Raw genomic sequence first — 61945 nt, forward strand, 5'->3', positions numbered from 1 at the left:
GGAAGTGCAGAACCAGTAGGCCCTGGTGCCACAAAAGCAGTTACATTGCCATGAAGTCCTCTGCCTGGGAGTTTGTCTCTAAGGGGCACTGAACAGCAGGTCCCCAGAGACAGGTATGAGCTTCTCTTGTTTGAACCCATTTTAAGATGTAGAGACTAATGACTTGAAGAAGCTCCCGGAACAAGCCAGTGACAATATTATGCTAGAACCCAGATTTCCCGCTCTGTCCTGTACCTTCTGTCCACAATCCCAATTGTCCCTTGGCTAGGAACCCATGGAATTCAGAACGTTCCAAAATGTTTTTTGAGACTTCATGTGGTTTTCTATTTTTTTTTAAAAATGTTTATTTGTTTTCAAGAGCGAGCATGAGCAGGGGAGAGGCAGAGAGAGAAGGGCAGAGGATCCAAAGTGGGCTCCGTGCTGACAGCAGAGAGCCCGACACGGCACTTGAACTGTGAGATCATAACTTGAGCCAAAGGTGGATGCTCAAGCGACTGAACCACCCAGGTGTCCCTTCATGGAGTATTTGAAAGCACAATCAAGGCTAGTGATGTTTTTTCTGTTAAAATTTATTGGAAAAATATATGCCTCATAAAAGCTAAACACATTTCTATGATTGGCCTTGCTGTGACATAATCATTGCCTTTAATAAATGGTACGTTATGCCCAAGCATTGTGCATGCCCGAACTGTTAATGGCATAAATCCCTCACCACATTCTCTCCGAAGCCATGTTTCCCATGGCTTGCCCCCAGGCAGTGACTAGGCAGGCAGGGACTGAAAGGCAGGGCCATCTTGGGAGATGAGGGAGTCCTCTGACGGGCAATTTTGAATTGAAAACTCCCCCTTGGCTCTGCTGAAACTTTCTTAGAATTGTACCACGGTCTAAGACTTTTCCTGCCCAACCTTCATTCCTTCCTCTGTCCTCCATGCCCAGTCTTCTGCCAGGTCTCCCAGCTTCATCTGGTTCCTTGCCCATTTTCCCTCACTAGTGTTTTCCCCAATAAATCTATCCCACATCTAACCGTCTCTTGACATCTGCTTCCAGAGGGGCCTGAACTAACACCTTCCTACAAGCTCCACAAGCTATTCCCCAAGGAGGAAATGCATTGTTTCAGTCCAACAGATATTTCCCCACTTTTGTATTTAATGCATCCACCAACCACACACTGAATCGCATTTAAGATATTTCATAATTCAGGGCGCCTGGGTGGCTTAGTCGGTTGGGCATCTGACTTTGGCTCGGGTCATGAGCTCACCACTTCGTGAGTTCGAGCCCCACGACAGGCTCAGGGCCTGGACCCTGCTTTGGATTCTGTGTCTCCCTCTCTCTTTGCTCCTCCCCTGCTCTCGGACTCTCTCTCTTTCCAAAATAAACATTAAAAGAGAAAGATATTTCATAATTTCACTGTGTCCTGCAACTTTTCTTACGGTGTCAGTGGCTGGGATACTCAATGCTTGTTGTCTACTCTAAATAGGAATCGATTTTTGATCATTTCTTGTAGCAGTTAATTTGTGACGCCTCTGTTGCTTTGTGAGAGGCTGGGATATCTTCTTTAATCTGGAGGTCATGACCTCCTGGCAGTATTCTAATACATTCTTACTTTATGAGTGTTCTGTGGGAAATGAGTTTGTGAAGAGCTAGCCCAAACCCACCTGGAACATTTGTACCCTCTCAGTTCCTGATGCTGCTCAGGGCAATGGGCGTTAGACAGCTTCTTCTGGCCGAGGGCAGAGCAGAGCCTGGCCCTGCCATCATCTGCAGTCTTCCAGGATTGGTGCCTGCCCATCCCGTGCAGAAAAGAGGACCCTCCGTTTTGTCAGCCACCTTGTGTTGACCTCATTGGTTTCCTTTGATGTGTTAAGAATGACCAGATCTAGAGGTGATAACCCTTGGGGGTTTTGATCAAGATGTCGAAAACATTTTTGAGTTAACTCAAAAGATTTTTACTATAAATGGTGTCTTTAAATTTTTCTCCTATGCTTTCCAAAGTGTTTTCACAAGTTGTTCATTTAGATTATTTATTTATTTATTTATTTATTTATTTTTGAGAGAGAGAGAGAGAGAGAGAGAGGGCACAAGTGAACAAGGGGTAGAGAGAGAGAGAGGGAAAGAGAGAGAGAAGCGGGGCTCACATAAAGTGGGGTCTTTTTTTTTTTTTTTTTTTCCCGAAGCAGGGCTCATGCTCACCTGATGTGGGACTTGAACTCTGGAATGTGAGGTCATGATCTGAGCTGAAGTCAGATACTTAACTACTGAGCCACCCAGGCGCCCTAAAATTTATTTTATTATTTCTTTGAGTAGGCTTCATGCCCAGCATGAGCCCAATGCTGGGCTTGAACTCACGACCTTGAGATCAAGACCTGAGTTGAGATCAAGGGTTGGACACTTAACTGACTAAGGCACCTCAGCACCCCTCATTTAGTTCTTAAAAAGACACGGATTCTTAGAGTATAGGCTCTGACGTTAGGCCTGGGTTCAAATCCTTGTTTGGTATGTACCCTTGGGCCAATCATTTAAAACCTCTGAGCCTTATTTGCTTGTCTGTGGAATAGAGATGATACCGCTTCGGCAGGATGAAACGAGGTCATGTATACTTAGTAGTGAGCTGGCCAGGGGCTCCATCAGACTAGCTCACAGACAGAACCAGGGGGTCTGGGAAGGCACTGAAGCATTGAGTCATTAGTGGCACAGTGAGATGGCCTTCTCAGCCACGGATGGGCAGAAGTAAAGCTCCCTGCTCTATGTTCCCGCAAAACTTTTCTCTATCTCTTGAAGCTCTTCATCATTACCCCTTATGGTGTTCTTTTCTACCCAGACCAGGAGATTTAGTGGCCAGAAGGTGCGGAGTCTACTGAGGTTCAGACATTGTGGGCTGGAATGGATCCAGGAAGTCACTGTGTACAAGGCCTGCCCCCAGGATAATGAGATGGCCAAGACACTGAGCCACAGCCACTGGGTCCGATAGGCCAGCAAGCCCTCTTGTCAGAGTTGAAGGAGCTGCTACCATGAGGGACTCTGATGTGTCAGACAGCAAGCAGTGCCGGTGTCAGCTCTCCTACCCTTTGCTGACAGAGCGGGACCCAGGTATGTGGGGGATATCCTTCCCATTACTGAAAGCAGAACATGGCTTTGGTATGGTAAGTATGACTTGGTGGTTCAGTGCTTGGGGAGCCTCAGGAGACAGTGTCCTCGGCTTCCCATGGACATAGATGGTGGCATTCCTCAGGTGGCATGCCTGGGAGCCCACAAGACCATCCCCAAAACTTCCCAGAAATAATCCTCCTAACAGCTCCCATTCATCCAGCTTCTTCTCTGGGCAAGGTGCTGGGTTAGGACTTTCCATGCACGGCCTGCTACAACCCTCATAACACCACCAAGACTTGGATCTGTTACTAGTCCTATTTTGTACTTAAGGAAACTGAAGCTAAGGCATGTAACAGAACTTGCTCAAGGTGCAAGCTAGAGTGGCAAAGGTGGGATTTGAATGTAGTCTGGTTGACTCTGGGGCCTTGGGCTATTCACCAAAATATTGAACCCCCTCAAGGAGAAGTGACCGAGGGCGGCTTCAAGGTTGGGTTGGAATGAAATTTAAGTCATTTCTTTTAACATGGCCTCATTTACTCTCAAGCCTGGTAGAGCCTGGGTGTTTGGGTTACATTTGCATCCCGGCTGCGCTAGGCACCTACCTGGCATCTGTAACCGTTTGTTGTGACACAGCTATGGCAGCAGGAGTCGGGACCATAGGCTTTCCTCCAAGACTCTTGCCTCTGGTGCCCAGAGGAATCTGTCTGGCCTTGCAAGTGCCTCCTGCCCAGAGCTCGGAGGTTCTCCTAGTCCTAAGCATGAACACTGCATCTCAGTGATCCTACCTCCCTAGATCTTTGTACATGAGCAAAGATGGTAAAAATCTTAACAGACCTGGTTTGTGATTCATCTCTGCTACTTATTGGCTGTGTGATCCCAGACAAGTTAATGAGCCTTTCTGAGCTCAGTTTCTTAACTGTAAAATTGGAGGAAGAATAGCCACTCCATAGGGTTGTGGTGATGAATGAATGAGGGAATAGATGTCTAGCCCTTCACTCACTAAAAGAAATCTATCATAACAAGAGAAAAGTTCCAATTCTTCTCCTCTTCATTATTATTATCACCATTATTTTGTATGGCTTCTCAACCTCATGGTTCCTACAGCCCAATGAGGAAGATTCTGGGTTCTCTCCCTGCAGCAGGGAGGCAAGTTAGAGCCAAACCTGAGAGCTGGGACACCTAAGTTCTCTCAGCAAGGCCACCAAGTTTGCCATGGAACCATGGGAAAATCACTTTCCCTCTCCAAAGACCAGTTTCCCCATTGGCAGGTATAATAGTGCCTTGTTCACCTCACTGGGCTGTTGGGAGATTAACAGGCTACAAGGGGCATAAAAGCATTTGTAAGGGGTCAAGCCCTAGAAGGGGTTATTGTGTCCCTTGAAAGAAGAGTAAGGGATACAGGAACCCAGAGGAGCCAAACCGTCTCCTGCCTCCAAGCCTTTGCCTAGAACCCATCCTCCTCCTTGTCTGCCCCTCATTTATTCATTCAACATAAACTGATTGGGATCCATCCCAGGAAAAAAAAAAAAAAAAGATGCTTCAAACCTTGATCCTGGGCCAGAAAGGATCCTGTGAGGACACTCTTGCAAAAATGGCTGACTTAGTGTCTTTGACCTCTTCATTTTCACCCTCCAAATTTTATCCATATGTATCTAAATTAGTGGAACCGTATTCACACCCAGAGTCCTAGCTGCAAGGGAGTCTGGAAAATGTAGTTCTTTTTTTTTTTTTCCACGTTCCACCTGTGTCCACCTGCGCAGTACAGGAAGGCACGCCAGGAGGAAGCAAGGGCTATAGATGCCGCGCCACCATTTCTGCCGGGGCAGAGTCTGTGCGTTGAATTATTCTGCCCAGGGTCTGCTCTTGCCCACATACCCTTACGATGATGGTGTGGGGATGCTGACATGTAGGTTTTAATAGAGGCTTCACTGAGGACTCATTTCTTGGAGCTGCCATCCCAGCAGGAGGCGTTTATGGGAAACTCCAAGAAGGCATCCCGGTGTCAGAAAAACAAGAATACCCTCATTTTTCTCTCTTTTTCTTAACAGTTTAAAAAAAAAAATTTTTTTTAACGTCTATTTATTTTTGAGACAGAGAGAGACAAAGCATGAACGGGGGAGGGTCAGAGAGAGGGAGACACAGCATCTGAAACAGACTCCAGGCTCTGAGCTGTCAGCACAGAGCCCGACGCGGGGCTCGAACTCACGGACCGCAAGATCACGACCTGAGCCGAAGTTGGCCGCTTTACCAACTGAGCCACCCAGGCGCCCCTCCTAACAGTTTTAAGATATAAAACATATATTATGCAATTCATCCATTTAAAGTGTACAATTCAGGGGTACCTGGGTGGCTCAGTCGGTTGAACATCTGACTCTTAGTATCAGCTCAGGTCATGGTCTCGCAGTTTGTGGGATCGAGCCCTGCTTCAGGTTCTGTGATGACAGTGTGGGGCTTGCTTGAGATTCTCCCTCCCTCTCTCTCTGCCCCTCCCCCACTCATGTGAGTGTGCTCTCTCTCTCTCTCTCTAAATAGACTTTAAAAAGTGTATAATTCAGGGGCGCCTGATTGGCTCAGTCGGTTAAGCGGCCGACTTCGGCCCGGGTCATGATCTCGCGGTCCGTGAGTTCGAGCCCCGCGTTGGGCTCTGGGCTGACGGCTCAGAGCCTGGAGCCTGTTTCCAATTCTGTGTCTCCCTCTCTCTGACCCTCCCCCGTTCATGCTTTGTCTCTCTCTGTCTCAAAAATAAATAGACGTTAAAAAAAAAAAGTGTATAATTCAGTGGTTTTTAGAGAGAGTTGTGCAACAACCATGATTTATTTTAGAACATCATCAGTAAAAGTAGACCTTCCTCTCATTTGCTCCCAAAACTGCCTGCTCTAAGCAATCACTAATCTACTTTCAGTCTTTCCATAGACTTGCCTGTTCTGGACATTTTACATAAGTGGAATCATATGTCACCTTTGTGACTGACCTCTTTCTTTCACTTAACATAATGTTTCAGTGTTCATATTGTAGCATGTGTAAATACTTTATTTCTTTTCATGGATGAAGAATCTTCCATTGTATGAGTATACAACATTTTGTTTATCCGTTCATCAATTTTTTTTTTTTTTTGAAAGAGAGAGTGCATGAGCTCTCGAGAGCAGGGAGGGACAGAGGGGGAGAGAGATAGAATCTTAAGTAGGCTCCATGCCCAGTGCAGAGCCCCACATGAGGCTCAATCTCACAGATCGTGAGATCATGATCTGAGCTGAAATCAAGAGTGGGAGGTTTAACCAACTGAACCACCGAGGCACCATATCCGTTCATCAATTGATGGCCATTTGGGTTGTTTTCACTTCTTAGCTTTATAACAAATGCTGTGGGGAGGGGTGGAGATTGAGCCTCACGTTGGGCACTCTCTCTCTCTCAAAAGAAAAAAGCCAAACAAAAAACCAAAAACTAAAAAACTAATGCTGCTATGAACTTTGTGTGCAAGTTTTTGTATGCACATATGTTTTCAATTCTCTTGGGTATATATGTCTAAGTAGAACTGCTGGGTCATATGGGAACTCTCTGTTTAACTTTTTGAATGACACCAAACTATTTTCCACAGTGGCTGCACCGTTTTGCATTCCCACCACCAGCAATGTGTAAGGATTCTGATTTCTCCACTTTGAGCCAACACTTGTCTTTTATTATACATGCATATAATCTCTATACCCAGTGTGAGGCTCGAACTCATGATCCTGAGATCAAGAGTTGAGTGCTCTACGGATGTAGCCAGCTGGGTGTGCCTTATTTTATGTATAATATATAAAAAATATAATATATATATATATAATGTATATATATATACATTATACATTTATACATTATACATTTAAAATTTAATTTAAAATTACATTTAAAATTTAAATGTACATTTAAAATTACAATCATTTTAATGGGAGTGAAACAGTGATTCATTGTGGCTTTGATTTGCTTTGCCCTAATGACATACGATGTTGAACATTTCTCTACGTGCTTACTGGCCATTTATACATCTTCCTTGGAGAAATGTCTGAATGAACACTTTTGCCCATTTTTAGTTGGGCTATTTTTCCTTTCTTATTGAATTGTAAAGGTTGTTTATATATTCTGGATACAAATTCCTTATTAGGTATATGATTTGAAAATATGTTTTCCCGTTCTGTGGGTTGTCTTTTCACACTTTAAACACAATAATTTATTTTTTTTAAGTTTATTTATTTATTTTGAGACACTGTGCGAGTGGGGGACAGGCAGAGAGAGAGGGAGACAGAGAATCTGAAGCAGGCTCCGCGCTAACAGTGCAGAGCCCAACACAGGGTTTGATCTCACAAGCTGTGAGATCATGACCTGAGCCGAAAGCAAGAGTTGGACGCTTAGCTGACTGAGCTACCCAGGCGCCCCTAAAATTAAAAACTTTTGTGCTTCAAAGGATTCCATCAAGAAAGGAAAGTGTGGTTTTACATTTTTTTTAAAGTAAAATAAATGTTGGCAAAGTTGTAGTGAAATTGGAACGCTCATACATTGTTGGTGGGACTGCAAAATGGTGCGGCTGCTGTGGAAAACAGTTTGGTGGTTCCTCAAAGAGTTGAATAAAGAATTACCATATGACGCAGAAATTCTATGCCTAGGCATATACCCAGAAGAACTGAAAACAGGTATTCAAACAAGCACCTGTATACACGTGTTCATAGCAGCACTAGGATGGTTGTAATTTTTTAAAAATGTTTATTTATTGATTTTAAGAGAGAGAGGGAGAACGTGAGTGGGAAAGGGGCAGAGAGAGGGAGAGAGAGAGAGAGAGAGAGAGAGAGAGAGTCCTGAGTAGGGTCTGCACCACCAGTGCAGAGCCTGACACGGGTTCGATCCTACAAACCATGAGATCATGACCAGAGCCAAAATCAACAGCCAGATGCCCAACCGACTGAGCCATCCAGGCACCCCAGATGGTTGTAAGTTTTAAAAATAGATAATAAAGGGCACCTGGCTGGCTCAGTTGGCAGAGCATCTGATTTCTCTATATCGTTGCCAACACTTGTCTTTTATTACACATAGTTTTTTTTGTAATCTCTATGCCCAATGTTGGGCTCAAACTCACAAAAACGAGATCGAGAGTTGGATAAAGACATTAGTCATTCTTGGGGTGCCAAGGACATCCAAGTGCATGCTCTGTAGCGTTGCATAGCAGTTAAGAGTGTATCGGTCCTACTGGATTTGAATCCAGTGTGTCACCTATCCACTTGGAAAGGGAGAGATGAGAGGATGGGTGGAATGACTCAGATGTCGTTTGAAGACATCTCTTAATGTTGTCCTCAGGACCGGGAGGTCATGGGTAGATGCAGGAGAAGATGCAAGAATTTGAGGCCCCTTCTGCAGATGTGAAAGCTGGTGCGTCCTATCTCAGGATCTCCCCGCCCTGGGGTGTGAAGCCAAAACGAACTCATTGCATCTGACAGACTGTCCAGGGAGATGAGATAAGTGGGTGTCAGGCAGAAGGAGGAAGGTGTCAACCACAGAGCAGAGGGAGGTGAGAGCATGGAGCTCCCCACCCTTAACTCTGTCCTCGGAGTGACATCGCACACAGCTGCTTCACTTCTGAACCAGTGATGGTCCCAGATCTCCTCCTGACCTGGATTGCCTACCTGGTGTCCTTCAAACTATCCATGCAACAGAGCTCCAGGACCCATGCGCTGGGCCAGCCAGGAGTTCAGCCGGCTGGCCAAACGTTTGGAGGTGGCCATGGTGATGGACTGGAGAAGTTTTTGAGGTTTTCAAAGAGGAAGTAGGGCTTTTGCCTGTGGGCCCATTGTTTCTCCCTCTTACTGAACAAGTCAGCTCGACACCCCTGGCTGTGCTTTGCTTCCCAAAGTAGAGGGTGCCTATTCTAATCATAGTAAGTCCTGAGAATTGTATCCCGCTTTCTATTTCAGCAGCAACCAGCAAGCCTTCTGATAACTGAACTGTGAATTTCCAAGGTCTAGATCGTATTCCCACAGGCTGTATTCCCAGCAAGTAGTCCAGTGCCTGAGACAGAGTTCTCATAGTCCTGAAGGGAATCCAGACTCTACTGTTACTGTTCCACGTTTGTGGCTCTTTTTACCTCTTCAAAGTGCCCCTCCAAAAATTCTTTCTTGGGCTCCCCCTTCCTCCCTGGGACATTGCAGTCCCAACTTGGGTCTTGTGATCTGAAGCCAGTCACTTTCTTTCTCTGAGTTTCAGTTTTCCTGCCTGTAAAACAGGAATAATAGTACCCATCTCGGAGGGTCACTGTGCTGACTGAGTTAAACAAAACATGTCAAAGTGCTCTGCAGGGTTCCTGGCACATGGTGAGCGCCCAAATGCCGAAAACTCTAATTATTGTGGAGCGTGGACTTGCGTGGGGACAGGACAGTATTGGGTGAGCACGATGGTCTCCGACTAGGGGCGGATGAATAAAGCAATAAAACAGAATGTAGTTAATCTTTCCAAGGGTGCTGCTCAAATTCTGGTCTCTCCAAAGTGAGCCAGGAACATTCATCACAATTTTAACACTATTCGGAAGCTGCCTAACTTGCTTGCCTAACTAGGCAAAGATTGATGCACAATGTTAACATTAATCCACATTTGTCAAGTGCTTGCTTTGGGCCAGGCACTGGCCTAAGAGCTTTAGGTGAATCAACTGGAGGAATTTTCAAAAGAACATTGTGAAGCAAGTACTATTATTATCCTCATTTGACAGATAAGGAAAGAGGCACAGAGAGGTTAAGTGATTTACCGTACGGTCACAGAGCTGGGATTAAGTCCCAGCTAGTGTTCTTTTTTTTTTTAATTTTTTTTTAATGTTTATTTAGTTTTTTGAGACAGAGAGAGACAGAGCATGAACGAGGGAGGATCAGAGAGAGAGGGAGACACAGAATCTGAACAGGCTCCAGGCTCTGAGCTGTCGGCACAGAGCCTGACGCGGGGCTCGAACTCACAGACCGTGAGATCATGACCTGAGCTGAAGTTGGATGCTCAACCGACTGAGCCACCCAGGCGCCCCCCAGCTAGTGTTCTTAATCACTCTGCATACTGCTTCCATACGGAGGTCTTTTCCAGCCTTGTGTGGAAGAGGGAAGAATTGAGGAGTCCACAATACAGGAATGACAGTTTGTCTATCCCTGCTGTGGGACACTATGCAATCAGGAAAAAGCAGGAGGCAGATGTGTTTGTTCTGCATGCAATGATGGTCACAGCAGATTGTTGGATGGAAAGAGCTACAGAAAAGTATATGTATCTTATAAACTAGGTTGTATAAAAACAAAGTTAAAAAGTTCACTTACTCGTTTGTAGGTTCATATGTAAATGTCAGGGGCCAAACACCAAAAAATTCACATTGGTCCCTAGGAAATTGTGAAGGAGGGGAGCTTCCATTTTTTTTTTTTTTTTGTCTTTTTGTTCTCTGCTGTTTGAAATGTTTACCACTAGTATGTTTTATTTTGTAATTAACAGAACGAAGAAGAAAGTAAGCGTCCATGAACCAGGAGCCTGAGGACCCTTGCCCAGCCCTCCAGCTCTTGTCAAAGGCCTCTCTGGTGTCCCCCGCTTATCCCTGAAGGCTCCTAATCCTCTCTCCCATCCACAAGCACTTCCCAAGCCCCCCTGTGGTCACTGAGGACTTGCCTTGGCCTGGGTCTCTCATCTGGGTCCAGGTATCTGCACAGGTTCCCTGGCTAAGAGGCTGTAGTTCTATGCCTGAGCTACCCCACAGGGATGTGAAACATGGTGACATCACAGTTAGGCTAATGACATCACGGTGGAGTTGGAGGCTGACAGGACAGAAGACCTGGCAGGGCCCAGGAGATGAGAACAAGGAAGGGGTTGGCAGGTGGAGGCTGCTTTGGGTGGGAACTCGAGGCCCTATGTCCTCGGCCCACCTCCCAGGACATTCCTAGCCAGGCCTTTCAGGGACCGGACAGTCAGAAATCTCCAAGTCTACTTCCCTTTTTGTTTCTAATCAGGAGGTTTACAGACTTTTCTGAGAGTTGGGAGCAAGGGTGTGATGCCGGGGTGGGTGGAGTTAGCAGGTGGAAGATAGAAGCCAAATGTGCAGGTGACTCCTCCTCGGAGATGAGACTGGGGTTTTCTGTGGGTGCCTAGCCAGGCCCTGGCTCCCCTGTGATTCCAACAAGGCTGCACGGGAAGGCAGGCTTGTGGCCTTGGAGGCTGGGAGGGCTCCAGCTTTTGGGGCATGCAGTTTGGGTGGATCAAGGCCACAAGCGGCACCAGGGAGGAGCTCCTTCACCAATCTGAAGGATAGTGAGAGGGCAGCTGAGAAAGGCGGGAGGCTCTTTGTACAGGTAGCTGACTACTCAGATCCTGAAGGCTCAGTATTCCAGCCTGAACGCTGTTGCTTTATCTTTTGTTCTGGGCATATGTTAGGGAGATTCTCGGGTTAAGCTACAGAAACCATTTCAGGAGGGTTGAAGAAAAGCAATTCCTTTAAAAGATATGGGGAAGCTCACAGAATGTCTGGAAATGCTGTAGAGCCAGACTTGGAGAATGGGCTGGATCAGGAGAAGCTGAGACCCCCTCCCCCAGGACCCAGCTCAGAGAGGGTTCTGCAACGCCCTCTGAACCCCTTTCTTTCCTCTGCTGCCCTGGAAGCCGACGTGGCATGATGTGCAGAGTGGAGTCTGTACTTACCTGCCTCTTTCAGGCCCCTGGTTTCTGATCCAGTCTGGATGGGGGCATCCAGTTGGCCCAGTCCACGTCATGTGCCTGTATCACGTGCTGGGTTCGGGGAGGTCGGAATTAAGTGTGTGGCCATCTTGGCTTTTATAGTGGGAGGTGCATTCTGCCTCCCCCCAGATGCATGTGGGGGGAAAGTTCCACATTCTGAGCATCCAAGAAACCCAACAAATGTCTGCACTGGAAGTAAAAATGAGTAGACAGTGGTTCCTGTCCCTGAGACACTCACAGGCACATAGGGGTCATTATGTGGGCAAATAATTCTGATGGGAAGTGATGGAGGCCATGGTGGAGGTGGTCACCAGCCAGGGGCTGGGCTGGCAGAGAAACACCGGTAATATGCCCCTGCTCGTGGTGGAGTGTCCAAGATGTCCCTGTGTGCTCCAGGCCACCTCGATGGAATGGCTGGGTGGAGTCTGATGACCGGTTGGGCCTGTGTCGCACGGGGCCAGACATTGTGTGATACGGATCCACCGACTGGGCAGAATTTGAGTCTCTAGAAATGTGTGCCCTTTCTTGCTCTCAGAAATAATAAAACTGCTTGGCCTAAAAAACTGCTTCCTAACCAATGGAGCTTCTCCTTTGATATCTAGCCATTCCTTACATGCATTTTGCTATGCCACTGAATCACCTCTTACCCCTGTTGGGGCCTCAGCTCAGTATCGGGATGAGAGAAAGGATTTCTCAGGAGAGGCAGATCAGAGATGGGACGAGAAAGAGGAGGGTGTATTTGCTGCCTCCGGGGCCTCTGCTCCGTGAGATCAGATTCCTTCTCTTCTCTGCTCCACTCCATATCCTTCCGTGTTGCCTGCTGTGGTCTATGTCTATAACTGTCCCTGTCCCTTCACCACCATCCCTGTCCTCCCTGTCATCATCACTGCCCGGTTCCATCTTGGCCAGGCCCCTGTCTCCAGAAGGACCCCAGCTTCAGCCGTTGAGCCTTGCCGTGTCCCTCTTGGCCTCACATAGCCCCACCCCACTCGCCCCAGCTTCACACACTGATATTCCAGAACCCCAGTTTGTAGTGGTCCCAAATCAGCACATTGTCCCGTAGAGTTGCCACAGGTAGGTAAAGGCTGGTGGGTGGGTCCCTCTCATCAGGTCTCTCACAGCCCCCCCCACCCCCCGCCTGCCCCCTTCTTCCTACTTGTGGCAACTTCAAATGAAGCACCTTCCTGTCACACTCACTGGGGCCTCAACCACAGGCAGCAGCTGCCCGCCTGCCCACCTCCCTGCATCCCTCAGAGGGAACTTCTGCAGAACCAGGTGAAGAGGCTCACGCAGGCAGGTGAAAAGCCTCTGCTGGGCAGGGTCGGGAGGAGTGGGGGAAGGGAAAAAGGAGACCGTGCTTTGGCAGGCTGAGACACTCGAGTGAACGTGCTAGGGTCCGCGTCCGAGGAGCACTGGAGGAGGAGGGAAGCGTGGCCACTGAGGAGAAGGGGAATGAGCCTTGAGACACTTGCTGAGCTGAGGTGGTCCCTGTGCTGTGTGGCCTTCGGTGAAAAGAAGGCAGAGAAGCGGACAGCTGAGCAATCGGAGAATCTTCCCGTCAGGCCAGTCAGGGGACCCAGGGGACTCTTGGCCTGCTTTCTCAGACTGTCCCTGGTGAGGGAGCTGAGCCTGGGTAGTCTGGGCAGCAGGACCCTAGGGCTTCCTCTGCTGCCCAGAAAAGCTGTGTCGATGATCTCTGAGTTCACTCAGAAGTACCTTCCATGAGGATCTTCCTCTCTGTCCTCTTCCCCAGGGATGAGCATAAGGCCAGCTCAGCTCCTCACCTCTGATTGTCTCCATTCGATCTTCTTCCTGCACCTACCAAGAAAGCATCATTGGCTTCTAAATGTCAGTACTGAGTCCTTAGACATCAGCCTGTCCAACCCTCGTGTTTTGCAGATAGGGAAACTGAGGCCAGGAGGGGCAGTGACTCAAAGTCACACGGTGGTGTAGTGGAACGGCCAGCTCTAGAAGCCAGGCTCCTGTGTGGAGGTCCTTCACCGCTCACCTGTGACTGACCTGTCTTCCCATCAGGTAGTAGGGGCATGAAGGGGGAGTCTGCTCCAGAATTGGGTTGTTGCCACAAGACTCAGCCTCCGGGGAGTACAGGGAGCTCCCTGTCCTCCAGCCTGGACTTCCAGCTCTGCCAAGGCAACCAGGTAAGGAGGGATCCCAGCCCAATCTTTGAGGGCAGCCTGCTTACAAAGGGAGAGGATATTAGGATGAAGTGGGGGGGAGGGGGAAATCTGAAGGGACAAGGTTCCCACTGGCCCCTGGTCCTGAGCACTCCTACCCCGCCTGGTACATCATGGAGATGTGCCCTGGGGGTGCCAGAGACCCTCTCCCATGCCCCAGGGGCCAGACCTTTCCTGTGGGGCGTGAGAAGGGATAGCATAGCGCCTGCAGGAGGCTTGGCTGTATGACCACGACCTGGGCCTTAGCAGGAGGGAAGCTCAGGGCCATCTTGTGGGGTTTACAGTCTTCGATGAGGATTTTCTCCAAGTTCATCTAGGCTCCATTCAAAACACAGTAGATGGTCTGAGACACAGTGGGGCCAAAGGGGTCAGGAAGGAAGGAAGGGAGAGAGACCAGGGCTAAGTGAGGGGTTGTAGAGGATAGGAGGAGGGCAGTACTGGGGTGGGTACGAAAGTCTTTGGGGAAATCTTCAAATGAGGGATGGGGAAGCCGTTTGAGTGACAGACATGATACAGGGTGGGTCTTAGCTTCTCCTCTTTTGGAAACCAAACTGGAGCTGGGACCATCCTAGGAACACAGGTGTCCCTGTCTCCCACCCCCAAGTCCCTTGCCCCCTGTCTGCCAGGTCTCCTCAGCTCGCAGGCCACTTCCTGACACTGTGGATGCCCGTGGCTCATCTTGTGCCAGCTGGCTGTGCCCCTTGCCGCTGGCGCCAGCCAAGTCTGCCTTGCTGACCTGTCCCCAGGGCCTGGACCTATACCTGTGTGCCCTGCAGCCGGCATCGCTGGGCATGGCCCCACAAGGTCTCAGAAGCGACACCTCGAGCACAAGTAAGCCAGGGCAGAGGGCTGCACCGTGAAGGGGGCAGCGGGTGGGAGAGGACTCTTAGATTTCAGGACAGGAAAGGGAGGGGACCCAGTGTCACTGGTGAGGACGGAGCCTCAGGCACGCTTTACTTCCATATTTTGGCCTGGAGTCCTGGCCTGGGGCGGGGCGGGGCTTTCAGGGCGACACCTGAGCCAGAGGAGGTGCATGGACAGTGGCTTTCTCAGGCATGAGCATGGGACCTGGAGTAGGGGTAGTCCGAGTCCTGGGACTGAGCATGACGCCCTGTGCCTAGAATGTTTGAGCTAAAGGAGTCTTCATTATGAGATAGGAGCACTGACCGGGAGCCAGAGAGCTGAGGATAGAGTCCTGGTTCTGCCCTTCCCGGCTCTGTGACCTTGGGCACATCACCGAGGCCAGTTTCTTCTTCCATGGGAGTAGGATGTCACTATACCTATGTTCTAGATTTGCTGCACCGTAACGCACCATTTCATCACACAACTGTAACCTCCTGGAGGGCAGACTGTGCTGCCCGGTCCCTTATTTCCCCAGCACAGAGCACAGAGTGAAACGACAGGTCAGCGAAGTTGGCTGAGCGAATAAATGAGGATCCAAGCAGACATCTACTTTGTGACCTTTTTTCTTTTCAGTATTTCACCTTATATGTCTCCCACCTCCCTGGCTGTTGTGCCTCAGTCTCCCTTCCTCGCTCTTCTCTGCCTACCTCCTAAATATCCCCATGCTCCATAACTCAGTCCAAAGCCTTCTTCTCTCCCCTCCCCCACCCTTTAGTCTCACCTCTTCTCTTCTCTCCCGCCTCTCCTGTTCACTTTACGGAGGGTAGTAGTGCTTTTTGACAGCTACTTCTTTCCTGCAAGAAAGGAAATGATCCGTACTTGTGCTGTTTACAACCGTACCTACTGAGCCTTTTAAACGTGGCTCGTGTGAATGAAGAACCGAATTCTTATTGTACTTATTTTAAGTAGTTGAAACGTCATCACATGAGTCAAGTGGCTACCGTTTTGGACACAGCAGATCAAGGGTCGTCCTTATGTGGTCTCCTCAGGGTCCCTGGCACCCAGATTTATGTCTTCAGCTTGGACCTCTCTTCTATAAACTCCAAACCAAACAGATAAACAAACAACCAAATAAATTCCAAACCAGTTCATCCAACTACCTACTTGGCTTCTCCACTTGGATGTCTAATAAGGTTCTTTTTTGTTTTTAATGTTTATTCATTTTTGAGAGACAGAGACAGAAGTGGGGGGGGGGGACAGAGAGAGAGGGAGACACAGAATCCCAAGCAGGCTCCAGGCTCTGAGCTGTCAGCACAGAGCCCGACACGGAGCTCAAACGCATGAACTGAGATCATGACCCCAGCCAAAGTCAGAAGCTTAACCGACTGAGCCACCCAAGCGCCCCTCTAGTAGGCTTCCTGATCATCTTCTCTCCCTAAAATGGTTGACCACCACAGACATACTAGGTCCTTTTGTTGGCAAGTCCAAGTGCAGACCAGGAAGGCCCAGAGAGGGGAAATGCCTGCCCAAGTCACCCAACAGGCTTGCAAGGCTATGGCGATTTCCCAGCCTGAGCAGGGCAGGTTAGATGGGGAGCAGAGCTTTCCCCCAGGTAGTGGGGCCCTGACCACTGTCTTCCTTTTCCCGCTCAGCGCTCCAGCCACCAGGGCTGCATGCAGGCTCCACTGATGGCGAGAAACTCACGGCCAAGCACTCTGCAAACAGGGACCAGAGGGGAAGCCAATGGGAAAGAGCTGGAGAGGGGGCCCGCTGCCCATCCTTCTGTCCCCACAGCAGCTCTTGCCCACCCCCCTGGCAGAACAGTAGGAGCCCCAGCCCCTTAGCTTTCTGCTCCTGTCTGTCCTGCCTGCTGCCCACTCCCATCTCCAAAGTGCTCCCATTCTGCCTTCACCCCTTCTGTCCTGCATATCCACTTCTCCTGCCTCCTCCTTACCTGCTTACCTATGGGGCCCTACCTTCTGTCCGATGCCCCCGCCTCTTCATGCAGCCCCCAGATCCCTCCCACCCCATCATGGCTATGCCCAGCTTGCTGATGAGTGTCAATGAGCCTGGGCCCCCCACGGCCCAGAGGGAGACCCTGTATCCTTACCCAGGGGCCTCCCAAGCCTCTGGCCAGATCCAGTCTTTCCAGGCCTGGAATCCAGGCCCTGGAGCTGCCAGGACCTACTCCTCAGGGCAAAAGAGTGCTGGCAGGGCGGCTCCAGCGAGGCGGACCCCACTGGGCTCCCGGACAGGCACCGCAGTGCTGCCTTACCCACTGAGGAAAGAGAATGGCAAGATCCTGTACGAGTGCAATGTATGTGGCAAGAACTTCGGGCAGCTCTCCAACCTCAAGGTATCTGCGTCTTGGGCTCCGCTGCTCCCCTCGGCATCCTTCAATGACCCCGTGCTATCCTGCTTCCAGAATCAAGGGCCTTAAAGCCACAGCAACTCCTGGGCAGCCTCTAGGCTGTGACCTGGGATGCTTCCTTTGGCCTCTCGGTGTCATGTTTGTGGAGAGGAGATGACAAAATGGCCGCCAAAAGTCCTCTCCACTCTAAGAGATAGTCTGTGAGAGCGTCCACTGCACTCAAACATGGGGAAACTGAGGGAAAGTTTTGCCCAAAGTTACTTCGATTTAATGGTGAAGTTAGGCCTTGATATTAGCCTCTCAACATCTAGTGCAAAGCCCTTTCTGGATCCCCAGTTAAGCCTCTTCTTGTTTATTTGTTTGAAGGTCTGGTGGGGGCATAAATTTTAGTGAGCCCAGGCCACCCACCTGACAACCAGCTTTTTTCACGTGGGACCCCATGAAGCAGCACAGTGCCATTGGGACCATGATCCACATCGCCCAGAGGGGACTCCATGGGCACACCTCTGTGTGTCAGCAGAGATGGGGATCTACGCACATGTTGGCGGCACTGAAGTTGAGGAAAAGTTATGGTTGTTGAGGAGGGACGCTTCCGGGTCCCCAGGGCATGGGTGCTTAAACTTTAATGAGCCTCAAACCACCGGGGAGCTAGGAAACATGCAGATTCCTAGGTCCCAGCCCCAGGGATCTTCAGTCAGCTGGCCTGGGGCAGGGCCTGAAAATCTGCATTTTTAAAAAAATTTATTGGGGCGCCTGGGTGGCTCAGTCGGTTAAGCGTCTGACTTCGGCTCAGGTCACAATCTCGCGGTATGTGAGTTCGAGCCCCGCGTCGGGCTCTGTGCTGACAGCTCAGAGCCTGGAGCCTGTTTCGGATTCTGTGCCTCCCTCTCTCTCTGACCCTCCCCCGTTCATGCTCTATCTCTCTCTGTCTCAAAAATAAATAAACGTTAAAACAACAAAAAAAAAACTTTAAATAAAAAATTTATTTTGTGAGAGAGAGAACACAAGGGAGAGAGAGCACGAGTGGGGAAGGGGCAGAGAGAGAGCCAGAGAGAGAATCCCAAGCAGGATCCACACTGTCAGCACAGAGCCTGACACGGGGCTCGATCTCACGAACCGGGAGATCATGACCTGAGCCAAGATCAAGAGTCGGAGGCTTAACCAAATGAGCCACCCGGGCACCTCATTATTTATTTATTTGTTTGTTTGTTTGTTAGTTAATGAGAACGTGCATCTTTAACAGGCTCCCAGATGGTGCTGATGCTGCTGGTCTGTGGACCACACTTTGAGTCGCACCGCCTTACCTAGCCTTCTGACCACTGTCATGTCCCCTCCTGCAGGGCAGCAGAAAGAGTGAGGGTATCCTGGGGAAAGGCAAGAGGGGCCCTGGGGGCAGTGATAGAGAAGCAAGGGGATTGAGAAGGCTCAGGGCTAAATAGGGGTCCCGTGGGGATGTGGGGAGAGATTGGGACAGGATCCCAGACCCTGCCGGAGGGGTCTGGGCAGTTGGCAGCATTTGTCCCACACCTGGCTCAGGTCCATCTGCGCGTGCACAGCGGGGAGCGCCCCTTCCAGTGTGCCCTGTGCCAGAAGCGCTTCACTCAGCTCGCCCACCTGCAGAAGCACCAGTTGGTGCATACCGGGGAGCGGCCCCACGAGTGCCTGGTGAGACCCTACTTCCCCTCCCCTGTACTCCTGGGGGCTGGTGAGTAGTTCCAGGGCCCCGGAGGGATGGCACCTGTAGCCTCTATTCCCCAGTCTCCCGGAGCAGGTGGAGACAGGACTGGAGGCAAGGGTGGAGGTGGGGAGGGAGGTGGAGGGAGGTGAAAATGACCCGAGTCAGCCTGGAAGGGCCAGAACGTGATACGGGAGCTCACTCCCTGGGCCTGGCGTGAGGAATAGAGATGAAGGCCTATGGGAGGAGAAGAACGAAGTTGGGGGTGCTGGGGAGTGAATACCTATTACCTACTTCCCAGGGCTGCTGCAGAAGTAAAAGGCCCAGCGTGTGAAAGTACGCACTGTGGGTAACACCAGCTTGGTGTTAGCTCCCTCTCTCTGACACTCACCACAGCCCTTGGGAAGTCAGAACAGCAGGAATGCTTCCCCCGTTTTACAGAGGCAGTCGTGAAAGAAATATAGAGGTTCTAAGTCTGGGCTACTTGGGTTCAAATTCCAGCTCTACCTCCAGCTGGTTGTGTGATCTTGGGCTAGTGGCTCGCCTCCTCTGAGCCTCGCTCTCTCGCTGAAATATAGGAGCTATACTGGTACTTAGTCATGCTTCTCCAGGGTCCTGGGGAAGACGATGGGAGACCAACTCCTGGCATGCCGCAGCTCCCAGTAAATGTTAATTACGCCCGCTAAAGCTGTAGACCCACGCACGAGGGTCCTATGTGATTATCTCGCTCAGTCCATCATCCCTGTGAGGTTAGGTGTTTACAGTAACATGTTACCAATAAGGAAACCAAGGCTCAGACAGGAGAAGTCACCTATGCGAGGTCACACAGGGAGTAAGAACCAGGATGCTAACCCAGGTCTGCCTGGCTCCAATGGGCCAGACGCTGTGGGTCCCAGGGAGAAATCATCAGGGGAAAGCTTCCGGGCCTGCATTACGGGAGGGGGGTGGTGGGGGTGTCCAAGGTGGGGAGGGGAGCAGAGCTCCTGAGCCAGCCAGGTGGGCAGAGCTGACACCAGCGCCCCTTCCCACCAGATGTGCCACAAGCGCTTCAGCAGCTCCAGCAACCTCAAGACCCATCTGCGGATGCACTCAGGGGCCCGGCCCTTCGGGTGCAGTGTCTGCCCAAGTCGCTTCACCCGGCACGTTCACCTGAAGCTGCACCAGCGGCTGCATGCCCGCCGGCCCTGCGGCCTAGCTCACACCCACCTGCCCCCGGCGTCTCTTGCCTGCTTTGCCCGATGGCACCGGGAAGCACTAGGTCTTGTGGGGGTGTCATCAGAGAGGCAGCTGGGCTGGGATTCGGAAAAGGTCAAGAGGTCCTCGGCATCTGGGGCAAGTAAGGGCAGCCAGCCTGAGCCCTGGTGCCAGGACTGTCGTGGGGAGGGGGCAGGGCAGAGCGATTAAAGGATATTTCTCTACGGCAAGTCGAGGCCTCCTGAGCTTCAACAGTGGTGGGGGAAGCCACTGTGTATTGGTCAGACTTCGCAATCCACCAGGTCAGGGGACACAGCCACAGAGATTCTGTGATGCTCTCCCCTGGGGTGGGGCAGGCAGCCATCTCCTGCTCCCGGTCTGGGACGAGGCCCTCCAATCTCAGCTTGCCAGTGGGTAGTTCGGCCTTCCAGGACTCTGCACGGTGCAGACTATGCTGCCACGCACGGGGCACATTGCTCTTTTTCCTGAACAGATGTTCCAGCACCTGCCCAGATGCACGTCTGCTGCTTCCCACCACCTTCTTGTCTCACAGTTCGTAAGAAGCCACTGTGCCTCCTTAGCTGGTATTCCCTGCCACGGTCAGGGGGCGGGGTGAGCTCCTCCCTCTGCACCTGCTAGGAGCTGAGCCCCCTGTGGGGTGGAGGGACAAGAACACAAGGATGTCGATGTCTACTCATGACCCAGAAGCAAGATATCCCCCTGTGTGCCAGGACCAGCCACCAAAGAGGGCAAAGGGCTAAGGAGGTGCGAGCTCAGGGGAGAGGTAGAGGCTCTACAAGGAGTATAAGGAGGGAAGAACTGGCAAAGAGAGCCTGAGGAGCTAGGACCCTCCTGATGACCTTTCTCTCTGCGGTCCCAGAGGATGCCCTCAGATGTGCAAGGTCTTCTGCCCCCCACTTGGGAGTTAGCAACAGGTGGGGAAAGGGCACTGCCTGAGAAGCAAGATTATTAATCACAATACACAGTAGCTATTATTGGGGTGCCTGGGTGACTCAGTGGCTAAGAATCCACCGACTCTTGATTTGGACTCAGGTCATGATCTCACGATTTGTGAGATCCAGTACAGAGCCTGCTTGGGATTCTCTCCCCCTCTCCCCCTGTGCCCCCCCCCACTCATGTGAGGGTGCTCTCTCTCTCTCTCAAAATAAATAAACTATAAGAAAATACCAATAGCTGTTATTAAACAGTAATATGGGAATGCAAACTGGTGCAGCCACTCTGGAAAACAATATGGAGGTTCCTCAAAAAATTAAAAATAGAACTTCCTTAGGACCCAGCAGTTGCACTACTAGGTATTTATCCAAGGGATACAGGTGTGCTGTTTTGAAGGGGCACGGGCACCCCCATGTTTATAGCAGCATAATCGACAATAGCCAAAGTGTGGAAAGAGCCCAGATGTCCATTGGCTGATGAATGGATGAAGAAGATGTGGTTTATATATACAATGTAGTATTACTCAGCGATGAGAAAGAATGAAATCTTGCCATTTGCAACTACGTGGATGGAACTGGAGGGTATCAGGCTAAGCGAAATTCGTCAGAGAAAGACAAATATCATATGACTTCACTCATATGAGGACTTTAAGACACAAAACAGATGAGCATAAGGGAAGGGAAGCAAAAATAATATAGAAACAGGGAGGGGGACAAAACTTAAGAGACTCTTAAATATGGAGAACAAACAGAGGGCTACTGGAGGGGTTATGGGAGGGGGGATGGGCTAAATGGGTGAGGGGCATTAAGGAATCTACTCCTGAAATCATTGTTGATCTATATGCTAACTAACTTGGATATAAATCAAGAAAATAAATTAAATAAACTAAAAAAACCCCAGTAATAACGGGCCAACTTCCAGCAGGGGGCCTCCATTCGCACCCCTGTGGGTTTGAGAGCGGCTTCCCCACCAGGGACTGGGCAAGATTCACCCTGTGTTGTAGGCTCCCCAGGAGCGCAAGAGAAAACTCTTAAGGGGAGCCCCTCTTGTCAGGGCAATGGCGGGGTGGGCTTTGGCCTTCCCCGCAGTAATCAAGGTCCGAGTTTAAGCCCACCGCGTCACCTCTTTGGCTCTGCGCCAGATGCCAACCACTCGGGCTAGGCCCCACCCACTCCGCAAGACCAAGCCCACACCGGTCTTGATCCCGCCCCTGCGTTCTAGCCCCTCCTTCTCGGGGGCGGGGAGAGACCTCTCGTTTCTCCCTGCCTCTTGACCCCCGCAGGACCTAGGTCCCTCTTTCCCCGCCCACCTCGTGCAAGGCCAGCATGGGGGCTGCCAGCACCCGGTGTACCCCTGGCGCCTCCCCATGCCTGAAGAAGTAGCGCGGACCTGACTGAGAGCATGGCCTGGGCGGGGGTGGGCGAGGCTCTGGCGGAGCGGCCCGGGTTGGGGGCGGCCCCTGCGAAGCGCACCCCGTGCCCTGCACCAAGGGTAGCATCTGGGTCAGTCCCCCGCCCGCCCCGAGTGCGGGCGGGGCCGCTGTTTGCTCCGGGGGGCGGGCCGGAGAAGGCGTTTCCCTGCAAATAAGCGGATCCGGGTGGCCCCCGTGGCTCCGCCGCGGTCTGGTGTCCCGAAGCCCGGGGCTTTGCCCTTGCCATGGCCGAGCGGCACGGGGGTCTGGGGGCACGCCTGGCCCGCCGCTTGGCAGGGCTAGGGCTCGGGAGGAAGCGCAGGGGGAAGAGGACCCCGGAGGAGGCCAGAGCTCGGGATAGGTGAGGGGGATGGAGGAGGGCCGCAGGGGCTCCCCTGGGCCCTAGGGATGTGTGTGTGCGTGTGTGTGTGCGCGCGTGTGTGAGTGAGCGCGTAGTGGATGTTCAAATAAGCATGTATGAGTGTCTCGGAGCATAAAAATATACGTGTCAGTGTACTAAGATTTTGGATACGTGAATGTGAAAACGATCTTTATAAAAGTATCTGTGCTCTTTTAAAACTTTCAAACAACTTTTGCAATTCCGTAAACGCGATAGGCGGCCTGCAGACAGTGATTTCCTCTCCTGAGACAGTTTAAAGGCAAATGCGGTAGCTCCCCCCGCCCCTGTGGACTTTGATTCTCACATCACAGGCCAGTTTACCTCTGGTCTTCGTTCCCTTTGTCATGAGCAGGACAGGTACCTGAATTGCCTCCAACTGCACTGCATTTGCCCTTATGTGCCACAGAAAGGATTTCCCCTGTCGTCCCAGACTGGAACAACAATAAACTTTATTTGCCTTTCATGCCCTACCTGGATTATCTCGTTTAATCCTCACAGCAGCTCTTACGAGGCAGGTATTTCATGTGATTCAGATATAGAAATGGAGGTTCAGAGAGGTGAAGTCACCTGCCCAGTCACACAGCTGGGAAGTGGCCGAGCCTGGTTACAGGCTTAAGCGGCCTGACTCCAGAGCCTGCATCCTGACAGCCCTGGATGTGCTAGAGAGATTTCAGGACTGCAAAGCCAGGGGGCCAGAGCCTCATCCTAACCCTAGGCGCCACTGGGCTTGTCACCTTGAACAAATTGCTTCCTCTCTGAGCCCATTCACTGGTGGCTAATGTCTAAGTGAAAGGGAAAAGGCTCTGGACGGCAAAGCTGAATGGCTGGGAGGGAGGACAGTGAAGAGGATCCCAGCGGCTCAGAGTGGAATCTGAAAAGAGCTAGGAATGTGCTCTCAGGCACGGGGTATTGTGTATCTACGGAGTTATGCAGCAATTTGTTCTGATCTTATCATGACAGAGCTGTCTTTGGCCCCTCTGGGAGGGGTGGGAGCGTGATGGGGGCAGAGTGAGAGGAGGGGTTGTACTGTTCTTCCACACCAAAGAGAGAGGGGAGGGGAGGGCCTAGCCACCCTGAAAGCCTGGAAGCCTGGATGCCTCGGGGCGGGTGGGGGGCGGGGGGAAGTACCCACACCCTGACAATGCCCTGCCCGCCCCCACTTGGAAGACACACCCTCTCCCATTACCCTGTATGGCAGGAACCTGCCCTATAGGCCCAGGTGGCACTGCCCCTCCCTTTCCCCACTTGAGAGGAGGCAGGGTTGGCATGCAGGTGAGTCAGGGGTTGGGAGGACAGGGGAGGGACTGCACATGCTCGTGGGCCAGCGTGATGATACATCCCATGCATGCACTTGGAGTTGGTTCTCACCAGACGTGGGAATAGGACTCCGGCACCAAGGCACAGGCCTCTGATCCCTGCTGATTGCCTGGAGTTGGGCGCAAGGTGCATGGAGGAGGCAGTCAAGGCACTTCCCCATCTTGCCCCCATTAGTGCTGTGATGTCTAACCAGCTTTTGGAGTGGGACGGTCCTAGTGTCTTAACTCCAAGGGTCACTAGCTGTGTGACTCCAGGCAAGTCACTTCACCTTTCTGGACTTCAGTTTCCTTACTGAAAAACTATGGACACAATATCCACCTTCTAGGATTATTGTGAGGCTCGAAGAAGATCATATGAGCACCGTACCTAAGGCTAAGCCCGGCATGGCATGGGGAGGGCCTCCACAAATGGCAAGCTTTCGAATTATTGAGGTGCTGTCCTGCTTCTATATTCTGACCCTGCTACAGACCTAGTCCTCATTTTTGCCTCAAGCTTATCCTTGTCTCTTTCTCTCTCTTTGGGAGTACACAGCTGGGGGAGGGAGCAGAGAGGAGGCTGCTGCATACACCTTGCCCCACTCACGAGGTTTCAGGAGCTCAGCCTGCCTGTGTGCCCTGAGAGAAGTGGGGAAGGACCCGAAGGTCCAGTCTAGGGGTGGGAGAGGAGGAAGCTACTTCACTCCCTTCCCTTTGCTTCCTTCCTAGGCCCTGGGGTGGCCAGAGCTGCCCTGACCTGGCCCAGGGCCTGGGCAGCACCAACAATGTCAACCTCAAGGTAAGAAAGAATCCGAAGGGGTGGGAGAGGAGGAGGGCCAGAAGCTTGGGGAGGAGCTGGGCAGGCCCTGAGAACCCGGAGTTCTCTCATCCTCCCTCTGCCACTGATTCACTGTGTGACCCTGAGTAGATGCCCCCCCTCCCCCACCTCTGAACTTCAGTTTCCCTATCTGCAAAATGGGGACAATAATGCAGCTCAGAGGTGTTGTGAGAAAGAAAGTAAACATGTAAAACATCCAGCATGAGGCACTAGGTGTTCTGGAAGCATAAGCTTAGTAATGCTCAGGCCCTTGGGGGAGGCGCTGAGGGCCAGTGCCTATTCCCAGGACCCCCTCCTCCACCCTCCCTCCTCTAGCTTGACCTTGTCTCATCTTTGGCCCCAGCCTTCCTGGCATGGCTCCCCAGGGGGTAAAGCTGGGCCAGTGGTTTAACCTTCTGGCCACAGTATCCCCATCTTCAGTGGGGACCCGAGCCATGGCTTGAACAGTGACGGGGTGTCCTCCCTTTAGAGAAGCAAATAGCCTTCTCTGGAGGTGGCTCAAGCAGCCATGTGTCTGTGGTCCTGAATGCCATTAGTAATAACTAGCATTTAATTGAGTACTCATTATGTGCTGGTTACCCTGCACGGCTTATCTCCTACAGTCTTCACAGCACTCCCAGGAAGCAGGTACTGTTATTATCACACCCATTTTACACACGGGGACACTGAGAGTGTGCCAGGAAGTACCAGAGCTGGGATCTGAGCCCGGGTTGCCTCGCTGCAGGCCCCTACATTAACCACTGTACCCTCTTGAGGTATTTAGCCCCTGAGGAAAGAGAGACTGAATCTATTTCATAGATGAGTAAATTGAGATATTTGGGATCAAGGGCCGCTGCTAGGAGGAATTTTGACCCCAGACGTGGCTCCTCTGTTGCCAAGGACACAAGCCTGTCCCTGAAAATTGGTGGTTTGGGGAGCAGTGTCCATATGGATCTGGGATCCCTGGCCCCGTCTTCTCATTCCCACGGCCCACCTGGGCCCCAGAGGAAGACAGCAGATGGAGGTTAGGTTTGCCCCACTTTCGGGGGAACCACCTTCCCTGGCTTCCCCACGGCCCAGGTGCACCTCTGCGCCCAGTGTGTTTGGAAATCTCAGGCTGTGAGGGTACTGGGGAGGGGGCTGCGAGCTGTCTGGAAGCCCGAAGCAGGCAGAGGCCACAGGCACTTGTAGCACGCATGCCCATGCAGCCCCTAATCCCCAGAGCAGCTGGTGCCACAGGGCCAGAGGCCTGTGGATGCCTGGGAAGGCAGCAGTTGGCCTGAGAGTTGGGCCCTCACTGAGTGACTTTAGTCAAGTCAGTGTCCTCTCTGGGCCTCACTTTCCTCATATGTAGAATGGGAGGGGGTGAGTTAAATGCCGTGGGCCTTCCCAGAGCTCTGCCCTTTGGTCTAGTTCTCACGGGCCTTACGGCACCTCTGCTCAGCTTCTCCTGTGCCATGGAGGGCAGTCAAGAGTGTTCAGAGGCGCTTGGGGGGGACAGGAGAAAGTGCTGTTGCCGGACCCCTGTCTCTGCTTTCCCCCAGGCCCAATCCCAGAGCTGCTCAGAATGGGACCTTCAGGCAGGGAGCTGTGGTTCCTGGCTTTGGAAGAGACGACACAGCTCAGGGGGAACCACTCAACCCCTGGGGCGCCTACAGAGGCCAGCTGTGGGCAGTGCTTCTGACCTGGCCAACTGTGCCTCCGTGGGACCGGAGAGCCTGGCGCTGGCAGCAGAGACTGCTCGAGACTTGGCCCTCGTGCCCGCTGCTGCTCCTGGGTGTTTGGAACAAGGAACCTCAGGCTGCGCTTGCCTGCAACCCCCCTACACTGCTCCAGACGTTCCTCTGAGGCCTGAGCCACACGGCAGCCTGGAAGACCTGTTGCCCCGCCCAGCATCCTTCCCCACGGCCCAGGGGGCAAAGGGCGAGCCTGTGCCAGCAGGGCCGACGCTGCCACATCCAGCCCAGACCCTGCACCGGAGTCCCTCTGCCAGGAGGACCCGCTACCACATCACTATCACCCTACAGGGCCATGGGCAGGCACCTGGGGAGGAGCACGAGGAGCCTAAACCGGCCCAACCAGCTCTCCACCCCTGCGGCCCTGAGGAATCCAGGGGCTGGCGGGAGCCTCCCCAGGGGCCCCGCCCCATCACGGGGTGCCTGACAGACCTGCCCCAGGAACCCCGGCCAAGAGCCCCACCGCATCAGATCACAGCCCAGCAGCAGGAGCTCCGGGCCCACTGGACACCTAGATCCCCACACAGACGGTGAGTACAGGTCAGTCCCCACACGGGGCGACAACAGGAGGGGAAACCGGCCTGGCTGCCCCGCTCTAGCGTCTCTGATCTCTGGGCTTTTCCAATTCAAGGCTCATTCATTCAGTACCCTGAGCATGAGCTGACTCCACCATCTCCTCCCGACCCCAGCTCTGCCCTCCTCTCCCTCCCCTCACCCACAGGCTGCCTCTAGGAAGGACTGCCGCTCTCCTCCTCTGTCCACCTGCGGAGGGGGATAGCCTGTCATAGAAGGGATGGGGGAGGGTCACCTCCTCAGCAACACCCACCACTCACTCCCTGGTGCTGTTTAGGAGACCTCAGACCCAGCCCGCGAATGGGCACCCAGCCTAAGCGCTGGGTGTCCGGGGGCAAGCTGCTTAACCTCTCTGGGTCTTGAGTTGTTGAGTAGATTTGGTAGCTGGAAGGAGGTAGTGAGGAAGGAGGAGGTGGACACAGGACATGCTTTGAACTCCAGGAGTCGGGCTGTCCAAATAGCAGGGATGCTTGTTACTAACGCCTCGGTCGCAGCATAATTACCCTACCTGGCTCTGGGGTGGCTACCACAGGAACAGCGCAAGGCTCCCAAGCCTTGGTTTTTATTTGTATTGAAATGACTCTCCTAAATCTGCCTGGTAGGCCCAGAGCTAGAAGGGTGGGTCCCCTAAAACTCACTGAGGAGGGGGTGACATCTCTAGGGCCGCCAGGCCTCAAACCGGGCTCTGAAAAGTTCCTAGTGATGATGGTGGTGGCTATTATTTGTGGCTTGTTTTCTAAGCATAATTTGTTTCAGTCCTCAAATAGGCCCATGAAGTAGGACTAAAGTTGCTCACCGCCCCCATTACGATAGGGACACTAAGGCTCAGAGAGGTTACATCACTTGCCCAAAGTCAACTAGAAAGCAAAGGGGTCAGAATTTGAACCCGGATGCCTGTGCTCTAACCACTGCTTTATCCTGCCTCTCCCGGAGGCTTCGCTGGTCCTGTGCAGACAGCAGAGGGTCGAATGAGGTTGCCGTAGAGGGTTTACAGGGACCTCGCGGAGGTGGATTTGGCAGCAGCAGGAATGCCCAGGCCCCTGGGCAGGAGTTGGGGTACCTCGTCCTGTGGCAAGGAAGAGGGAGAGGTGGACCCAGGCTTGCTCAGAGACCTGCTCCGGTGCCCCAGCTGGGAGAGAAGGGCTGCAGAGAGAGGGAAGGTAGGCAGCGGAGGCAGGCCTCGGAGAGGAGAAGGAAGAAGCAGTAGGTTCAGCTGAGGGGACCTGGGCTCTATCTGCCACTTCCTGGCTATTTGGGGACTAGGTAGCTAATGACAGACTCTGACCAGAGGCTGAGGCTCAGGTGCAGAAGCAGGAAGCAGACCTCCAGGGATAGCCTCCTTCTATGTCCCCTTTCTGGGGAAGCATATCCGGGCCAGGATTGGCAGATATTGGGGCAGGGGGGAGGCGCGACACAGTTGGGGCTGTAAGTGGGAATGTGTAAGATACGTGTGCGTCCATGTGTGTGTCTGTGTTCAAGTGCAGGCAAATTTCACGAGGAGGAGGAGGGGGACGGCTGTGAGTGGCCTGTGTGTCTTGTGAACAGGCACGTGTGTCATTGTGTCTGTGTGTTTCCGTGCGTGTGTGACCTGCATGTCCGCTGTGTCTCTGAGTGTCTGTAACTCTGACCGTGTGGGTCCGTGTGAGCGTCCCGGTCTGTCTTTGTGCCTGTGTGACTCGGTGGGTCCGTGCTAGTGACTGTGTGTCAGTGTGTGCCTGTGTGACGCAGCGTGTGTTTGTGGGCCTGTGGGCCTGTGGACTGGTTTGGCCTAGTTTGGGGGTGACTCACAGGTAAGCGGGGAGAATCCAGGACTTGTTGGGTTAGACGAGGCTCTTTCCCACACTCCCCCCACCCCCTCCTCAGCCTCTCCCTTTTCCTGCCCCACACACCTCGCTTGGAGGCCACAGTCACCGTGCCAACAGGTCCATGTTGGTCTGGGCCCCTGAAAAAGAGATGGCTGTGGGAATGAGGACTTCTGCTAGCCTAGAAAGGGCATCCTGGGTCATCGGGGGGTGTCTTCAGAGCAAGGATGAAAGGGGGCAGCTATGGGCAGGCAGATTTCCAGCAGAGTTTGAAGAACACTTTAGCAGTCATGACTGTCCAGGGATGGGACAGGTCAACTGTCAAATGGTGACCTCTGTATCCTAGAAATGTGCAGGCAGAAGGCGATGAGCACATGTTTATGGAATGAGTGACTGGCAGGGGTGTTGCTCACGGGCTGGGCTGGCTTGAGAAAGGCGTGGAATCCTACTTGCTGGCAGGTCATTTACAGTGTCTGATCTGATGACCAGTGGCTTCCTTTGAAGCTCTTCTTCTGTTGCTTTGCCAAAACCAATGGGGCCTTCCAAATGTGGTTCCTGTTTTTAAATGGAGTTCTTTGATCCCTGGACTCCTAGGATACCTCTTTTGGGTACACCAAAGCAGGGCCTAGCACATCACCTAAAACTGTTAGCATTGGATGAATGAATGAATGAATCAATCAATCAATCGATCAATGACTTAAAACCCAGGCTCTGCCACTTACTATCAATGCCCTCGGGGGTAGGGAATCTCACTGAAATCATACTTACTATTTTCTCAGAAATTGAGAGGAGACTCAGTGCGGGGCTCAGCGAAAAGGTGAGCTCCTTGTCAGGAGTCCCAGCAAGCAGACAGGGTTCTGATGGAAGAAAAGGGACCCCTTAGTGAGGACAGGAGGAGGCCAGGGCCTCAGCCAAGGGCTGTGATCTAGGGCCTCAGGCGTTTGGTTGTGTCCTGCTCTCAGGAATTCTGGTCTGAGGAAAGGATTGGGGATTCATGTCAGCCCCCTACCTTTCCCATTCACAAGGCTGTTCCAGGGCCACTTGTAGCTTCCATGGTTCTGGAGTCAAGCAGGCTTCCCTGGGCCTCAACCCCTTTCATCTCTGCTCCTCATAAAACCTGAGTCACTGTGAGGGCCACAGAGCAGGATCAAAGTTCTGGGTTCCACCAGGCTCTCAGGAGGGAAGAAGATAGAAATGGGGGAGGGAAGTTGGGGGCATAGGTGCATTTCTGGCCTTAGCTTCTCTTATAATGGCCCCCAGGGGCTGCCTCATGGATAGGAGGAGTGGCCTTAAAGACAGGCTGGCCCTGAGGCTAAGGATGAAAGGCCTGACCTCTTGGGTCCTTGAGATCTGACAATAAGACTGTCTTGGTCAGTGCAGCTTGGAAGTTGGGGTGGGGGCTGGGTGGTCCCTCCAGGACTACTGTGGTTCCCTTTAAAAGTAAACCTCCAGGGGCGCCTGGGTGGCTCAGTCGGTTGAGCGTTGAGCGTCGAACTTCTTCGGCTCAGGTCATGATCTCGCGGTCCGTGAATTCGAGCCCACGGGCTCTGTGCTGACAGCTCAGGGCCTGGAGCCTGCTTCGGATTCTGTGTCTCCCTCTCTCTCTGCCCCTTTCCCATTCATGCTATCTCTCTGTCTCTCTCTCTGTCTCTCTCTCTCTCTCTCAAAAATGAATAAATGTTTAAAAAATTTAATAAAACAAAAAAAAAGTAAACCTCCAAACCAGGGTCTCCGTTCACCAGATAATTACATTAAGGAGTTTGGTTTGGTGGCTAAGCATATAGAGTTGGGGTTCAGTCTTGCCTCTGCCGCTGTGTGGTTCTGGGCAAGTTTCTTTTCTTTTCTTTTTTCTTTTTGAGAAAGACAGAGAGAGTGCAAGCAGGGGAGGGGCAGAGAGAGAGGGAGAATCTCAAGCGGGTTCTGCGCTGACAGCGCAGAGTCTGGGCGAGTTTCTTAACCTCCCCGAGCCTTTTTTTGTCCTCTTCTGCAAAATGGGAATGTTTGTTTATAAGTTATTCTTTGAGGCATCAAATGCATGAGATTCTTTTGAAGATTCAGTAGGACAATGAACATAAAGCAGCTAGCAAGCCTGGCCCAGAGTAAGCCCTCAACACATGGCTGTTATTATCACTATTACTATTCTTTTAATGTTTATTTATTTTTGAGACAGAGAGAGACAGAGCAGGAGAGGAGATGGGAGGAGATAGCAGAGAGAGAGGGAGACAGAATCCGAAGCAGGCTCCAGGCTCTGAGCTGTCACCACAGAGCCCGACGCGGGGCTCGAACTCACGGACCGCGAAATCATGACCTGAGCCGAAGTCGGCCGCTCAACCGACTGAGCCACCCAGGCGCCCCTCAGACGTGATTTCTAACCGCAGCCTGGCGACTCAGCACCTCCGTCACCCTGGGCCCGCTGCTCCTCTTCTCTGACCCTCAGTTTCTTCATCTGCACAAATAATCCCAGAGGAGAAAATTGAGGGAAAATACATTCAAATCCAAAGTGCTGTGTCCTGCTGGGCTTCGTTCAGGCCCACAGATGCACTCAGATGTGCACTTAGGCTCGGACAGCTGTCACCAACATGCTCTTGCCGGTACACACGTGTGCACGCCTGCTAACATTTGGTCACGGTTCTCCGAGGCGACCGTGGGAAATCTGTGCGCCAGTGGTTTCCTTTTTATTTTTTAATGTTTACTTATTTTTGAGAGAGAAAGAGAGAGTATGAGCTGGGGAGGGGCAGAGAGAGAGAGGAAGACAGAGGATCCAAAGCAGGCTCCGCGCTGTCAGTGCAGAGCCCGATGCAGGGCTCGAACTCACGAGCCACGAGATCGTGACCTGAGCTGAAGTCAGACGCTCAGCTGACTGAGCCAACCAGGTGCCCCAGTGGTTTCATTTTTAAGCGACTTTTCATTCTTTTTCTCTTCTGGAGCCGGACAATAACTATGAAACATATCCTTACCGTTCCAGTTTTGTGGCTGGGGACCCTGAAGCTCAAAGGGGAGAAGCGGCCGGCCCAAGATCACCCAGCTAGTAAGCAATAGGGTCAGGGGAAGCTCAGCTTTGCCTGAGGTCACAGCCCACCTTTCCTTCCCTTCCCTTATAATGGTCAGGAACAGGATCAAAACAGTTGCCTGGTTTTCTAGTTTTTGGCTCCTTGGAGGACTAGACCCAGGGCTCCTTGGGCAGAGTCGCAGCCCCTTCCATAGACCAGTGAGTCTGCCCCATATGCTTTTTTGCTGTCTCCCTTCTCTCTCCTTTAGGCTCAGGCCTCAAGTTCACCCCTTGAAGAACCCCTGGCATTGGGGACCATCTGAAAGTGGGGAGATAGTGGGAGAGCTGGGAGTATCACGCCCATTTTACAGATGAAGAAACAAAGACCCAAAAAGTCAAATGACTTGCCTGGGGTTACTGAGCCCGGGCTTGGCAGGGGTGGTGCCTCTGTCCTGCCGAGAATCACTCTCACCACCCCCTGACTCTGTCTCTCTTCTTCCTGGCACCATCTGCAGGCAGCTGGACTACAGTGAGCCAAGGACGCCTCAGGACAGGTTGCTGGGGCCCAACATGGAGGAGGCAGGTGGGCCCCCAGCTCAGGCTGAGGCTCCAGTGGTGAGTGCCACGCTGATGTGGCGGCGGCCCCCTGCCCAGGAAGAGATGAGACACCGTTTTCACAAGGTGTCCCTGGTGTCGGGGGCCCGGATAGAAGCCCCCCCGGAGGAGACGCTTGAGTACAGCCACGGCCGAGAGGAAGTCAATGGTTTTGCAGCACGGGAAGAAACAACGATAAATTGCCAGGGACCCCGGGATGAGGCTGACTCCAGGAGCTTCCAGAGCCATGGGCCCATCTTTTCCAAGAAGTACATACTAGCCCCCAAGGAGAAAAGGCCAGTGGGAAGGCTGAAGGAGGCCGTCGGCCAGGGCGATGGCAGTCCCCAGGAGCCCAGGACTGAGCCAGCAAGCCGGGGAGCCGTGGCCAGGACTGAGATTTTGGTGCCCCTGCCTGGGCCCCGCGAGCCAAGCCCCCACCCAGGTGCAAGTCTCATCAGTGGGAGCCCCCGGAGCCTCGAGGAACGGCGGGTGACACGCACTGTGCAGACCACCGTGGTGGTGGGAGGGCATGTGGAGCGACGGGTGAACAGCTCTGTGACTGTGGGGCCAGTGCTCTCGGGCGAGGCCCTGCCACGGGGCCGCAATGTTGCTCGCGCCGCACGGGCGGTGGTGGTGAGCCCGCAAGCTGAGGGCTCACCTAGCCGCAGTCAAGCCCGGGAGCTGATTAGTAGCCTTGTGCCTGGCGAGCGTAGCCTACCTGCCAGCCGGCTTCCCAGGCCCACGGCTGTGGTGCCAAGGAGTCCGGGTCTGGGCAGCACAGTGGGGGCAGCCTTGGGGCAGCTGCCTGACACGGGGATGGCAGAGCCAAAGGACAGATCTGCTCTGGCCCCTGCATGCGTCCCAGAGGATGTACACCCACCCCAGAACCTGGACGTCCCTGCAGCTCACCCAGACCCAGACCAGAGCAGAGCCCCAGAGGCCAGAGCCTCTGAGGTCCCAAGGGTGCAGGGAGCCCCCCGCTCCACCCAGCTCCCTCTCCAGACTTCTCAGGACCGGGCACCATTACCTTCCTCTCCCAGACACCAGGCCCATCCCCCCTCCCTGGGCCCAGTCCATCCTCCAGAGCAGCCTGTGGTGCCTGCTCACCCCAGGACCCAGCTCAGTGGCAAGCCCAGGGGACCCCAGGCGCTGCCCTCTGTAAAGAGGGAAGGACTCACAGATCCCTCTGCTGTCACCATCCCGCCCGCGGTGAAGACCGAGGTTGTTGTTACAGTCCCTGGACAGCCTCTTGCTCCACCTTCCACAAGGAGGAAGGCTGTCCCCAGCTCAGGAGGGCTTTCTGCTTCGTCCCCCCCAAGGAATAAGTTTGTTCAGGACTCTGAAGACGTCACTATTTTCTCCTTTACCCAGAAAGAGAGAGCGCAGGGCCCTGGTGTTCTGGCTGACCCACCCCCCGCCCAGAAAGAGGTTGTGCAGGGTCGCAGTGCTCCTGTCACCTCATCCCCCAAGCCAGCCAAGGTTGTCCAGGCCCCAGAAGGCAGCCCTAGCTCCCAAAAAGAGGCTGTCCAGAGTATAGAAGGCGGCCTTGCTCCTCTCATCAAGGATGAGGCTGTTCGAGGCCTGACTGCTTCTACTCTCCTATCCCCCCAGCAGGGTGAGGTTGTTGGCGGCTCTGCAGTGAGCCCCATCTCATCTCCAACCCAAAAGGAGGCTATCCAGGGTCCTGGTGCTTCTGCTGCTCCATTTTCCACCCAGAAAGTGATTGTCCAGGACACTGCTGTTCTCCCTGCCCCCTCCTCCGTGGGCAAGTTGTCCCCCAGCCCGGGAGGCCTTCCTGCCCCAGTACGGATGGGGGCAGAGGCCAGTCTAGAGTCGCAGCTTGTCCCTGACGCCATTGAGGGCAAGACACTCCCAGAGACAGCCAAGGAGGAGGAGGTGGCCCTGGCTGCTGACCTGGAGATTTTTCTGGATACTCTGCGGAGCATGGAGCCCCCGGAGATTCTCCGTACTCACCGGCTGCCACGAGCCCCCCGCTCTTCCTACCTGGCCATGTATGCCACGTTGCCTGCCATCGAGGAGGACCAGCCTGGACCATGTGTGCTGGGACCCGGCCCCCAAGAGGTGCCCACACGAGAAGAGAAAGAGGAGGAGGAGGAAGAAGAGGAGGAAGAACCAGAGAATCCTTACTTAAGCGATGATGAGAAGCTCCAGCGTAGGCAGGAGAGCTCCAGGCCCAGCTCCTCCTGGGCCTCTCGCCCTGCCAGGTCCCCCCAGGCCTCTAGTTCTCCTCTGGAGATGATGAAGAAGCACGTAGCAGATGCCAAGGGCCCCCACCCAGAGCTGGGGCCCGAGTGGCAGGCGGGGAGCAGGCCCATTTCCCGTCTTGGAGGCAGCCTTCTCTTTGGCGGTCGGGTGCCTGGCACCCAGGAGGCCCCCACCTTGGAACCACTGGGCACAAAACTGTCTGCTCTGCCACCCCACATGGCACCAGGGCTCAGGAAGGTGCCAGGACAGCTGCCTCTGCTCTGCAGTGAAAGGCCACTGCCAGAGAAACCTGCATGTGCCCGGCCCCTGGAGGAGTGGGTGAGTGAGGCCTTGGGTGAGCAAGGGAGGGTGCCTGGCCTCGCCTGGGGCAGGGTCTGGATGGTATGAGGACCATGGTGCTGGGAACAGAGACTCGAGAAGCCAGAGGATTGGGTCTGATGTCTAGTTCAGTGTGACCTTACACAAGCCACATCTTTCTGGGCCTCAGTTGCCCTGTTCACACAGCAGAAGGTTTGCACTGTGAAGAGTAAAGGGCTTAGTGGCCCTGATCTCTTGGAAGCTGGGGAAGGGGAGCAAGAGGCACCCATCCCTGGGATGGGGTGACAAGGTCCCTGGAGGTTGGTGACATCCTCTGCAGGCCAGCTCCTTGGGAGTGGAGGCCAACAGGGAATATGTGGGATTCTCGGAATGGCAGGTTGTGGGGAGGCGGTAAGGAGGCAACTCCGTAAGACTTTTTATCACCTCCATGCCAGAGCCCAGCATTGAAGACCCAGGGCAAGCGGAACACCAGGCCTGGAAAGGTAGGGTGGGCACGTGGGGTAGGGGGGGCAGCCGGAAGCAAGGACCTAGGGACAGGGCCTGAGGATTTCCTCTGTGTCTTCTCCAGATGATCCTCTTCTCAGAGCCTGGCTGCCAAGGCAGCAGCAAGGAGGTCTGGCAAGACGTTGCCGACACCTCCGGCTGGGCCAGCATGGCCTCCGTGAGGGTGGTTCGAGGCTGGTGAGTGCAGACTGCCAGGGCGGGGCTGGGGGGCTGCTGGTGGACCTGGGGGATGCCGGGGCAGTGAGATGTGCCCAGGCCAACCTGGCAGAAACCCCTTTCAGCCACCCTGCCTTGTGGGTACGTCCTCTCCCCACCACTGACCCTGGGTCTCTGTGCCCACAGTTGGGTGTTATACGAAGAACCAGAGTTCCGGGGCCGGAAGCTGGTCCTGCCGGAAGGAGATTTGGAACTAGGAGCCCTGTCGCCAGCATGGAGCAAGCAAGGCATTGGCTCCCTGAGGCGGGTTGTCCGGGTGAGTGGCTGGGAGCGGGGGTCAGATGTTGCCCTGCCTTCCCCAGGCCCCAGCTCCTGAGGAAGGGGACAGCCGCAGGTGCATGGAGTTGTCTATAGGTAGTCGCCTCTAGCTTCTTGACCTCCAAGCCACCTGGGGAAGAAAGAGGTTTTGGGGTGTGCAGCCTGGCTTGGGGAGGGGCAGGCAGAGGCCAAGCCCCAGCTTCGGAAAGCAGCCTGGGGAAGTCTGAGCTGGCGTTGGAGAAGGGTTCAGTTAGAGCAACAGAAATGGGGGGAAGGGTCTGTGGGTGCTGGCCCACCACCCAGGGCCCAGGATTTCAGGCCCACATGCAGACTTAGGGTGCCACAGACGTCTGTTCAGTCATTTGCTCACTGATGCTGCTTAGTAGTTTGCTGTGTGCCAGGCACCGTGCCAGGCAGTGGGTTGGAGGAGGAGACCTGCCCTCTGCCCTCTGCCCTGCAGGACTCATGCACATGAGCGTATGAGGGTTGGGTTTGAAGCAGGAAAGCCATATAAGCAGATTAGGGATTTATAAACATCCCTCTGGCTGCCGGGAGGAGAAATCCCGGAGCCGGGAACATGAGGCAGGGCTGTGATTTCCAGGTGAGGGGCCCCTCTGAATTTTGAGGGAGAGGTGTGTGGTTTGAAAAGGCATAGTCAATATTCTAGTTCCATATCCGTAAAGTGGGGAAAAAAACAATACCGTTTTCATAACCCAAATTTACAAACTACCAAAATTAAGCTGGGTAACACCACCTTGACCACCAGGGAGACACAGAAGAGAAAGCAATAGCTCTGAAAGCAAGGCCAATCAGATTTTTTTTTTTTTTTTTTTTTTTTAATGAAAGTACAAATAACCCTAAGACAGAGCTGTTGCAATCCTCCTGGTAAGAGAGGACGAGAGCCGACGAGTCTTAACTAGGGCAGTGGCCCAGCTATGCGAAGGGGGAATAGTTTTGAAAGCCTCTCCAGAAACACCCAAGTGTTTGTGGACAATTTATTGTGAGCTTCTCACAATAAATTCATCTTCATGTAGGAGGTAACGAGGTACGGGAGAAAAAAAACAAGGGCTTTGAAGTCAGGTGGACCTAGTTTCATGTCATTCGTTCAGCATTGATTGGGCGCCTAGTGTGTTCCAGGCACGTGGGAGGTGCTGGTTGCAACAGAGAACAAAAACTACATTGCTCTGTTCTTTGCCCTGCTACGCACAGGCTTTGTGCCCTCGGGCAGGCCGCTCAACTTCACTGAGCCTCACTTTCCTAGCCTGTGAATGGAGTCATAACTCCCGTTGGGAGGGCCAAGTGGGATGGGGTAGGGCACGCCCTTAGCATCGTCCCCTGCCCTCAGTAGATGCTTCCTAAGCGTTTGATGAGGAGTGAGGGAATGAAAACGATCCTAGTGGGGAAGAAACACCCAGAATGCAGATAGGATCCGCTGCTGCCTAGGATAAGATGTGGGTAGAAGCCAGTCTGGACAAGGGCGGGAATTGTATACAGAGGAAGAGTCAAAGTTAGGCCTCAGGAAGTGGCTGTCCATCCAGTTCGTCTCTCAACCGGGCTGGAAATCAGGCTATCCGGGGCATGGCAATTGGCAGGCTCTTGCTGGGAACTTTGGTAACCGGTACCAAAGGCCCAGCGCCAAAGAAAGGGCTTTGGTCTCAGGCTTGTGTGGCCGACCTTGCAGAGAACACCCCAGTCACCCTCCTGGCTTCTGCGAGGATGGCCACAGAGGCTTCCCAGAAGTTCCCTGGGGCCTGGGCTGGACAGATTTGGGGAAGCAGATACTGGTGGGGAGGTAGTCTCTGAGGGGTTCTGTTTTACTCTTCCTTTTCCACCTCTCTCCTTCTGCAGGACTACATTACCCCAGAGATCATCTTGTACTCTGAAGAGAGCCTCAAGGGGGAGCAAGTGAAGCTAACGGATGCCTTGGAGGACCCCCAGGGCCTGGAGAGGCCCCTGCGGGTGGCATCTGCCACTGTCTCTGCAGGACTGTGAGTCTGGGCTATTCTGGAATCCCTTCATTTGGCATTCATTGTGCTGGGGACAGAGAGGTGATAGGACACAGCTCTTGCCCTCGAGAAGTGCTTAGTCTACTGGAGGCAACAGTCGAGTAAGAAGACAGTGGCAGAGTTCTGGGATGGGGGAGCATAGAAAGGCACCAAACCAGAGAAGAGCACCTGAAGTCAGAGAAGCCTTCTTGGAGGAGGAAGCACCTCAGCTGGGGTGAATTGGCCCCAGAAGAATCTCAGCATAGTGAGAGCAGGGCACGAAGGGCTTTTGTATATTTTGTTCACTGCTGTATCCCTGATGCCTGAAGCAGAGGCCGGCACAGGGTTGATGCCCCTAAATATTTGTTAATTGAATGGGGAAGAGTATATCTAGCAGAGGGAACAACACCCGCAAAGGCCCAGAGGTGAGAGATCTAAGCCTCGAAAGTTCGAAAGTTCAGGCTGGCCCAAGAAGGCAGCAAGTGGGGAGATGTGAGGCCCAGGAAGAAGGCAGGGAGACAGATCAAAGGGCCTCTGTGCATCTGGGCTGTATTGTGGGCTAACGGGGAACTACTTGGGGTCCCTAAGTGGGTATGTGTGCAGGAGAGAACTCTCCAGCTGCTGCATGAAATTAGAGAGTGCCAGGCCAGAGGAAGGGGGACTGATGGAGTGGTTACTACAAGAGATTATGGGGGCCTGGGGTGCCTGGGTGGCTCAGTCGGTTAAGCGTCTGACTTCGGCTCAGGCCATGATCTCTTGGTCCATGAGTTTGAGCCCTGCTTCGGGCTCTGTGCTGACAGCTTGGAGCCTGGAGCCTGCTTCAGATTCTGTGTTTCTGTCTGTCTCTGCCCCTCCCCCCCCCCCCCCCCCCCCGTGCTCTGTCTCTGTCTCTGTCTCTCTCTTTCAAAAATAAATAAACATTTAAAAAAATTAAAAAAAAAAGATTATGGGGGCCTGCAATATCCCCAAGCATCCCCTTGCTGGGGGGCTTCTTCTCCTAAAACTTCTTCCCTCTAAGCCTTCCCCCCATCCACCAGTCTGTGTCCCTGGGTATCTGGGATACAGCCGCCTCTCTGCCTCCCCCCCACCAGGTGGCTGCTGTACCCTAAACCCTTCTTTGAAGACACTCCCTACATCCTGGAGCCTGGAGAATACCCCACCTCGGAGGCCTGGGGTACATCAGACCCCAGTGTGGGCTCCTTAAAGCCCATGAGATTGGTAAGGGGCAGGTGGTCCCAAGTTACCTTGTCCTGGAGCCTGGGGGAAGAAGCAGGACCTGGGAGCTGCTTCTGGGAACGGGGGCTGAGGACAGGGGGAATTAACCCAAGGAATGGGGCAGAGGGAAGTCACGGGGTTGGCCGTTTTTAGGGGGGTCTCAGGATCAAGTAATTCCTGAGTCACCAGCCCCATCTGTCTTCCTCTATCTCTGGGCTGGTGTCTCAGCTCTGTCTCCTCTGCAGGGCTGCCCAAATGTGGAGAAGCCAGGGGAGCCCAAGGTAAGAGTCTGGGCTGCAGGGTCAAGGAGGGCCTTTGGGTGGGTTGTGTGTATTTGTATGGCTCTCATAGGCTGAAGTGGAAGACGGGAGAGGAGAGTGCTGGGAAACAGAAGCTGAGAAGCTGGGTCTGGAAGGGTGGAATCCTATGAGCTCACTGGGAAATGGCTTCTGATGTGTAAGGACCAGGTCAGAGGTCAGAGAAGAGGCAGGAGTTACCTAAGGGAATGGAGCTCAGTGAGAGAGTAGGAGGACTTAGCTCTGGGCTGACGCTGGGCAGAGCCATCTGGGCTGGCTGAGTGTATTTGGGTCCAGATGCCTCCCCACAACCCTCCCACCACCCTTTCTGCCAGGTTGTGGTTTATGAGGCCACAGGCTTTCAGGGCCAGAGCTGGGAAGTAAGCAGAGACATCTACAACCTTCAGCAGCCAGAGGACAGCCAGAGCCCCCATCTGGCCTCCGTGGGGTCCCTGCTAGTTCTTGGGGGCTGGTGAGGACTCAGAACCTTTCCTTCTACTTCATCCTCCCTTCTGGCCTCTACCCTCAGAGATGGGGAATGCCCCGGGCTGCCTAGGGGTGGGGGCAGCTGTCTTACCCACCCGAGGTCCTTCCCTGACCCTGTCTGTCTGCCTCTGCCTTTCCCCAGCTGGGTGGGCTACCAGAAAGCAGGCTTCCGGGGCCACCAGTATCTGCTGGAGGAAGGGGAATATCCTGATTGGTCACACTGGGGAGGCTATGACGAGGTGCTGACCTCCCTGAGGGTCATCCGGACGGTAAGCAGGAGCAACTGGGCCATCCCTCTGCCTGTGGGTACAGGCGGACTCCCCCCAGTACAATCTGTTGAGCGAAGAGTTTGTGCTCTTTTTCCCTGTTCTCCAGAGCAGCTGGAAGTGTTCCCTGAGGTCTAGCTTCTCTCCGGCCTGCTGCCTTTCCCCGGGCCACACTCACTGATCGCCTCATTCCAAAGTCCCCTGGTGGGCTGCGTCCGCGGGGCCTGGGCACTCCTTGGGGTTTCCGTGGGTGGGCAGGAGAAACCTGACTATCCCTGGGGCCCAGGACTTCGGGAACCCGGCCGTGGTGCTGTTTGAGGCCATGGACTTCGAAGGGCACGGCGTGGAGGTGAGCGAGGCATTGCCGGACGTGGAGCTGGCGCGACACGGTCCCCACACGCAGGCCATCCACGTGCTCAGCGGCGTGTGAGTGACCCTGGCTCCGGGAGCTAGGCGGGTCTGGAGCGGCTCCAGCGGAGAAGCCGGCTTCGCCCTGCTGACCCGCGCCCCGTCCTTCCTGCAGGTGGGTGGCCTATGAGAAGGTGGGCTTCTCCGGGGAGCAGTACATCCTAGAGAAGGGCGTGTACCGCAACTGCGATGACTGGGGAGCGGGCAACAGCGCCCTCGCCTCGCTGCAGCCAGTCCTGCAGGTGCGTGCCGGCGGTGGGGCGGGGCCGTGGGGGAGGGGCTTAGTGCCTGGGAGGTGCCCCCGCGGTGGGGGCGGGACTGGAAGAAGCCGGCTCGGCGCGCGTGGGGCGGGGCCTCTGGGAAGGGGCGGAGCTAATGCCTGCCTGAGAAGCGGGAGTGTCGTGGAAAGGGTAGGGAAACTGAGGCTAGAGTCTGGCACTCTCCTTGAGTCTCGAAACTTTGGGCCCTCCCTGCAGGTCGGGGAGCACAATCTGCACTTTGTCTCAAAGGTAAGGAGCCTGTGGGGGTCTGTCTCCTTTTCCCCATTCTCTCCCACTGCATCGCCCTCCATTCTCATCTCTTTCTGTCTCTACCTCCAGATTCAGTTTTTCTCCGGCCCCAACTTCCTGGGCGACCACATCTCCTTCGAAGATGACCAGACCTCTCTGCCTGCCTCCTTCCAGCCCCAGTCCTGCCGTGTCCACGGCGGCAGGTGAGGACGTGGGGGGAGGTGGGAAGTGGGGCGCACCTGCCCAGAAGTGCTTAACTCAGCTTGGAGATCTGGGCTGCAGGAAGGTCTTTCAAATGATTTCTTTCCTTGGGCTTCCTTGAGATTAGCTATTTTGTCCCGAAGCATTCAATCTTAACACAAAGTAAAATAAAGTTTTAATGGAAAACCTAAAACTTGATGGTATAATATAAAGAACCCCAATCTAGTTTCATGTATCTCTCTGCCTTGTCTTGTCTTGTCTTGTCTTTTCTCTTCTCTTCTTTTCTTTTCTTTTTCGTGGAGGATTTAAAATCCCCAACCCTTGGGGCGCCTGGGTGGCTCAGTTGGTTAACCATCCAACTCTTGGTTTCAGGTCAGGTCATGATCTCACAGTTTGTGTGTTCGAGCCCCTCATCGGGCTCTGGGCACTGGGCTGTCAGCTCCGAGCCTGCTTGGGATCCTCTCCCTCTCTCTGCCCTTTCCTTGCTTGTGCTCTCTCTCTCTCTCTCAAAACAAATAAATAGACCAAAAAAAAAAAAAAATCCCCAACCAAACATAAAGTTTCACAGGTAAATACTTCAATATATATCTCTAATAAGAAAGAAACCCTCCCAACCCGCATAGCCACAGTTTATTATCACATCTTCTAAAATAAATAACTTGTTAATATTACCTAGTACCCAGTCTATGTTCAAATTTCTCCCATTGTCTCAAAAAATGCCTTTGTGAAATTGGTTTGTTTTTCTCAGAATCCAAACAAGGTCCACACATTGCTTTTGGTCAATTGGTCTTTAATTTATAGTAGTTCCCCTTCCTTCCCTTTGTTTTATACCATTTGTTTGTTTAAAGAAACCCAGTAATTTGCCCTGTAAGTTTCCCATCTTCTGTATTTGGCTCATTGCTTCCTTGTGGTGTCTTTTTTTTTTCCGTTGTGCCCCATATTTCCTGTAAACTGGTAGATCTGAAGGCTTGATGAGATTCAGGGTGTTTTCTTGGCAAGAAATCTATGTAGGTGGTACCCTGTCCTTCTTACTACATTACCTCATGCACAGGTCTGGCTGTCCCACCTTTAATGATATCAAGATGCCTACATTATAAGATCTGCAATTTATCTCTCACCTAATGGTTTTAGCATCCACTGGTGATATTTGCCTAGACTCACTATTTCTTTAGAGGTTACAAAATGATGGTTTTAAGATTTTGGGTATTCCTTCTATAGATGTTATCTGGAATACTTCCATAAAAGAGAACTTTCCTTTTCAACTATTTGCTTACCTGAAATAGTTTATACAAAAAAGGCAGTTTGCTCCTTTTCCAAGGATCAATTATCTTGATCAATTTTCAGGATAATTTCTGAACTGGTGCCTTAGCAACCTCGAGAGCTGAGTAATGAAGTATTGTTTTTTAAGTGTTGTTACGAATGCATGGATTTATATGCAATTGAAATGTCTTAGTGCATTTATGTGCTCTAATCATTCTATCTTTGGCAAATGGGAGCCCCTTCAAATTGCCTGCTTCTGAGATGACTCCAATAGTTTTTTGTGATTTCCTTGTTTTTCTGGTACAATAAGATGCTCTAGGATCACTTTGTACATTTTTCCCCTAAACTTGGAATCAGTTATGTACCAAGGGACTCTGATTCCAATGGTATTTAGATGGAAGCTGGGTGTTTCAAAACTATAATACTAAATTACTACTAACAGCATAAAGCAGTGAATGCTGTTTGAGGCTTCTCCGTGGTTCTTTTTGTCCTCGGGACATTCACTAAAATCCCTTTTGGTATGAACAGTTCAAAATATCATTTTTAAGACATTTGAAATAATACTTTTGTGTGTGTGGTTATGCCACCAACCTGATATACAGTTAGATTCATTTGTTTTATTTAATTTATTTAAATTTTTAAGAATACTTTTCATTTTTATTTATTTATTTTTAGAGAGAGAGCATGCACAAGTGGGGGAGAGGGGCACAGGGAGAGAGAGAGAGAGAGAGAGAGAGAGAGAGTATTTTAAGCAGGCTCCATGCTCAGCGTGGAGCCGACATGGGGCTTGATCCCATGACCCTGGGATCATCACCTGAGCTGAAACCAAGAGTCAGAAGCTCAACCGACTGAGCCACCCGGGCACCCCTAATTGTTTTTGCATTACACAAAGCATTTACAATATCCCTGTCTTAGCTTGGGCTAACAAAATATCATAGACTGGGGGTGGGGGTGTGTTTGAACAACAGGAATTTGTTTTATCACAGTTCTGGAGGCTGGGAAGTTCAAAGTCAAGGTGCAGGTTCATTTGGCTCTCCTGTGAGGGCTTGCTTCCTGGCTGGTAGATAGCTGCCTTCTTCCTGTGTCCTCACCTAGTGGAGACAGCACTTCCTCCTCTTATAGGGACACTGTTCCCATCATGGGGCGCCACCCTCCTGACCTCATGTGAACCTTCCAAAGGCCATCGTTTTTGAGGTTAGGGCTTCAACATGTGAATTTTGGAGAGACATTCAGTCCAGAACAGTTCCAAAGCCAAGTCAGTCAATAAGATCTATCTCTATCCCTGCGATCTTTCCCCCCGTCCTTCCCCATAGGTAATCTTTTTATTTATTTATTAAAAAAAATTTTTTTTTTAACTTTTTTTTATTTATTTTTGAGACAGAGAGAGACAGAGCATGAACGGGGGAGGGTCAGAGAGAGGGAGACACAGAATCCGAAACAGGCTCCAGGCTCTGAGCTGTCAGCACAGAGCCCGACGTGGGGCTCGAACTCACGGACCGCGAGATCATGACCCGAGCCGAAGTCGGCCGCTTAACCGACTGAGCCACCCAGGCGCCCCTGTAATCTTTTTATTTTTATTTTTAGTGTTTAGTTAATTCATCTATTGGTTTTTTTTTATGAAAATATAAGCAAATATACTCTCTTACATAAATTTGCATCTAACTATAGAAACCAAATATATTTGTTGCCCTTCTCCCTCATTTTCTTACACAAAAAGAAGCATACTACAACCTGGTGAGTATACTGAGGACCACTGAATCATACAGAGTGAATTTTATGGTATGCGAATTTTATCTCAATTTTTTTTTTTTAAGGGAAGCATACTATAAACGCTGTTCTGCACCTTTTTTCCCTAACAGTTTGGAGATCACTTTACATCCCCTTAAGAGCTCTTTCTCATTCCTTTTTACTGCTGTATTATTATACTCAACACTCTTAGTTGATTCAACAATCCCCCACTGATGGACACTCAGGCTGCTTCCACTCTTTGTCCTTGCAGACAGTGCCGTATGAAAAGCCTTGTGCGTGTGCCATTTCATGTTTTTGAAGGAGGTTTTGAGATGCCATGAAATGGGATTGCGAGTAATTGTGAATAGAGTTCTGCTCGGTGTTGCCAAATTTCCCTCCATAGGGGCAGTAGGATTTCATCCAGTCAGTTCTTAAGTCTTGACCTCAGTCTCTGCTGCTCAGGGCCTGTTCATCCTTGACCTCCCATAGACGAGGGGGGGCGGGGGGGTGGTCACAATCAAGTCTGCATCCACTCTGCTGCATCTCAGAGGGTCTGGGCAGGCCAAGCACAGGACAGGGCAGGCTCAAATACCTACTTATGCCCTCCTACTCTTCCCCTTCCCTAGCTGGATCCTGTTTGATGAGAAGAACTTTGAAGGTGACCAGCACATTCTCTCCGAGGGCGAGTTTCCCACTCTCACGGCCATGGGCTGCCTAGCCTCCGGAGTCCTGGGCTCTCTCCAGAAGGTACCCCTGGTGAGTACCCTTGTCCAGTTCCGGGCAACCACTGAGGCAGGGGATGCTGCTGGGGGAGTGTGGGCGCCGAGTCTGTCCTCACTGTCGGCTCGGCTGCTGGGGCTTGAATCCAGTCTTCCTCAGAACGACCCCAGCTTCCCCTGACCCCATGGCTTCAAAGTCAGTTACACTTACTAGAGATTTATTGAGCACCCACTGTGACAGGTACTGGGGACACTGACACAAACCAGACACAGCCCTGATGTCAAGGAACCCATGACCACACTGACATAACGATTACAATGCAGAGTGGTGTGTCCAGATGTAGAGGTGGTATGGGGACAGTAGGGACTAGCGCCTCTGGGGTGGGCAGGGGACGGCAGCCAGACTGCTGAGGTGGGGCTTCTGTGCAGGAAGGAGTGGAACAGAGAGCCGTCTCTGCTGCGCGGTGGAGGACAGAAGGGTGGGACAAGGCAGTGGGGTTGCTGCTACAGTAAGCCAGAATAAACGATGATGTCCTGCACCAGGGAGGAGACGGAGGGAAGTGACACAGGCCGTGTTAAGGAGTCAGAGTCTATAGGACCGGGTGGGCCCGCTGTTAGAGCACAGCAGACAGCTGACCACTGAGCCCCTACCAGGCTCTGGGCAGTGTTTCAAAGGCTTCCATGCACTAAGATGTTTAGTCCTCACCAAAGCCCGAAGAGGTTTGTTACTACCATCCGCTCCCTTTTCCACATGTGAAACTGAGGCACAGAGAGGTCATGCGACTTGCCCCAGGTCACACAGCTGGTAACAAGCAGAGCCAGGTTCTCCCAGAGGCAGCCCAGCTGCTGAGTCCGAGCTTTACAACTATGTGCTGGGCTCTCAATGCAGACAGACCGGATTCTGAAGCCCAGCTCGAGGGATTTGAGCAAGTGGTTTAATCTTCTCCAGACTCAGTTTCCCCTCTGTTAAGCAGGGATAATAAGAGCACCTACCTTATAAGGTTGTTGAGAAGTTATAACGAGGTCAGGTAAAACACTTAGCACAGAATCTGGTGTGCGGTAAGCCCCGAATACGTGAGAACTGCTATAATTACCCATATTATTATTATTACTGTTCTTAGAAGTACCATGGACTGGCACTAGGGGGAAGTTTGAGGGGACAGTAGGGGGCCCAGTCTGGTATATGCTGCATCTGAGAATCTGGGGGACTGGGGGTGTCCAGGAGCCCAGGACCCTGTGAGGCAGACCTCAGGAGGGAAGAGGGCCTGAAATACTGATCTGGGAATCGGAGTATCTGGAATTGGGGGCTGAGTCTGGCGCCGAGGCTCTCTCAGCCTCACCCCTTCTCCATACCCCTGGCCCCAGCACTTTTCAGAGCCCTCCATTTTTCTGTATGGACTGGAGTGTTTTGAAGGGAAGGAGATCGAGCTGGACAGGGAGGTCCGCAGCCTGCAAGCCGAGGGCTTCAACAACCACGTGCTGTCCGTGCGGATCAGGGGGGGCGTGTGAGTGTGTTGGGGGGGCATAAGGGCGGGGGCTGCTAGGGAGCGAGGGCTGGGTCTCTGGCCTCTTGCCCCTTCCCACCTCCCCTCCACTCCCCACCCCCCTCCAGGAGGGAGGGAAAGGTTCAGGCTAAGGAGGGTCTTGGACCCCAGCCCAGGTTCTCCAGGACCCTCCTCTGCTCTGCAAACTGCCACTTCCCAGCCTCCCTCTCCTCCCTCGGGACCCTAACACCAGGTAGAGAAGTCTCAGCATGAGAGAAAAGGAGACGGAGAATGTTCTCTCATCTGTGCCTCCTCCTCTGTCTGTGTGTCTGTCTGTCTTCCTCTCTGCATCTCTGGCACCTGCTGGACCCAGCTGGGTGCTGTGTGAGCACAGTGACTTCCGGGGACGCCAGTGGCTGGTGGGCAGCTGTGAGATCACCAACTGGCTGACTTACAGCGGGACGCAGAGGGTGGGTTCCCTCTACCCCATCAAGCAGGTGGGTAGCGTGTCGGGTTGTGGGTTTCCCATATTTCCCAAACTCAGCCTTTGTGCATTTTTGTCACAGTTTTGCCACGTCGTCATTCCTCTTGAACCATTATCTACTTGACACTTTTCTCTAAACCAACTCACTTGTTTTTTATACTTCGTCCTTATCCTAAGGGCTGATAACCATAAAATCATGGGTTTGATGTGTATGTATGATTTTTCTTTAATTGACATGATAATAAACACAGTCCCATTGAATTTTTAGCAATAAGTTCATCCACTTAGGGTGAAAAATCATCTCACGTACCAACCAGCAATAATAAGCAGGCCTCACTCTGGGAGACACTATCCACTCCTGAGTTTCTCCGTCTGTGAGCACGTCTGGACCTGTTTCTCATTTATGTGCATGTGCATTGAGGTGGAGGCATGGCCATGGTGTGTGTGTGTGTGTGTGTGTGTGTGTGTGTGTGTCTGTATTCCTGCATACATCCATCCTTTTAGCAAACATGGGGTGTAGTGTAGGCCGGGGGAGGGGCCTGTACATCAGTTAGGAAGCGTGTTTGCACGGCTGTGTATCCGTGTGTTTGTATCTGCCACAAACTTCTGTGCAACCGTGTGGACCTTGGGTGTTGCTGCCACTGCGTCCCTCTGCACATGGCTGTGGGTGTTTGTGGACGCGGAGCCGTGTGGCCGTGGGTGTGCACCACGGATGTGCCCCCCGGTGCGTGGGTGTGAAAGAAAGGGTGGCTTAGAAGCAGGGCCCAGGAAGGGTTCAGGGCATGGAGGAGGGCTTGGGAGCTTGGGATCCTGGCGGGTCCAGAGTTGAGGGTGTCGGGGGCCCAGGTGGGAGCATCCCTGCCCAGGGGTCCCTCACTCAACCTCCCCTGCTCACCAGCGCCGGGCTTATTTCCGCCTCTGGAATACTGCACTGAGGGGATTCCTGGCCATGCCGGACCATGTGGAGGACATGAAGGCGGGCCGTGTGGTGGTCTCCGAGCCCCAAGAGGGAGGCAGCTTCATCTGGTACTACGAGGACGGGCTGCTCAAGAACCAGGTACGAGTTGAGGGCCGGGGACAGGGACCCCAGAGCCTCAGGCAGTCGAAGGCCCATTTCCAGGGGAAATGCCAGCCTGCCCGTCAGAAGCAGGACCTGCCCTTGGGCCAGAGAGACAGAGAGATACACACAGATAACAGGACCCTGGGCAGGTAGAGGATGCAGGCACCGATTCCCTGGGCAGTTCGGGCTCTTCTCTGGGCCTCGGTTCCCCATCTGTAAAACGAGAGCGTTGAACCAGACCCTTCTAAGGGACCTGCCAGCTCTGATATCCTGGGGAGAACTTGGGTCCTATTAGTAATGACAGATTCATGAGGTGCCTGGGTAGCTCAGTCAGTTAAGCCTCCGACTTCGCCTCAAGTCACGATCTCACGGCTCGTGAGTTCGAGCCCCGCATCGGGCTCTGTGCTGACAGCTCAGAGCCTGGAGCCTGCTTCAGATTCTGTGTCTCCCTCTCTCTCTGCCCCTCCCCCACTTGTGCTCTCTCTCTCTCTCTCTCTCTCTCTCTCTCAAGAATAAATAAACATTAAACAATAATAATAATGATGATAGATTCACTCCACAAACATCTCCCGAGCACCTACATGTGCTAGGCCCTGTTTTAGGGGCCGGGAATACAGCAGTGAGAAGACGGAAATGACTCCTGCCCTCCCGAAGCGTACATCGTAGGGGGGGGAGAGACAGAGACAATTTAAATGAGTCAAATATCTCTGTGCCTTAGGTGATGCGAAGCGCAGGAGAAAAAAGTAACTAGAGACTAGGGAGTACCGGTAGCTGTGACAAAGCCGACTCTCCCCCAGAGGGTAGCATTTGAGGGAGCCATCTGTGTCGATGTGCGAAGGAAGAGTGTTCCAGGCAGAGGGAGCAAAAGTGGAAAGGCTCTCGGGTGGGAAAATGCTTGGCAGCAGGACTAGAAGGTCCCCCCACTGGCTGGAGCGAGGCGAGGGAGGGAAGGTTACGGCGGTGTGCACCTTTGCAGGCCATCGAAGGGGTTTCGTCTTTTACTTACTCTCCATTTCATAGGTGAGGAAACTAGAGCACAGAGAAGTTAAGTAACAAGCCGAAAGTCACACAGTCAATTAGTGTGTGAGAGCTTGTCCGATGTTAAATCCTGTGCTTAGGGAGTCAGCCGTGAAAGTCTTCCTGGACGAGCTACTATTTTTCCAGACCTTTGATGGTCTTTCACACCGAACCCTCACAACAGCCAGCACTCAGGGATTCCCATCCCCAAGGAAAACAAAACTCAGAAGAATTAAGAGATCGGCCCAGGGTCACAGTCCACGAGAGCCAGGATTCAAAGCTGGGTGTGTCAAGGGTGTCGGGCTGGAGGAGACCCAGTGGGAAGGAACAGTGCCTGATCACCTGCTGGGGCCTCAGGTGGCCCCTACCATGAGCCTGCAGGTGATCGGGCCCCCCAGCACGGGCTCCAAGGTGGTACTGTGGGCCGAGAGCCGCCTGCCCCGCCAGACGTGGAGCATCAGCGAATCGGGCCACATCTGCAGCGACATGTTCGAAGGCCGGATCCTGGATGTGAAGGGTAAGGGGGCTCGTGTGCGGGAGCAGGCACCTGAGGCGGCTGCGGGCAGTGGAGTCCTCAGCAATCTCTGACCACCTTCCCCATCTCTTACCCCTTCCCACAGGCGGCCGGGGCTATGACCGGGACCACGCAGTGCTGTGGGAGGTGGCCAAGGACCGGGCGTCCCAGATCTGGACAGTCCATGTGCTCTGACCACCCCCACCTCCCAGCCCTGGAGGCTTTCCCTGGGATGAAATGTTTTTACAGGTTTTTTTGTCGTTGTTGTAACATAAGCTATTTTCTCATATGCTCCCAGGTATCCTCATCTTTGTGCACCTCGATATTTGGGGCTGGGGTGCGGAATTGTTCACCTGCCTTCTTTGCCCTGTACTCGCCCTACTTTTCTCCCAGCTCAGGTTCTAGGGCTCAGGTGTAAGGCCTCCCTCTGCCACCAGAGGGAGCCCTGGGCCCAGACTAACTGTGAGTGTGGTCTTTAAAGCTGTCTGTCCCCCCCTCAGTTGATGGGTTCCGAGAGCCTGCTCTGAGTCCAGTCTGGCGCTGAGCTGTGGGGCACAAACACGAGCCAAGCCCCTTGGTACCTGCCCTCAGAGAACTCACAGTCCAGTGGCAGATTTTGACAGGTAGGGTGATACACTGAGTGATAAGAACGGAAGTAGAAGGATGCACCGGGGAGGAACCTGAACCACTTAGGGGCACAGGGCAGGCCGCTCGGAGGAAGGGATGCTCCTTCCTGAGGTGTGGAGAATGGGAAGGAGTCAGCCAGGCTAGGGGGTGGTACAGGGAGAGTGTTCTAGGGAGGCAGACAGTGTGATGGGGTCACAGTGGGCCAGGCAGGGGAAAAGAGTGGGAGACACAGCATTCGCCTTGCCCACCAGCACTCTTTTTAATTTCCCCCAGCTCCGGTCTCAAGGCCTAGAGACCTGGCCTCTCAGTCAAAGAAGCTAGGACAGGGGGTCTGAGTTCTTAACCCAGCCCAGAGAAGGCAGGACCCCCTCCATCACCCAAGCACTTCCCCGTCCCTTGGCCAAGGTCTTCTAGGAAGAGGCAGAGACGGTCAAGGCCCTTGGGGGCTTCTCTGGGTCTCCCTTCCCTCCTCATAGCTCCCAGTACCACCACCGCAGACCCAGGAGGGTAGAAGTGGTTGGAGCAGTCGTGCGTCCTTCCTGCCTTCCCAGCCTGGGGTCGGCGGGGAGGAAGTGGACGGCCTCCTCTTCATCCTTCTCAGCACCCCTGCTGGACCAACATCCAGTATCCGGTGAGGACAGGAGGGTGACTGTGGGGCTGAGCCCTTGCAGCTGGGGACGTCCAGGGATGGGGTCGGGGCTTCCTCTGGGACCATCGTGCCCAAACACCCAGGGATGGGTGAAGCAGGTGCAATTAAAGAGGTTGGTGAGGGTGGCAGGCTCTGGGCCATGTCCCTGCACAGGGATCCTAAGGGGAGAGGCCAAGGCACTGGGACTTCGAGGCAGGAACGCTGGGGTCAGCGCCCTCTGGTGCTACCTCTCCTCCTTCCCCTGCGTGGGAAGGTCCTTGGCGCTATCGCCAACCTGGCTCTTGGGGCCCAGTGACGTCCAGTGACCACACACGGGACCCCACTCCAAGTACAGGACAACTTTATTGACCTCCAGCTGAGTGGTACTTGCCCCCTGCACATCAGTACCTCCTGGTGTTGGTCATGCCTCCAAGGCACTACCTGTCAATTCCCACAACCTGGTCATCTCTGGCACCAACCCCTCCCAGGGGCTGGGTGGGAGGAGCTTCTCTTGCTAGAGATGGTGGCAGCCGAGCGATGGTCTCAGGGGGCACGGGGCTAGGGCTGAGGCATGTCACCTCAGCTGAGGTAGAAGAACTGGACGAGGATGTTGGCCAGGAAGAGAAGGACACTGCCGCCGCTCAGGCTGCTGAGGGGCGGGGTCGCGCTCTTGGGTTTCTTGGTGGTGGTGGCGGCGGTGGTGGTGTTTCCCAGGACTCCGGTCTGTATCTGCAAAAGAAGAAGTAGGACGAGCTCGGGGCACTTGCAAAGCTCATGTTATCTAGAGACCTAGTTCCCCTACCCTGATACCATAGTTCTCAATTCTGTCTCTCATGACCACGACTTTTGCCGCAAGGCCCTGCAAGGACAGTTGGTTGCTTCCTGCCATGACACAGCCAAGGTGAAAGGGGGTTCCTCCTCCCCTTACCACGGGACCTTCCTTTCACCTCTGCTAAGCCACCAGCTCCTCCAGGGCATGGGGGATGGGAACCTGTGGTCTCGGCCCCTGACCTGACTAGCTGGGCTAGGGTCTGAGACTCTGAGCCTGTTTCCTCCTCTTCTGAATGAGCCCATCATATAGTCTTGAGGTCCTGTGTCACACGGCCGGGCGGGGAGAAGGTACCTGGCAACGGGTGGGTGGGTGCGGAGGTGGGGAATGTGTGACCTCTTGTTGGAGGAAAGCACCAGATGGTTGATCAAACTGTTCTCAGTGCTTGATCAGGCTGCAACTAAAGCTGCTCTTGATGGAGATTAAGCTGTTTTTGGTGGTGATCAAGCTGTTCTTGATGCTTGATCAAGCTGTTCTTGATCAAGAACTTGATGGCTCTGGTCTCCTACCGGGACTAGTGCCCTCAGGGCACATGGGATACTGTGAAAGCTGCCTCCTGGAGTAGCAGCTGAGTCTGAGTCTGCGGCTGTTTCTGGAGCAGGAGATTTCCTTCTTCTTTGCATTCCCAAACACACTGGCTTCTCTCCCTGGGGGGATCCCTGCTATCTCCACGACCAGATCTGGCTCCACCTGAACATGTCTTGGCCCCTTCCCAACAGGGCCACTTCCCCAGCTCCCCGCGGATTGACGCCTTCCTCACTCAGAGATGCTTCAGTCCTTATCCCACAACACCCCCTTGCGTGCCTCAGTGTGCCTGGTGCCCTGTGAATGCTCCCCAGCCTCAGGTCCAGGATTCTGCCCAGAGACAGACCTCAAGCAGTCTGACCCCAGCCAGAAGGGCTGGAATGCTGGGACCAGGCCCCTGAGTCCTCGGTTCCCCTGCTGGAGCCTGTGTTCCCATGCGAGAAGGCTCAGTGCCGGGAAGCCTGTATTTCCTCCCTCCCATGCCAGGCAGGTCTGGAGAATCCTGGGCGGTGGTGCCAGGGGCTCCCAGAGTCTGTTCTTACCTGAATCATAACCAGGAGACTGATGGTGAGTAGGAGGAAGAGGAAGCCCTTCATCTTGGGGGAATCTTGGTGGCTCTCTTGGTAGCAGCTTTTAGAGATGAAGGCAGGGTTGTCTGCAGGCTGCTTGGCTTGGCTGCTTTTGAACCAGGAGGCGGGGGGGGGGGGGGGGGGGGGGGCGGGGGGGGCGGGGTAGAAGCGGGAAGAAGGAGGGCCCAGGGGTGGGGGTGCTGCTTCCTTTTTACAGAATTCAGGATTGAGTACACCAGGCCCTAGATTCTTAAGGTCCCCTGTAGATGGTGGGTTCTGGATGGGGACCGAGGCCAGTCTGGGGACGGAGGTGGGCAAAACAATGCAGCAGCTGCGGAGACAGTAAGCAGGGCTCTGGGCCTGGAGTCATGCAGAGTGGGCACGGAATCTTGGCTTAATCGCCTATCAACCCTGAGACCCTGGGCCAGAAACTGTCCCTCTCTGACTTTTAACACAAGAGCTGCCAGGGATTAAATGCAATATAATTAAGACCGGAGCAGGGGAGGGGAGCGGATTTAAGACCTAGAATTTTGTAATTTGGATACAGAAAATAGCAGATCGGTTGTTTGTACTGTCGACCTTAAAACATTTCTTTGATCAACAAAAATGGGTTTATTCAGGAAGAGCAGAGAATTGCAATTTGGGATAAGCAAGTGACACCAAAAACCAGAAGATAGATAAGCAAAAGAGAGAAACTTTATTTAAAACAGAAGGAGGAGGAAGTTGGGAGGGGTTGTTTTGAACAAAAGTGCCTGCAAGTCCAGAGTCATGATGATTTCTCATTGGCTGAGTTGCTGGGTAGTCAGTTTCTTTTAGGAGTTTGCCGTGTACAGCTTTTCCTGTTGGGGTCTGTAAACTGACAGTTCTTTCTGTCATTGAGGTTGAGTGGTATGGCAGGAGAGCTCCCCCTTCTAGCCTCTTTGACTCCATTTTACTGAGGTTTCCTTTTATTTCCACATTTCCTTCTTCTGATCAAGAACTTTCTTGAAAAGCATCTCTGACCAAGAGTCAGGTTTTCCTAATTCAGTGGCCTTTTGTCCCTCAGTGCCAGGAAGTGCCTTTCCTGGGTGTCATGTCCCAATCCGAGGGCAATTGTACAGGCTGGAAACTCACATTTGAGTGAGAAGGAGGGGAATCAGGAGAATTCTCAGGCACTTCCCAGCTAGAGTCCATAGTTATCAAGGATGTAGTATTGGAGATCATCTCTTTATTGGGTACATTATTTTACAAAGGTTTGACAGGCAACAAGTATAGAAACAAAAGTAACACGACAGGGGTGCCTGGGTGGCTTAGTCAGTTAAGCATCCAACTCTTGATTTCAGCTCAGGTCATGATCTCACGGTTCATGAGTTCGAGCCCCACATTGAGCTCCATGCTGACAGAGCCTGTTTGGGATCCTCTCTCTCTCTCTCTCTCTCCCTCTGCCCCTCCCCCACTCATGCACACACACACACACACACACACACACACACACACTCTCTCTCTCTCACTCTCTCTCTCTCTCTCTCAAAAGAAATAAACTTAAAAAAAAAAAAAAGGTAACACTACAATTCCAAATCGTATGGTGGTTCCAAACCAGGAGGACCCTTGCTCTGAAAGTAGCCAACTGAAAATATTGGCACGTATTCCAACTTAGGGAAGAAAAGTTCTCCCTGTGGAGGCAAAACCCCGAGTCCCGTATGCCTCCTGGAAATGCCTGCTTAACTTGGCCACAAAAGCAGAACAGTGAATACTCTGCAAGAGCCCATTGAAAGAATTAACTGAGTGCATTTGCAAAGATACAGTGCAGGTACGAACATAAAGCTCCAGTTGGTGAACTTTTTGCAAAACAGCACAACTTCAAATGTGTTTTTTGTTTTAATTTTTTTTAACGTTTATTTATTATTGAGAGAGAGAGACAGAGCATGCGCATGGGAGGGGCAGAGAGAGGGGGAGACACAGAATCCGAAGCAGGCTCCAGGCTCTGAGCTGTCAGCACAGAGCCCGATGCGGGGCTTGAACTCACAAACCGTGAGGTCATGACCTGAGCCAAAGCCAGACACTTAACTGAGCCACCCAGGCGTCCCTCAGTGTGTGTGTGTGTGTGTGTGTGTGTGTGTGTGTGTGTGTGTTAAATGTCTGTTTACTTTTGAGAGAGTGAGTGGGGAAGGTGCAGAAAGAGAGGGGGACAGAGGATCCAAAGTGGGCTCCATGCTGACACCAGAGGGCCTGATGCTGGGCTCACGAACTGTGAGATCATGACCTGAGCCAAGTCGGATCCTTAACCGACTGGGCCACCCAAACGCCCCCTACCGAAGTGTGGTTACTTTTAACGGAAGCAATTAGGCCTTTGCAATATTGAGGTATATCTCCTTCTATTAAATGTGGGTCAAAGGAGGCAGGGGCCAAGTGCATTGGATGTCCTGTGACTATCCAGGGGGCGGATCTGAGATTTAGAAGGAACAATGGCAATGTGTCAGGCCAAGGTATTTGGAGGGTTTCTACAATCTTTGCCAGTTGAGGTTTATTAGTGCCATGTTCAACTGGCCCTGAGGGTGGAGGCACAATTGTGTGGGGCTCGAACTCATGAGCTGTGAGATCATGACCTGAGCTGAAGTTGGATGCTTAACCAACTGAGCCACCCAGGTGCCCCTTAATGGTCTTTCTTTTAGGTGACTCATCTAGGGTACAAGTGAGGTGGTTTGCCAACTCAGTTAAATCTGGAGTAGACATAGTTTCCCATTCCATCCTGGTCCTTTTAACTAAAAGAGAAAGATCCTGGCTTAGCCCATTAATAAATTTGAAGGTCTCCCCAAGAGAATCTAACATCTCAAGGAAGACCAGAATTTTCTTTGGAAACAATCTGAAGTTAATTATAACAGTCATGAACAGGTTCATCAGATTTTTGTGGGCAAGCCTGAATTTTGTTCCCATGACAGGTTTAGGAAAAACTATTGCAATTGCTCGGTTGAACTTTTTGGCAAGTGTTCCAGCATTTTGCCATGAGTTAGGGGCTTGGTTTTAAAATCCTGTTCATGGGGGCGCCTGGGTGGCTCAGTCGGTTAAGCATCCGACTTCGGCTCAGGTCATGATCTCGCGGTTCGTGAGTTCAAGCCCCACATCGGGCTCTGTGCTGATGGCTCAGAGCCTGGAGCCTGTTTCGGATTCTGTGTCTCCCTCTCTCTCTGACCCTCCCCCGTTCATGCTCTGTCTCTCTCTGTCTCAAAAATAAATAAAGGTTGGGGCGCCTGGGTGGCTTGGTCGGTTAAGCGTCTGACTTCGGCTCAGGTCATGATCTCACGGACGGTGAGTTCGAGCCCCGCGTTGGGCTCTGTGCTGACAGCCCAGAGCCTGGAGCCTGCTTCGGATTCTGTGTCTCCCTCTCTCTCTGCCCCTCCCCCATTCATGCTGTGTCTCTCTCTGTCTCAAAAATAAATAAACGTTAAAAAAAAAAATTAAAATAAATAAATAAATAAATAAAGGTTAAAAAAAAATTTAAAAAAAAAAATCCTGTTCATGATGTTCCCATCAGGCAAGCTTTATCCAAGGTTTGGACTGGTCCTCACCAGCAAATCTGAGAAACTGGTCTGGTGAATTTGAATAGCTAGTAATTCTTCAACAATCCTGTGAGGGTCTTCAGTCAGTTTCATAGGAAACTCTTTAACTATGGCTCACAATTCAGCCTTCATCCAGGGAACAGAAGACTTTTGGGGGTTATTGAATCCTCAGAAGACTTTCTTTTTATTATTATTTTTTAAATCCTCAGATGACTTGACTTTAAAGGGGTCATGTGTCTGGAAACAAAGAAAATGGGAGAGGGAAAAGAGAGGCCTCATAAGTCCTTTGTCTTTAATTTTTTGCCTCGGTCTAGAAATTGTATTTTGCAGAGAGGCAATTTTAGATTCCTCATAACACTTGGAAGCTTTAAAACATCAAAAGAGGCATCCCATTCAGTTTTGACAATTTTAGATCCACGTTGTTCAATTCAATTTTGAGAAAAGTAAGTTTGAAGATATCGAAAGTTCCCCATAATGAGCATTCATGTTCTAAATTACTTTTGGTTAAGTGATCCATTTAGTTTGAAATGCACATGAAAAGGGACTGAAATTTTTAAGCATAAAACCAGCTGGTGTGCCAGAAAGGAGGGACACATTCTCAAAGCATTTTGATTCCTGGGATCTCATTTGATACAGGCTTTTCTAGAGGGGAAAAAATATATATCCTAAACAGTCTAGTTCCAATGGGAATAGTTTCAAAAAGCAGTCAAACCAAAAGCCAAACAAGTACTCTAAGAAAGGACAAATCCTTAAAACAGATCCTGAATAAAGCCTAGAGAGCTTAAAACACAATAATGAGTGGAGCTTGAAATTCAACAGAGAGTTACCTGCAAGCTCCAGTGTCAGTGAGAAAGCAGTGAGCTCAATGGTCCTGGTAGGTACTAGCACCTGTTTGCTTACCAGCCTCAGAGTTGTTGGGGCGGTGGGGTGGGGAGGGGATAGGGTCATCTCTGGATCCCACTTCTGACACCAAGTAATGTCAACCGTGAAATAAAACTATCAGTTATTCTACTAGCAAAAATGGGTTTATTGGGGATACTAGAGAATTACATTTTAGGACAAGCAACCTACAGCAAATACCATAGGCTAGTCCAACAAGCAAAGGAGAGAAATGTTATTTTATGAAGAAGGAGGAAGTTGGGTAGAGTTGTTTTGAACAAAAGTCCAATAGAGAAAAGCATGAGATCAAGGTGATGACAGTTTCTCATTGGCTGAGTTGCTAGTTGACTTCTTGTAGGAGATGCAATGTACATCTCTTCCTGTTGAGGCCTATAATTCATGGTTCTTTCATATTGACAATTCTTCTGTTGGGGTCCATAATTGACAATTCTTCCTGGAATTGGCCTTGAGTGAGATGGCATGAGAGCTCCCCCTTCTGGCCTCCCGGCCCATTTTAATGAGGCTTCCCTTTATTAATTTTCACAGTATCAATCTAGGATGGATGGGAGGAGGGCTAGTTGAGGGACAAGCAGGTGACTAAAACTGTAGCAGAAGGGATTCCGGGTGGGGATGGCCATGAAGTTCCAGCATGGGGTGGAGAATGAGATAAATCACAAAACTGCTTAGATTGTGCTCTATTCTATTTTTTTTTAATTTTTATTTGTAATGTTTATTTATTTTTGAGAGAGAGAGAGAGAGAGAGCACACGAGCTTGAGTGGGGGAGGGGCGCAGAAAGGGGTAGATACAGAATTCGAAGCAGGCTCCAGGCTCTGAGCTGTCAGCACAGAGCCTGAAGTGGGGCTTGAACCCACGAACCACGAGATCATGACCTGAGCTGAAGTCTGGCACTTAACCGACTGAGCCACCCAGGTGCACTGGTGCTCTATTCTTTATGCATTCTCTTACTTTATTCTTTCAGTGGGGCTCTACAATAGGTTTTATAAATATCCCCATTTTCTGATGAAGAAACTGAGACTTAGATATTAAGTGACCTGTACAACGTGGCAAATGGTGGAGCCAACCCCATTTGAACTTGAATACCACAGCCATGTATGTAACCTCTGGGGCTTCCCCAGAAGTTACTGTTGAAGTCTTGATTTCCCGCCCCTCTCCCTCCTAGAGGACTTAGTGGTTGGCTCAAGCCCAGCCATAGCCTCACCCACTTGCCCTTCCTTAGTCTATTTTGTGCCGTATTTGCATGGCAGGTAGTAAAAGAAAACCCCTTTCACTTCCCTTCTGTGGTTTTAAGCCTCATGTTGCAAGCCTTAGAAAAACCTGAGTGGGCCTTAGGGGCCTCTAACCCTGGCTACAAAGAAAGAAAAAAGAACTGAGAGTGGAGACCCCTGGGAGAAAGCCAGGAAAGGGAGGGAGCAGGGGTCTTGAGGCCCTGGGGGGGGGGGGGGTCCGGAGGGAAGTGGGAGGAGCTCTTAACTACCCATCACTGGGGTCTGAGCCTTGGGAGGAAGAGGGAGGGGGTTGCAGCACATATTACAATATGGTCTGTCCTGCATCCTTCATCCCCACTGAGAGAGGGGTGTGATCCAATAACACCACAGAGCAAGGTAAGGTAAATCTTCCTCAACCCGCCCATCCATCCACCCATCTGCCTATCCATCCATTTCAGGCAATTTATTGACACCTACCGTGTGGCAGGCAAGATGAATGAGTGAGGGTCCCTTCAGTTGAGGACTTCATAGAGGGAGACAAATACCGTAATAATCACAAAACTGAACAGGAAATGCTGTAACAGCAGCAGGACTGTTAGAATGCATAGTGTGATTCTGGTTGGGAGGAATGGGGGTATTCGTGGAGGAGGGGACACTGGAGCTAGTTCTTGAAAGATCAAGGTGGGTTTTCCCAGGGGAAAAAGGCAAAAGTATGTGTTCTCATTGAACACAGGACAGAGCATGATAGTTTCTGGAACACTGAGAAGCGTGGAGGGCAGAACTCATAATCTGAAGGCCCTTCAAACGCCAGGCTAAACTAGAGATGGTGGGTGCTTGACTCAACGCAGCTTTGATATGGGTGGGGGAGAGGGGAAGGTGGGAGAGATGGCCAGGGTTTTATTCAGAAGGAATGTATGGACTTGGAGGACTTCTCTCTCCTTTATTATTTACTTTTCCCTCCTCAGCTGCTAGGACCCAATAAACTCTTTAACCCCAAAGGAGTCATAATTGATAAGGGTCTTTCAGGAAATGATCTAAAAGCAAAGAGGACTCTGTCCATTCTCAAGGAGAGAGACTTCCACCACCATCTAACGCCAAGTCTGGGGTCTACTTCCTCATCTTACAGGTGGGAAAATAGGCCCAGAGACAACCTTGTTCTGGGCCTCCCTCCTGTCAGTCCAGGATCTGTCCACTGTTGTCAAATAGTGAACACCCACCCCGGGACGGAATGAAGAAGAGGCCGAGTGGCCCCCACCCCAGAAGTCCAGAGGGAATCCTTGGAAGCCAGACAGAATGGCCTCCAATATCCTCCCGCACCTAAGTCTTATATGAGCCTGGAGACCTCGGAAAGATTTCCAGAACCATCCAAGGTGAGGGATAGTGAATTCTAAGTCCAAAAAATAGCTATGAGGTGAGCTTAGACTCTCTTGTTTTGTTTTCCTAACTTTGTTTCTAGAAAACACCTTTTTAAAATCAGGAATGTGACAATGGTATGAGATTTCATTTGCACAAGAATCCTATGAGGTGGGTTCTGTTAGTATCTCTATTTTACAGATATGGAAACTGAGGTTCAGTGAAGTAGCTTGAGCAGGAACAGCCAGCTAGCAAGTGACAGAGCTCAGCTTTATAGACTTGATAAGTTATGCTGGCCCATAATATATCCTCGATAAATGATGGCTATAATTATTTGCAAGTTTCTATGTGAAATGTATACTTGTTTTATAATAAGGCTCTTACTTGTTGCAATAAGTGTTTTTTAAAAGCCTAATAGGGGCGCCTGGGTGGCTCAGTCGGTTAAACGTCCGACTTCAGCTCAGGTCACGATCTCGCGGTCCGTGAGTTCGAGCCCCGCGTCGGGCTCTGAGCTGATGGCTCAGAGCCTGGAGCCTGCTTCCAATTCTGTGTCTCCCTCTCTCTCTGCCCCTCCCCCATTCATGCTCTGTCTCTCTCTGTCTCAAAAATAAATAAACGTTAAAAAAAAGAAAAAAAAAACTAATAAACTGGCCTACTGGGGCAGAGGGCTCCCACCTCTCTCACAAGGAAAGAGATATTTGCTGAGTGTCTGCTGTTCCAGGATCTCAGGCTGGGCTTCAGGCTCTGGGTAGGAGGGAGTTATGTGGTAAATCCTGATGCCAGGGTAAATGCCAGTTCATGCTCCCCAGTCTTGTTGAGGTGGGAGGCAGTAGACAGACCACAGCAGGCTCATGAGGCCAGAACCCCTTCCCCCTGACTTCCCCATGCTTTGGTCCTTGCTTACCTTCAAGAGCAGAATGAATGTAAGCGAGGTGACAGTATAAAGTTGCTAATCCCCTGACCATGGCTCCAACCCCCCCAAAACACTTGGCCCAGGATGACCTCAAAGTTTCTCAACTCCTACACCTCAAGCCTCAGAGAAATTTCTGGGAGCAGCTCAATGGCAAGAGAGCTCTCCCACCTCCGACTTCCAGTCACACCTTCCACCTGAATCCCTACCTTGGCAGTGGGCCTGGACCACCAGCACCTTGGCTTATCTTTGCCTGCCTGTTTTACCAAAGTGGGAGCTTCTAGAAAGAGCACAGATTTTGGAGGCAGACAGTTCTGGGTTCGAATCTACTTTTCCCGATCACCTGCATAGTCCCGAGCAAATCACTTTCCTTTCCCGAGCCTGTTTTCTCATCAGTAAACCTCATAATGTTGGCATCTGGCACTTGGAAGACACACATTAATTCGTAGTTGCCTCTCACTCCAATGGGTGGTAAGGAACCCCTCAAGTTGCTGCCCCTCCCCTGAATTCAGTAGTCAAATGAAAAATATTACAAAGTGCAGTCTGAAATATGCAGAGAGACAGTTTTGGTGGTTGAGTCCAGGCATAAGGAAGTGGGTGCCTGAGAGTAGGAGTCATAGGTTTTTAGACCACCGCAGCTGAAAGGTTGAGAGGCAATGATAAAGATAGTTAAAAGCAGGAAATGTTTTTGAAAACTTACTTTGAATGGGTGTTGTGATAGGTACTGTGAATACATTATTTCCTTTACTCCTCAGGGCAACCCTGGGGGCGGGGGGTATTACCCCCATTTTACAGATGAAGAAACTAAGGTGCATAACTTGCCCAAGGACACACAAGTCAGACACCTGGACTCCTGAGGCTAGAGTCCATGTTCTCTAGTTGATCTAACCTAACATCTTACTTTTTAAGATGAAGCTGGGGAGAATTGTCTCACTCAAAGTCAATGTCTTATCCAAAGGCAAAGGGAGTCTCACCTGAACTTCTACACAAAGGAACTAGGATTTGAGCATCCCTGTAAGGCGCCATCTGGTTAAGAAGTGAGCAGAGAAATTCAGATTCAGGAAAC

The 61945-nt window shown here is 52.1% G+C and overlaps 2 protein-coding genes across 2 annotated transcripts; both read left to right on the forward strand.

The window, feature by feature from the left end:
* The first annotated feature begins 12997 nt into the window (after nt 1–12997).
* On the forward strand, nt 12998–21213 carry ZNF683 (zinc finger protein 683). The gene is given in 7 exon segments (XM_053898782.1): nt 12998–13093; nt 13831–13955; nt 14618–14822; nt 16487–17190; nt 18742–18870; nt 19913–20208; nt 20210–21213. Coding segments are annotated over 6 exon segments (1731 nt in total). The 5' UTR covers nt 12998–13093; nt 13831–13841; the 3' UTR covers nt 20493–21213.
* A 1371-nt stretch (nt 21214–22584) lies between these two features.
* CRYBG2 (crystallin beta-gamma domain containing 2) lies at nt 22585–50103 on the forward strand. The gene is made up of 22 exons (XM_019432479.2): nt 22585–22800; nt 24861–24930; nt 26493–27214; nt 32564–35186; nt 35621–35668; nt 35755–35867; nt 36033–36162; nt 38013–38152; nt 39241–39367; nt 39610–39645; nt 39996–40132; nt 40289–40415; nt 40699–40838; nt 40936–41062; nt 41297–41329; nt 41420–41532; nt 45145–45274; nt 46603–46742; nt 47095–47218; nt 48104–48262; nt 49640–49799; nt 49903–50103. Exons 1-22 carry the CDS (start codon nt 22685–22687, stop codon nt 49989–49991), a joined length of 5604 nt encoding a protein of 1867 aa, XP_019288024.2. The 5' UTR covers nt 22585–22684; the 3' UTR covers nt 49992–50103.
* The last annotated feature ends 11842 nt before the right edge of the window (nt 50104–61945 follow it).

Source organism: Panthera pardus, unplaced genomic scaffold (genome assembly GCF_024362965.1).
Source record: "Panthera pardus isolate Hobbes unplaced genomic scaffold, ASM2436296v1 HiC_scaffold_11, whole genome shotgun sequence".
Taxonomy (NCBI): Eukaryota; Metazoa; Chordata; class Mammalia; order Carnivora; family Felidae; genus Panthera; species Panthera pardus.

Coding starts and splice junctions, on each gene's coding strand:
- CRYBG2 (XM_019432479.2), top strand. CDS start 22,685: ATGGCCGAGCGGCACGGGGGTCTGGGGGCACGCCTGGCCCGCCGCTTG. Junction 35,187..35,620: donor CCCGGCCCCTGGAGGAGTGG/GTGAGTGAGGCC, acceptor CCTCCATGCCAG/AGCCCAGCATTGAAGACCCA. Junction 40,133..40,288: donor CTGCTAGTTCTTGGGGGCTG/GTGAGGACTCAG, acceptor GCCTTTCCCCAG/CTGGGTGGGCTACCAGAAAG.